General features: G+C 38.7%; 1 protein-coding gene across 1 annotated transcript; it reads right to left on the bottom strand.

The window, feature by feature from the left end:
* Positions 1-59,587: 59,587 nt before the first annotated feature.
* On the bottom strand, positions 59,588-60,118 carry LOC149210616 (uncharacterized). The gene has a single exon (XM_089399019.1). It carries the CDS (start codon positions 60,116-60,118, stop codon positions 59,588-59,590), a length of 531 nt encoding a protein of 176 aa, XP_089255145.1.
* Between the last annotated feature and the right edge of the window lie 11,971 nt (positions 60,119-72,089).

Genomic DNA, 72,089 nt, shown 5'->3' with positions numbered 1-72,089 from the left:
ACCTTGTACGGACCATAATACTTTGGTGATAATTTATTATCCTTCTTAGCTTGCTTTAGGGACATTTGCTTATATGGTTGTAGCCGTAGGAATACCCAATCACCTACATCAAAACTTCTTTCACTACGATGTTGATCTGCCTGTTGTTTCATTCTATTTTGTGCCAACACGAGGTTATCCTTTAAGAGTTGGAGGATTTGTTGTTGATGTTCGATGTGATGTTCCACTGCCTGAATCTTATAATTTTCTCTTAAATATGATGTGATGGATGGTGGTTGATACCCATAAAGTGCCATAAATGGGGTCATTTTTGTTGTTGTATGGAAGGAAGTGTTATACCACCATTCATCCAGAGGCAACCATTTGACCCATTATGTTTGTTTATCAGATACAAAGCAACGAAGATATCCTTCCAAACATTTGTTTACTATCTCAGTTTTCCCATCAGATTGAGGATGATAAGATGAGCTATGAGCTAACTGAGTACCAAGACAAGAAAATAATTCTGTCCAAAAATTTCCAGTGAAAATGGGATCTCTGTCACTTACAATAATCTTTGGGTTTCCATGTAGCTTTTGAACTGTTTCCATAAATGCAGTAGAAACTGTACTGGCTTTAAATGGATGTGATAATGCACAAAAGTGTGCATACTTGGTAAGTCTGTCAACTACCACCATGATGACACTCTTTCCCTCAGACTTGGGTAAACCTGTGATAAAATCCATTGAAACCTCCTCCCAACGTTGGCTTGGAATGGATAAAGGTTGTAATAGACCCGGTGTCTTAATTGTTTCAACTTTATTTTGCTGGCAAACCAAACATTCCGCCACAAACTTTTGAATATCTGATTTAAGGCCATCCCAAAAAAATTCCTTCTTAACCCTGTGGTAAGTTTTTAAAAATCCTGAGTGCCCTCCTAAGGGAGAAGTGTGCAATTCCATAAGAATCTTTTGTTTTAGCTGGGAATTCTTACAGAGGTATAAGCGATCTTTGTACCATAACGAATCATTTTGCCAGCTAAATGTATCAGAAGTACTGGAATCTTGTTGTAGCTTTCGAATAAGTGCCCACACTTCTTCGTCGTTCTTCCATTCCTCCCTTGCTTCGTTTATCCAATCTGGTTGGATAATAGAAATGGCACACAACAATGCTTCCACATCCTCATCCTTTCTTGAGAGTGCATCTGCCACCACATTTTGCTTCCCTTTTTTGTAGATGATTTCAAAGTCATAACCCAACATCTTTGTGACCCATTTTTGTTGCTCTTCAGAGGATAATCTTTGTTCTAAAAAGTATTTAAGGTTATCATGATCCGTTTTTACCTTGAAGTGTCTTCCCATTAGGTAGGGTCGCCATTTCTTAAGTGCATGGAGTATTGCCAACATTTCCTTCTCATAAATAGCTTTGCTTAAAAACTTTCCCTTGATTGGACGACTTTCAAAAGCAATGGGTCTTTCATCTTGCATTAGAACAACACCAATTCCATTTCCTGAAGCATCACATTCCACAATAAAGGTTTTTGTGAAGTCCGACGTAGCTAAGACCGGTGCTTGGCACATTGCCTCTTTAAGATGTTCAAAGGCCTTTGTTGCTTCCGGAGTCCATGAAAATGAATCTTTCTTCAATAATGTTGTTAGAGGTGCTGCTATTCTCCCATAATTCTTAACAAACTTGTGATAATACCCTGTCAACCCAAGAAATCCTCGCAGATGCTTTATGGATGTGGGGATTTTCCATTCCTTAATGGCTTTAATTTTGCTAGGGTCTACCTTAACTCCTTCATGAGATACAATATGACCCAAATATTCCACCTCCTGGACTCCAAAGAAACATTTGGATTTTTTGCATATAATTGTTTCTCCTCCAATAGTTGTAGCACCCTGTCAACATGTTCAACATGATCCTTCCAAGACTTGCTGTAGATTAGTATATCATCAAAAAATACTAACACAAATTTTCTAAGGAATGGTTTGAAAATTGAATTCATCAAACCTTGAAATGTTGAAGGTGCATTGGTAAAGCCAAAAGGCATGACCAAAAATTCATAATGACCCTCATGAGTTCTAAATGTCATTTTCGGAATGTCTTCAATCTTCATTCTGATTTGATGATATCCCGAACGAAGATCCAACTTGGTGAAGTAAATTGATCCATGCAATTCATCCAATAATTCATCAATAACAGGAATGGGGAACTTATCTTTAATAGTGAGCTTGTTGAGCTCCCTATAATCCGGACACATGCGCCATGATCCATCCTTCTTGTGCACCAATACTACTGGAGCTGAGAAAGAACTTTGACTTGGTTGAATTATACCAGCCTCTAGCATTTCTGCAACCATATGTTCAATTTCACTTTTTTGGGCATAAGGATATTTGTACGGCCTGATGTTTGGAGGAACACTTCCTGGAATCAGATGAATAGCATGATCATGATCACACATAGGTGGGAGACCTTTGGGAGTCTCAAATACCTTGGAATGATTGTCCAGGACATTTTGGAGATCTGGAGAAATAGATGATTCCAATGTGGAAACATCTAGCGAACATAATTGTGCAATTACACCTCTTTGCTCCTTTTTAAGAAGCTTTGTCATGCCATTAGAGCTGATTATCTTTCCTGGTTTCCCTGCAATACCCCTTAATTCAACTTCCTTTCCTTCCGTAGAAAATTTGATGAAAAGTTCTTGAAAATTAAAAGCTATTGTACCCAAGGATTGTAGCCATTGGACTCCTAGTACAACATCAGCACCTCCCATTGGAATGGAAAGCATTGGGCTAGTCAATACATATTCTCCCATGGATAGCTTGATATTATGGCACTTTCCAGAGCAATTTATTGTTCCTCCATTTGCAATCATCACTTGACACTCTGGTGCTGGATATAGGAAGAAATTCAATTCTTTTGCTACCCTACAATGAATAAAATTGTGGGTGCTTCCTGAATCAATCAACACTATTACCTTTTTCTTCTTGATTTGTCCCTCTATCTTGATGGTTTGAGGAGTGGTAATTCCCGCCAATGCATTACAAGATATGGTCAGATTTATTTGTTCTTCATCTAGGCTTTGTTCCTAGAGTATATCTTCTTCTTTTGACCTTTCTTGCTCCTTTTCTTCTTCCTCTTCACAATCTATGTAGAATAATTTCTTCTCAGCACACTTATGACCTTTAGTGTATTTGCTATCACAACTGTAACAAAGCCCTTTTGCTCTTTTTTCTTCCAATTTTTGTGGTGTCAACCTTATAGGTTGTGGAAGACTAGGGGCAACAACACTTCCGTCTTTATAGTTGTGAGTGGTATGCTTCCTGGTTGCCATAATTTTGCTTTCCATTTTTCTTGCTAACCTGAATGCCTTCTCTAATGAATCAGGTTCCCAAAGGCGAACATCATGTTGGATATTATCCTTTAAAGACCCTATGAACACATCAATCCTATGCTCCTCTGGAATATCTTTTACCCTTATGTTCAATTTTTGGAACTCCTCAATGTGCTCCATTACTGAACCCTTTTGTTTGAGACTTATCAATTGGCTAAAAAAAGTGTTGCTTTTTGTATCTTCATAATGTGCTATCAATTCTTCCGTAAAAATTGCCCAAGTGATAAATTGTTTACGAGAGCAAAGCCATTGATACCATACAAACTGATTTGGTTCCAAATATGCAGTTGCCATATGTACCTTTTGTGCGTTTTGCACATTATTGAGATCAAAGAATTGCTCCATCTGTAATATCCATGTGGCGGGATCCTTGCCATCAAACTTCCTCATATCGATTTTTGGAATATGTTGATTCTTCGATCCAACATTAGCATCTATGGAATCATGATTAACATTTCTTTTGTTCTCATCATGAGTTTCCTTTACTACCTTTTCACCATTAGTGACCCTTTCTTGTAGCAACTTCTTCAATTCTTCCATGTCTGTCTTCAAATCTATCTTCAAATCTGCCATCGAGTCCTCCATCTTATCTTCCATGCCCTTTATCTTAGATTCCACGCCATTTATCTTAGATTCCATGCCACTTATCTTAGCTTTTGTTAGCTTTTGTGAGCGTGACATTTGTTGCACTTGTTCTTGTAATTTTGATATATCATGTAGCATTTCTTCCTCTTCTTCATGAGTCATGCTAGAGCTTTCAGGTTCCTTACTAGGTGTTTGCATTTTCTTTCCTCGGGGCATCAGTTACCGATAATAATGCTTTACTATGCCCTTTGAATTCCGTTAAACCAAGCTTACACAAAAATTTAAAAAAAAAACTACACACCTTTTTTCACTTTATAGAAGCCTGATATTGAATCTGATGTATCTCTGTAATTTCGGATCATCCAGTTCTGAAATTGCTACCTGTAGTAGCCTTCTGTGTCCTCTTTCCAATGCCACAAGTCTGAGCCAAATTGGATTCTCCAAGGAAGAGTTATGTGAAATCTCCCACAATGACTTGCTTTTAGACTGATTTAGTAGATCGAACTTGTACGACGTGCCACGAGTCACTGTTTCAACCTTTGAATCTAAAACACACACACAAGAAACTAAAGTCCATCCTCTTTCTGTACCTTCTTATGAAATTTCAATCCGATCCCCAGAGAGAAAGTTATGACAATTTTCCTCAGGTCACCTGTTTTGAATGTAATTCAGGAGTCTGCAAAAAGACCAACTTCCTCAGATCATATCTCCGCAAATATTGCGCAAAAAGCTCTGAAATTCGTACCCAAGGTTCAGCGCGATTTCTTAGCAAATGGGTTTTTTTTGCTACTTCTGAAACGTCACAGAAAAAAAAGTTATAGCGAAAATGCCACGATGACCTGTTTGGAGCAGCGAAACCCTAGAATCCAAAGCTCTGATACCAAATGTTATGAAACCAGCTCACAAAAAGATAGAAAAGAGAGATCCACGCCTTAGAATTCAGCCTCTTCGAGGGGGAAAACTCCTTGAAATTACATAAATGAACAATTCTTGGATGATACAAATGACAAAACCTCCTTTCTATATATAGGAGTCTAAGGAGTCACAATATAATCCAGCCGACCTAACAATAATAATATAAAGCCAAAAAAATAACAATAGAGGGATTCTATGGGGCACATAAATAACAATATGGGGGTAATAGGGGCACAAAAATATAAATAAGGGGTATAACTACAATAGTAATGGGGTAATCACTAGTATTATAGGGACCCAACACAATGCAACCAGTCTACCCTGTGTCGAATATTCCCACTATACCTGCTACAGTGACTACGTCGCAAGTACAACCGCTACCTGTTGTATGTCAACCCTAATTTTTCTCAGGTTGCAATACAACAGCCTCTTGTCTCAACGACTCAATCACAACCTCAGGTTAGTGCCTCCTTATCTGGAGCGACTTAGGCTCAAACAAGTACTATGACTCCTCATCTTGGTCAATCATCCAGTATTGGGCAACAACAAATGGTCCAACAACCATGGATAATTCAATCTCAACAACCGCCATTCCAACAATCATATCAAGGACCTGAGCAACAAGTCTTTGTAAGTAATGGGCAACCGCATTTCCAAAGCGGTTATCAACAACCATATTATAATGGTTATGCCCATCAACCTTATCAAAGTTACCAGCATCAAATACATTATGCTGGTATGCAAAGACCCACTGCTCAGGCGATTCCATCTTATCCTGGGTATGCTTCGCCTAATCGGAATCAACAGTTGCCCTTTGTAGCAACTCTAGAATTACCATATCTAAATCGGCTGACGAATGATCCAATTGCTTACGCCTCTTGGTGGCCGGCGATTCCGCATAAACTTTAGTCAGATATTCCTAAATTTAATGGAAATCTGGGTGAAGACCTGTCGAATCATGTGATGACCTTTCATCTGTGGTGTTCATCTAATATTCTAAACGATGATTCGATTAGGCTTCACCTTTTTCAGCGAACGTTAACTGGTTCGGCAGGAAAATGGTATATCGAATTGCCTAGAGCTTCATTTGATAACTTTAGCACCCTAGCCACAACCTTTTAAACCCATTTTTAGTTACCAATAAGGTACGAAACAGGAACAAAGCTTCTTACCAATTTCAAACAGACAACGGCCACCCACATATCTGATCATATTCATGAGTGGCGACGTCATCGTAGAATGGTAAAAACGTACGTTCCTGATCAGCTTTTAGCTGAATGGTTTATTAAGTCATTATTACCTTCCATTACAGAAGATGTGGCAAAGGGAGGAGTCGTCATTGAAGAGCAAGTTATTGCTCGTGCGCAATATTTAGACTTGATTTATACTCAGTCTGGCACGCTCTACGATAAAATCCCTGACGCTCCCAGATCGGAATTTTTTGTTCCTCCTCCTCCTAAATCGAACAATGACTCTCATGCCGACGATGGCATGATTGGTACTACAAACACGAAATCAACAAAGGCTACATCTAAAAGACGTAAGATTTCTAGTCAAAATGCAAATGAGGAACTTCTCGCCTCGGAAGTAAATGCCGTGTCGACCGACAAGGGCAAACAACTGAAGCAACCAGGGGGCAAGAAGAAAAAGAAAGGGAGAAAAAAGAAGCAGGATGAGTCATCTCCTGAAAAACCTTTTGCAAACCCTTCTGGGCAAAGGAAACCCCCTGTGGGGTGTCAGATATGCGATGAGGATCATCGGACGAGAGATTGTCCACATAAAGCTGAAGTTAAGAAACTCTTTAAGAGTTCAAAAACCTCAACGGTATTGACTGATCCATTTCCAAACCTGGGAACCAAACTGGTTGCTAATCAAAATGCTTCCCGATCCCAAGTGCTTATGTTGTCGGTTTCGAAATAGAAAAATGATGCTTTGATAACAACAAGGAATAAAGATTACAAAATTCCACAGCTGTAGAACAACAAGGATAAAGATCAACCTAGTAGCTCGAGAACAACTTCAACCAAAGTTGTGCCACCCATCATTCCTAAGCTAACGATAAAGCTGCCAAAGGGATTAGTACACAAATCGACATTTAATCCTCGTGCCAAAGTAGCACAAAATTATAATATAGTAGAGGACTTGGCACAATCGCCATCCGCTATGTCGACACTTGAGGTACCGCAAAATTGCCCCTCCCAAAAGCAGACTCTATTATCAATAATAGGTGGGATTGAGCAAACGGATTCCAATCTTGTATCCTTTAATCACAAAGGATATGACCCTCAGTTACCAGCTCAACTAGCTTTCCTTATTCAAGTGAAAGCCCTCAACAAAACTGTTCATCAAACAATTATTGATGAGGGGGCATCTACATGTATTATGTCTATGAGTTGCTGGAAAAATTTGGGCTCACCACCCTTGTCGCGATCGTCAACGATGTTAAAAGCATTTGATGGACGGTCATACACTCCATACGGGATTTTAAGTAACTTGCAAGTTGAACTGGGGGGCAAAACAGTAGAAATTGATGTTGAAGTAATCGACGAAAACCTCGATTACAACATCCTACTGGGAAGGCCCTGGATATATGCCATGGCCACAGTTGTGTCGACCTACTTCAGGAAGATTGCATTTCCCTTCCAACGAGGAATTACAATCGTCGACCAACAAACATTTCTCCCCAACAGTTCACAAGTTACAGGAAGCATTCCAATGATCCATGGAAGCAATCAGTCCCTTCAAAATATTGGAGTAGGCCTCCTAAAAGACCCTGCCTTAATGGGTACTTTTGCCCTACTTCCTCCGAGTAATCTGGAGGAAGTGGCCACAGTGGAAACCTACAATATGAAATCTTCTATATCTAATGGATTCGGAAGATTCCTAAACATTTTGTCAGCATGGATCATCGCCATTTTAGAGATATTGTAGCAATCAATTTTCTTGGCCTGGGGGGCAGACCCAAATCAACGCTCAACAAGTGTTTGGATAGATAGGTCTAAGGAATATGGCACCTCTTCAGATCCTTGGTCGCATGTACATTCTACAGACGAAGGAATCATTCAATCAATGACGATAGGAGAGGAACCATGGGAAGATTACCACCATCGCTCCCATCTTCCAGATTACCACGAAGATTATTCCAGCAACCTTAATCATCCTTCAGTTTTTTATATTCTATCAAATACTGTAAATATGGTGGATTTCGAGGAAAATTCTTATCTCGTTTCGACCTTGTTAAAAAATGAAACAAGGAGTCATGAGGATAGTTCTTTTACTGTGTCAACCTCATTAAAAAATGAAACAACTCCCTTTCCAAATCGAGTCTTTGATTATGGTCTCGTAAAATCCAAGTCGAGATTTTCAAAGATCTCGGAGGTAAACCTTCATTCCAACCACCATGTTGAATGTAATGAAGCTTGGGGGGCATGCACCTCAATTTGCATTATTATGCTGGGGGCATGCAAACTTATCACGAGCAGTGTTACCGCAGGGTTCAATCTCGTTAAAAAAATAAAAAATAAACCTACCACGAGCAGTTTTTGGTGAAGTTCAAGCTTGTTAAAAATTAAACCTAAGAAATGAACAAATGTTTCCCCTAGAGTTTAAGCTCATTAAAAATTGAACCGATTTCCGGTAAATAACCATCGTGAATGCACTATTATCAGCTTTTGAGCCTTGGTCATGTTCTCATCATCACCTCCACTCTGTATTGGCCAATCATTCACCTCCACTTGATTGTTTACCCCTTTTGAGGAACAAATTTGAAGAGTGATCTTGTTAGCCATCCTTGTGACACTGCCGTGATTGGAAAATTCCAAACCTTACCTAGAATTAGCTGCTACCAGAATCTATCACTCGTTCCTCAAAAAACGAGTCTCCTTTAAGCTCTTTTCAACTGACTCGTAAAATATGAAAATATTGCAGAGCCATTGGCCTCTCCAGCTCGTTAAAGTGACCGGAAGTGCTATCCCTCTTTCAGATTTTAATCTTTTTGGACCTGAGGGATTATTACACAAAAAGATCTAGTGCTTGTTTTGTTCGGATCGTTAAAATTACCGAAAATTCATCCCTTTTGTATTATTTTATACTTTTTCGGACTTAAGGGATTAGATGACGAAAAAGGATTTTTGGAGTTTCCTTTACGTCCCTTTTCAGACTCTCTAAAATTGAAAAGGACCAAGTTATCTTTGTCGTTAAACTCGTTAAAACCTAATAGCGACAAACTTGTCCATAACAGACAAGAACGAGTTTCACTATCGCTAGGCTCGTTAAAACATAGCTATGGGTTTGCCGAAGGGAAAATTATAGAACAAGCATATGTTATCCTCCTCAAGCTTGACAAAAATAAAGAGGTACTGGTCAGCAATGACTGGGGAAAAATGGGGAAGAAAACTTGAAGAATTGGTAGCAAGTCGCTCTTGAACATGACACTTTCACTCCGCATCTGAGTCAGGTTGGGTTGTTCCATTCACTGGTCACATCACTATGGTTCCATCACACCATCCACATTTGGGGTTAATGCTACCAATCCATCATGTCCGTGTCGCCGATATGTTCAAGAGAAGTCGCTTAGAGAATTCACCTGTGTCTCACCCACTATAATACATTTTTGCTCCATTCTTTCATGACTGCCACCCTGAACCTTATATCACCAGATCGTTTTCACCTCCATTAAAATCATTTGCTCCGTTCTGTGTCATTGATGTGGGATTCACTAAGGCCCTCCTATGACGGATCGCTTCTTGTCGACATTAGCTCATTATCCAAGAAGTCGATCTAGGAACAACCCTTTCATTACTTTGAAGCTTGCATCCCTCAATGGCAAGTTTCTCACTTCCGGTGACAGGTTTACATCAATGGCCTTCGACCGAAAGATTTTGCGTGGTGTTTGACGCCAAGTCCCTTATTCACACCATGTAAATTGTACTGTAGTACCTTGAGGGTCATCATCATTATTAGTGATTCCTCTCGCACCTGTTAACAGCTTACATCATTGGCTGGTAATCAGGCGATGTCTTTCTATGTTCGACTCCAAAACATCTCTCACATGGATCGACTTGTACTTTGACTGAAGATCGAACGAGATTGAAGACCCCAGATCTAGTTTCATCCATCCGGGCTGTGATATATATTCAGGAAAATAAAGACATAAAATGTACATCATTGCAGCATAGATAATCATCCAATCTAATGGATGATGGCTCTACCAGAATCATCAGTCTACACTCAGACGATTGTCTGTCTCATGTACATGAAAATGAATTTATAAAGCTGAGCATGGGAATGCCCGCCTTGGCTAGATCATGAAAATATTATGAAGATAATGTATTGTATTGTATCTTATTACAGGTCGCCTTCCAGCTTGAAAAAACTTCGGATCCTCATGATAAACCATTTCACCCAACATCAAAAGATTAACGACCTCATGCTTTAGGGGGCAACTGTTGTAGACATTTTTGGGCACTGCAACCCCAATCATAAATGTCCATAAACCAAGGGCTCTTAAGTCCCTAAAAGTGTTGTTCCAACCCCTAAAAGAACAAGGTCAGCTGATTACATCATCTCCCAGAAGTTCTCCATGAAAAACTACTCAGAACTGGTCAAAACTGGACCATCTCACCTGCTCCATGGTCAAAGTGCGATGCATCCCACCTAATGCACACGGGAAGTGTGATGCATGTTGAAAATCCCTTCTATGGGGTGCGATGGACGAGAAAAGACAAGTGGCAGAGACAGTTTGCGAGGTGGATGATCATGGAATCTTCCAGAAACTTCTCCTGTGACACTTGCCTCTCAGAATCGCCCAAGGATGAGTAAGAGATCAATGAGATCTCCAAGTGGAATCAAGAACTATCAGAGAGAAGACACTAATCAAAAACCTAGAGCTGACTCACACCTCTGCAAATATCTATATATAGATCTCTCATCCCAGAGATCCGGAGGTTAGAGGCTGGAATTTTGTATCTTGTAAGGAAGTGTTGTTGGTTTCTTGGTGTAACATTATAGTGTTGGGTGATCTAAGCTTTTCATGAGGTGAAGAAGGGCTTACTTGCTGAGAGGATGATGCTGGGTCAGAACAATTGGTTGTAATCCTCTTCGCTCTTTCTTAATTATCAATAAAGCTATTCAAGTTTTCCTCCACATTCTTGTATGATTGATAATTTATGCATTTGTGTGGTCAATATACATCTGGTCCTATATTGTTTATGATAATAGATCTATGTTCTTGGATAGTGTTATGCTGCTTTGATTCTACAGGTACTCTTTGAAGTTGGGTAGACAAGGAAGCGAGTGGCAAAGACCTACCAGAAGAGAGAGGAATCGAGCAAGGAACCAAGTGCAAGACAGAGGTTGGTCTCCTTATTCTTCTCTTATCTATTTCTCATAAAGGAAAACGAAAGTAGTTTTTAGTTTGTTTGTTTCTAAGGTAGCTACCAGCCTTAGTGGGACTAGCAGCTCTGCATAGACATTAGTTTTCCCGATAACAGTCCACATACCTGCAACAATTACATTTGAACATTAAGTGAAAGAAGGAAAACACCAATAATGTTGTAGATTACCTCAGTCGACTCGCGGTCATTGTGCTGACCACCGTGCTCAAATCCTTTGGACATGAGACTTTGAGGTGGATGCATCTTTACAAGAGTGATACATAATTCGGAAACACATACCAAATGCTCCTGGAAGGAAAGAAAGTTCATGATTTTGACCTCCAGGGTGCACTATTATGCCACCTGGGACACCTATGTGTTCCTTCAAGTGAGCATGCCAAGATGATTTGGTAGACGCACTATAGTTGGGTCGCTAGAAATTTTGGAGTAGAGTAAACAATGGTAGTGTTGCAAAATTATTTTTATTGGCCGAAACTACCCCTCAACCCCAAATGTACTTGTAGGTCATGATTCTACGATGAAGGTATTAGTGAATATAAATCCATAAAATATGATGGGAAATCTCCAAGTCCGAATTTAGGGAGAAAGATTCTCGTATGGTTTAATGTCCAAAGGGATGGGATGGTGTGTTATGAACTCAATGCCAATTCCAATGCCATTGGATGTGATTTATTAATATCTATAAATCTCCCCACCCTTGTGTTGTCGTTGTGATAAACACCCTCCAAAAATTTTCATACTCTCAAATTTTGGAGCCTATTGTGGATCTTGTGATTGATCCTTCCATAATCACTTCTTGGTTAGATGATGCCTTTAATCTCCCTTCTTGGATGTGAAGTGTCGAAGTCACTTTCTCACACATGCTCAGTTTGCAACAAGTTCATGAGAGAATCCTTTTATGCAAGCTTGGACAATAATAACATGTTCCATAAAGATTGTGCCTATGCAATGTCCAGTCCATGTCCATTGTTGATAGTCAGTGTGCACTAACAATGACAGTTTCTCACATTCTAGTTGTGCTTGTTCTTCCATTTAGGTGAGTTTTGAAAATAGTTTCCTTCACGCACCTTTGTTTTCGCGTGTGCCATTTTCATGTTTTTGGATATTTATTTCACTTTAATTCACTCTAATTAGTGTCATTTTCACGTTATCTTTTCTATATAATGTGTTACTTTCATGGTCGTTCACATATCACAAGAATCATTCGCACTTTAGTAATTAGATTCTTTTCAGATTTTAGTTGTCGCGCAATTTATGCATGCATGTTCTCGTGGTTTCAAGGGGCTATATTTATTTGAATGAGTTGGTATAACCATGTAAACATAAGCCGCACTCATTCCCAATTTTTTAAACACTTTCATACAAGTGTTGTCATGGTCGTCGGAAAGTGTAACTTTCACGTCGCACTTGTTACAAAGTTGTTGCATTGAGGGAAATATGTTGTTAATGTGTTATGGATGATCTATGTTTTTTTTTTGTCAGTGTCTCTCAATTGTATGATCACAGTGAATTAATATCACTATTCACAATAGTCTCTTCGATCCCACACTCAGGAAAATTTCAGAAAAATTTCAGCAACCTAGTCTCATCCAACCTTCCAAAAATGTGCATTTTGAAACTTCAATGCTTAAGCCCAGAACTACGCATTTCACAATTTCAGTGCTCAAGCCTGACCTTGCCTCTCAGAATTGTGTAATTCATCCTCCCAACCTAGCCTCAATTGTGCACTTCGCAATCTCTAGCCTCAAGCTCATCCCTTGAGCTCCTAATCTATGCAATTGCCCAATTTCCCTTGTCTCTTGGAAATGCATAGTATGTTCACTCAGTGTCCATCCCCTCATCCTACCTCTATGGCTCTAGAACTATGTAGTTTTCCCCCTCAGTCCATCTTGAACTACGCACTACACAGTCTCAAGGCTTAAGCCTCATCCCTGAGCTCTTGAACTATGCAATTTTGTAGTCACTTGGGATCATCTATCCTCTATAACCGCGGAACAAGCTAATTCAGTGCATATCACCTTATCTTTTCATCTTGAGCTTGCAAATGGCATAGTTTTCTTCCTCATCCTGGCAAGAACTATGCATTACATAATCTCAAGGCTCAAGCTTGACCTTTGACTACCTGAGTTGTGCAATTGCAAAGTTACTGAGCCTCTTTCCTAGCCTGTTACCTGGTTCTAGCTTAGTGAGTAGATCAATATGCACCATCTTAGACTAGGGGTTTATCAGACTGATGTCATCTTGTCATGAATGAATTGTAGATACAAGAACTCTATCATGTTATGGCAAGATGATGAAGAAGGAGATGGAGAAATAGAACATGCTATAAGACACATGGAGTTGAAGAGATAAGATGATCAATAGGCAAGAAGAGGAAGGAACCTTGAACTCTAACATAATATGAATATCTATATCACATGAAAGACTCCTCATCTTCAAGTCACAAGGAGGAGGAAGAAGGAGAACATGTACCATCTGTTTAAGAAGACAAAGAAAAAAGAAACAAGAAGGACAACTTAGAACTGTCACATCATCATGCAGTCCATGTCATCAGTTTCATTCCATGTCCTATCAGAAGTCATCATATGCCACATCATTATTATGGATTATGTAAGTATCTATTCAAAATGTTTTGTAAAGTGGATGTCCAAAGGACACACATGGAATATGAAGAGTCATTTAAGTCAAAAATTCATAGAAAGTCAAATAGTCATGAGGGTAGTCAAAGAGTCACAAGGAGGGTGAAGCATCACCCCTTGGTTATATATACACCCTCATTGCATGAGAAAAGGGCTTTTCACCTTGCCTCCTCCCGCAAGGCATTAGAGAGATAAGCTAGTTCTTTTGAGGAGAAAGGAGTGGTTCCAACACTCCACTATTGGAGCTAGTGGAGTTCATTGTATACATGTATCCTAGAAATTTTACTTAATAAAATAAGCCTTCATAGTCGGCACATTCTTCATGCATGGATTACGGATAGTTGTAAGACTATTTTGTGAATGCTTGTAATTCATGTTTTCTTTCATTTGTACTAAAGTAGTTGAACTATTTCAGTTATTTTGGTACTTATCATATTGAGATTGTGCTATAGTTTCTCTTATCGTTGTCGCATCCTTGTGGACTATTCCACTGGATATTAGAAAAATATTCCTTGTTGTATTGTTTTCAATGGCCGTCACATCTCTGTGGACTATTCCGCTTGATGTTGTACGAACCCTTCTTGTTCATGTCTCTCTACTAGGGTGGTACTACTACCTCTCTCTTGGAGGCTCACTTTCCCTCCCCTCCACAATGCAATAACTTTAACACACATATGATCGAATACTAACCAGGCACACCCCCTTGCTTTTCAAAGGTACGTTTTCACTCCTCTCTCTTGTTGGCAGTTAGAGCCAAGGCATATCTTTACGATATATGAAAACCAGATCAATATTCTAGATGGGGCTCCTACTCCAAACGGTGTGAGGTCTAATTCAGACTTCACATTGGGGAGACCCATTGGTTGACAGATTTCCAACACCATCAAAAATGGTGCTAGAAGGAAGGACAAATGAAAAATTCATCCCATTGAGTCTAGTTTGAACCTCTTATCTAAAATGGCTCATCCTAAAATCTTATTCCCAGGGTGTTTCTATAATTTTTCGATCTATCAATTTTCAATCCAAAATGAGCCTCTCTATCACTTGTCCCAGTTAAAGTTTTATGGTGAGGATGGAACATCCATAACTAAACACATTTTTTATTTTCCTAAATTTTGTGAATCTTACGAAATTAATGATGAAGAGTTTGCTTGTGTGCTTTTCTTACTCACCCTTTAACGTCGTGTTAATCGATGGTTCCATACCTTGCCACCTACTTTCATCCATTCCCTTCATCATTTCCTTAGGGAGCTTCATCAAGCCTTTGACAGGTATAATTATCGATATGTTTGTAAAAGAATCAATCTCTTAAGCATGAAGCCTAATGAATCAATTGAGGAATTTCTGAACCCCCTAATTTTCCTACTTCCCCAACTCTTATGAATTATGAGACATCTCTAATTTCAAAGGAGTAATTAACTTCTCCTTTTGTTCTTTTTCCTCCTTGTTTTCTAATTTCGATGAAGGTGCCTCTATACAATGGTAATAAAGTTGAAAAGTACAAAAATCAAATTCCTAATCCATCTTCTCATTCTTCTTCCTTTTCTCATGACTCAGATTAAATGGAGGAAATCCCATAATGGCTCATGAAGCTCATGGGGAAGACTAACTTCCCCATACCGCAACATGATGTTATCATTCATAACTCTAGCCTCCAATATGATCTAGATTTCTATGATCCTCTATTATCTACATGCCATGACCCTTTGTACTGTGATCCGCCCAATCAATCTGCTCCACTAGCTCGTCTTTCACACTCTTTTTATTTTCGCTTTGTTGTTTCAAATTGCAATAAGGTACAAGGCATTCACTTTACACAGGCAGAGGAGCAGGAATGTGAATATTCTTTCAATCTTCCTTATTTTTTTCAAGATCCTCCATTTCAAGATTATGCATTTCTATTCTTGGATGATTTTCAATCTACTAATCTTGAGTGAATCAAATGTAACCAAATCTTTCGATCAATCTGTAGCCTTGGGCAACAACCATTCTTATGATGGTGACTTGAATCATGTATGCAATCATGAATTCCCATGTACATTATATGATTTTTCAGACCCTCTAGAACATGTTGAACTGACCATATTAGACCTGGAATCTTATCCATATAAATAAAATATTTGTATGAAAACTTCCTCTTCATCTCATAATCCCTTGCACTCTACCATTTGTGATACATCTACTTGCGACAGAGAGACTCCATGCTCTTCAAGTTCTTCATCTAGTGAGTTAACTTCTCAATTGACATAAGGTGGTGAGATTATACATGATGAAAATGAACACAATCAAATAATTGAGTACTCTTTCCATCCCTCGTCATCTCTTCTATTGCATGGAGACAACTCTCCAAACCAGATTTATCATGACATTTTCCTTTTTCATACATCTTCATATTTGCAAATAGATGAATCTTTTAGCTTGAGTAATCTAGTTGTTGAAGTTGAAAGATATGATCAAATCAATGACAGAGATGGTTGCCACCATATTAATAGTGGTATCATCAATATTAGTGAAAGTAATTTTCCTCACATCGTGCATGATCTGGTTCAATCTTTAGGATGTGATTTTAAATTTTTTGAAAGTTTCGGGACTTTCCAAGGAGTCGTGGCACTTCAAATTTCATTTATGGTTATGTCAAGATCTTGCAGCTATAGTAAGACCCCTGAACTAAGTCAAGTTTGATTTTCTTCAAAAAACTCTTCCTTCCGCATGGTTTCACTCTATGTAAATTATTTCTTGAAATATATTTGGCATTATGCATATGATCTCTCGATCTTTCAAGATCCAATTTCTGATCGGATTCAAGATGATTTATCTCCATGCAAGTCTCTTGTATCAAACTCAAGTTTGGAATGTTTATCTCTCATAGAATCATCGAATTGCGAAGTTGATTATTCTAAAGATTATCTTTGGCCAAAGGAGTCATACTTGCCCCACCCTTTTGAAAACAAACAGCTCTTGATCCTTCTTGAGAATATTCTAATGCTGATCCTTTTCTTCATCACACTTTAAATCCTCTTAAGTGTCAATGAATGCATGGATTATTTGATTAATAAAATTATTCTTCACTTATTTTACCCTTACTAATTTCATGTGTTTGTTATACTAGCATTCCTTTTTACTTATTTTGACGATTACGACACTAGTGAAGTGTGTAACCAGTCACAAGGAAATGGTTTGTTACATTCGTCATGTGAAGAAGACGATTTTACTATGCAAATCATTTCTGGAACTGTTCAAATTGATTTTTCTTTGTTAATTACAAACTGGGAATTTGATGCTTTAATTATCCCATCTAATCATTATTCTATCTCTGATGACTATCATTTAGCTTATTATTTTACCATCAATATATCCAATTAGAGTTGTTTTACATCCTTTGATATTCATTGTTCAACATCTCACTATTCGGATTTTTGCTGGGCAGTTGAGGAACTTCAGCCTTCACTGATGTTTATGTCAAGTCTTCACTATCTTGACATGATTGTTGAATATGATCAAATCTATTTTCCCTCGTAAGATTCTCATTATAATCTCGTGCCTCTAATTGAAAATCCATATTTTCAAATATTTCGGGGTTTTCAAGAGGATCATCGTGAATTTTATGATCCAATTGTTGAATGGTTGGAGCAATCTTACTCGACAAGATCCATTGCAATAAACATATTTTGGCCTTTTCTCGTGCTTGATAAGAAGGATGACATAGAAGAAGGTGCATTCGCAAGAAGTATTTGAGGTTTGTTTCATTATGATTTCCATCAGAGAGGTAAGAATGTGAATTGGATGAAAGTAGTGGTTGTGACACATCTTTCTGCCCACGGGAAAGACCTTCAATTTTTTGTGCAAGTTATTCAAGTTTTTATCTTTTCTGTTGCACATTACTTTATATCTGTTTTAATTGTTTGTATATTTGTGGATGTAGGTCGAGAACAATTACAGTGGCTTCACTGGAAATTTCATTATACATGACCCTGACCTTCTAACTGTTAGGTTAGGAGTATGACTAGTTGCATTCTAGTTTTCCCTCTCTTGCATTCATCCTGTGCTTATTCTCTTTAGTCTCTCTTGTCTTTTCTTACTTTTGTCATGCATTATGCTTTGTTTTAGCTTCTTTTGATTTTGCTTTGGTTTTTATTTCTTGTTGTGTTGTGTATTTTCCCTTTTGTTCCATTAATAATACCTTGCATGAAGATTCCGTGTTGGCTTAGAAGGGAATGTGGAAAAATAGAAAAGGACTTTGTAATACTGCAACATTTGGCTAACTCTTTGTCCTTCTTCCTTGTCTAGGTTACATCTTCTGGTCGAAGATGTTCCGATAGAAAATACAATCCTTGAATTAAGAAATCTTTGTGTCGAACCATGACCTCCATGTCTATTTTGGAAACCTCATCCTTGCACTCGGGTTTAATGTTTTGGTGTTTTCAAGATGATCCAATCAAGTAGAGAAGGACAAGGGGAAAATCTAAATGAGAAAACCAATATCAAAGGTCTTATATATGCTTATATGAAGGGACAACCTCTCCTTCTCTCAATAAGTCAGGATCCCTATTTTGCCCATAAATAAATATGTGTCGATGCACAACCCTCTTTAAATAAATAAATAAAGTTGAAAGAAAAGAAAGGCTTCCTACACAGAGAGGTGAAGCAAGCAGCTCCGCAAGGGTACTATCTAGGCTCGCTGGAAGTGGAGCAATGTTTGTGCTCCTGTAGTGACTCCATCGGGGTACTGTCCAGCCCTGTTGGTAGTGGAGGAACACTAGATATGGAAAACTATACTCTAAAAATATAAAGCTCATGAACTTCATTAGCTTATCCTGATTCGAAACATTGTGTGATCACTGATTTTTTGTTTGTATTTAACCGAGTAAATAAATGAAGGGGACTATGTTTATGCATGGGGTAAGTGGGAAGCCATGGTAACCTGAATGATGAATCAATACCTTCTAAAGAACTAGATCCTGCACAAAATAATTGACTAAGGAAAAGAATCTAGAGTTCTACTAGTTTGTTGCAAAGTGTTGTCCCTGCGATAAAATCCCTCCAAAATTTTTCATATGCTCAAATTTTGGAGCCTACTATGGATATTTCCATTGATCATTCCATAACCACTTCTTGGTCAGCTGATTCCTTTAAGATCCCTTCTTGGATCGGAAGTGTCCAAGTCACTTTCTCACACATGCGTAGTCCGCAACAAGTTCATGAGAACATCCTTTTACACAAGCTTGGAAAAACACAACACGTTCCATCAAGATTGTTCCTGTGTGATTTCCAATTCATGTAGACAGTCAGTGAGCACTGGTAACGACTGTTTCTCACATTCTAGTTGCGTTCATTCTTGCATTTCGATGAGTTTTGCAAAATGTTGCCTTCGCACACCTTTGTTTTTGTGAGTGCCATTTTTATGTTTTCATTTGTCTCTTTTTCTTTCCTTCACTCTAATTAGTGTCGTTTTCATTTTATCTTTCCTTTGGCATGTGTTACTTTCACTAACATTAACATATTGCAAGAGTCATTCGCACTTTAGCAATTGGCATATTTTCGCATGTTAGCTGTCGCACATTGTATGCATTCTCATTCTGGTGGTTTCAATGTGTTATATTTATGTGAATGACTTGGTCTAATCATGCAAACATCAATCACACTCATTCCCAAAGTTTTAATTATTGTTGCACAAGTGTTATCACAGTCATCGCAAAGTGTACCTTTAGTGTTGCACTTGTCGTAAAGTTGGCACATTGAAGGAAATATGTTGTTAACATGTTCTTATGATCTATGTTGGTGTGTTGTAAAAGTGTCTCAAATGTGTGGTCACAGTCAAGTCATATCACTATTCACAACAGTGTCTTCGGTCCCACACAACCAAATTTTGAAAAAAAACCCAGCAACCTAGTCTCATCGAGCCCTCCAGAACTGCGCATTTTAGAAATTTAGTGCTTAAGCCCAAAACTATGCATTTCACAACCTCAATGCTGAAACCCAGAACTTCACATTTCAAAACTTTAGTGCTCAAGCTTAGAATTGCACATTTTGTAACTTCAGTGCTTAAGCTTGACCATGCCTCCCAGAATTGCGCAATTCATCCTCCAAGCCTGGCCTCAAGTATGAACTTCACAATATATAGCCTCAAGCTCATCCCTTGAGCTCCTAATCTGCACAATTGCACAGTGGAACAACCTCCCTTATCTCCCAAAGCTATGCAGTATGTTTACTCAATTTCCATCCCCTTAGTATGCCTCTCTGGCTCCAGAACTATGGAGTTTTCTCCCTCAGTCAAGCTTAAGCTACGCACTATGCAGTGTCAAGGCTCAAGCCTCAGCCTTGAGCTCTTGAATTGCACAATTGCATAGTCACCTGGGATCATTTTCCTCTAGAACTGTGCAATAGGATGATCTAGTGCTTATCCCATCATCTTGTCATCCTGAGATCTCAGACTGCGAAATTTTCTTCCTCAGTCTAGCTTGAACTACGCATTGCACAGTCTCAAGGCTCAAGATTCACCACTGACTTCGTGAGCTATGCAATTGTGCAGTTATTAAGCCTCTTTCCCAGCCCGTCACTCGGTTCTCACGTAGATCAATGTGCACCATCTTAAACTAGGGTTTTATTAGACTGATGTCGTCTTGTCATGAGTGAATTGCAAATATGGGAACTCTATTATGCTATGGAAAGATGATGAACAAGGAGATGGAGAAGGATAACATGCTAGAAGACACATATGGAGTTGAAGAGATAATATTATCAGAAGGAGAGAAGATGAAGGAATATCGAACTCTAACAAAAGATGAAGATCAAGATCACATGGAAGACTCCTCATCTTTAAGTCGTAAGGAGGAATAAGGAGAACATGTACCATCTGTTCAAGAAGACACATAGAAAGAAGCAACAAGAAGGAAAACTTGGCACTGTCACATAATCATGTAGACCATGTCATCAGTTTCATGCCATGTCCTGTCACAAGTCATCATATTCCACATCATTATTATGGATTATGTAATTACCTATTAGAAATGTATTGTAAAATGGAAGTCCATAGGAGACACATGGAATATGAAGAGTCATGTAAGTTGAAAATTCATAGGAAGTCAAACAGTCATGAGGGTATTCAAAGAGTCACAAGGAGGGTGAATGTGAGGGTGAAGCATCACCCCTTGGTTATATATACACCTCATTGTATGAGAAAAGGACTTTTCACCTTGGCTCCTCCTGCAAGGCATTAGAGAGATAAGCTAGTTCTTTTGAGGAGCAAGGAGTGGCTCCAACACTCCACTATTGGATTTAGTGGTGTTCGTTGTATACATATGTCTTGGAACTTTTACTTAATAACAAAAGCCATCCTCACTGGAACGTTCTTCATGCATGGATTATGAATATTTGTAAGACTATTCTATGAATTTTTGTAATTCATGTTTGCTTTCATATGTGCTAAAGTAGTTGAACTATTTCGGTTATTTTAGTACTTATCATATTGATATTGTGTTGTATTTGCTATTATCATCGTTGCATCCTCATGGACTATTCCTCCAAATATTAGATAGATCTTCCTCGTTATATTGGTTTCAATGACCATCACATCTTTGTAGACTATTCCGCTTGATGTTGTATGGACCCTTCTTGTTCACGTGTGTCTCTAATAGGGTGGTACTACTACCTCCCTTTTAGAGGCTCGCTTTCCCTCCCCTCTACAGTGAAAGAAATTTGACACACATACGATCAAACACTGACCAGGCACACCCCCTCGCTTTTTGAAGGCGCATTTTCACTCCTCTCTCTTGCTTATAGTTAGAGCCAAGACATATCTTTAATATATATGGAAACCAGGCCGATATTCCAGATGGGGCTCCTACTCCAAACAATGTGAGGCCTAATTGAGACATCACATCAGGGAGACCCCTTGGTTGATGGATTTCCAACACTGTCAACACCTTGCTTTGAGAAGCAGGCCAGTGTGTGTATTATAATAAGAGGGAAATCTCCTTAATGACCCTGTATCTCTTGTAATTGGAAAATATCTTGAAGTGAGTGCTTAAGAATAAAAGTATTTTAGATTTCCCTTTACAAATAGGGTTCCAAAACTTGATGCCCATGTTTTGTGTTGAGCAACATGTATGATGTTTCATACACAATCCCAATGCCTTCCCCTTTCAATTGTACTTCAATATTAATTTCTTTATAATTAAATATATTGTGGTGCAGAATATAGAGTTAGGACATGCTTTTGGCAAGGAAGGAAAGTGCATGAGGAAGTCTCTTTTATGAGGATCTAATACGTGGGTTCACTTTGGTGTAAGTTTAGTTAAAAAAAAAAAAAATAGTTCATCACTATTTTCGTACTTGATATAAAAGTCAATTCAATTTGGTCTAGTTAAAGTAAAATAAAATATCATCACTATTTTCATGTTTTAATATAAAATTCACCTCATATGCATATATAAATAAAATTTTTAACTAAAATCACTTAATATTTTGCTTTAAAATTTTAGATTTTTGTTCATCTACTCTAACCATAACATCACAATTTATAATTAATAATATAATACATATTCATTTTCTTTTTTACGACTAAATAGTAAGAATACAAACCACTTATGCACATCTAATAATAGGATTACTTAGGTGAGGGGCACTAATACATCATGTGTTAGTTATGACAATGGGTTTCTTTCTCACGAATAATATAGCTAACTCTATCTCATGGTCCCTTGTGACTGTAAATAATAACTTAAATAGGTTTTAGAACTAGCACAACCACATTTAATTAATTAAATGTGGTTAATATATGCTATAGGTTTGATTTGTATCTACCACACAAACCATTGATAAATATATAATAATAAAAAAATTTGAATTTATGCTTTTTGATCCATATTATGAAAAGTAAGAAAACTTTTCTTGGCGAAGAACCACACTGGATGGTTTGAAACTCATCGACAAAACTCTAATAATGTGATTATTTACTAAAAATTTTCTTACTTTTAATTTAAAAATATTAAAAAGAAAATTACAATAAAAATATAATTGTTATTATAATTAATAAAAATTATTAATAATTAAACCCCACATACACACACACAAAGATATATATATGCGCATTATGTAAACAATATACCCCTATATACATGTGATTTTGTTTGTATGAAAGCCAAGGGCTCTCAACATAGGTTTATAAGCCAATTTGGCAGTATATGGCCATTTCAAATATGGTTTTTAACTCACTATCATAGTTATAACCACTTGATTGTGTATGAGTTTGTATCATAACATGATGGATATTAACCACACTATTTCAATTCTATCATCAACAACATTACACATGCAATTGATATGCATATTTTTTATGTTGTATATTATAGGTGTTCTCTTTTGCACTTCGATGTCTAAATTAAAATTTCCATGAATCATTATATTCATTTATGAGTTTGATACGCCTCAGAATTACTAGCATAATTGATAAATCTATTTAGTGTTGGTAGGTGGGTCATTGTACTTTAAATCATTGGTGCATCAACTCAATAGTTGAGCCCAACACTAATCAAGCTATCAAGAGTTATAGTTCATGCACACTGTGATTAATCACACAACAGCACAGAGGTATTAAATTGTACACACAACAACTATATATAAAAATTTTGCAAGAAGAAGGTTAATGCAGAGATACAACCATAAGAAACTAATCATTAAGTCTCATTCCTTTAATCACAAGAAAGCAAGCATTTTCATACAATGATACAAAATGAGTTTAATAGTATGGAAATGAATTTATGATGGATATTATACATAGAGGAACTTATCTTGGATTCAGGTTAAATATGGAAAACTGAGTTAGGAACAATAGCTCTCCACCTAGTTGTAGACGAGCTGCAGCTTGATCTCTCTTGCAGTTTTCACCCCCGAGACATATTCCAGAGACTGATATGGATTGCTCCATGGATAAATACCAACTTTCGATTGAAACAGGGACTCTGAAGGTCCTCCCACCTGCACCCAAAAACCAATTGATAGCCAACCAGATGCATGGGGAATCTATAGGCTTTCTGCCTCCGCCCTACAGTTGTTGAACAAACAATAACACCAAGGAATCTAGAGGCTTCACGTAAACGCTTGAGTAGTTATAGATGCTTTTGTATAAAATTCTCATCCTCCCATGTGGAATCTTCAACGGGTAAGTTCTTCCACTTGATGAGATACTCTGAAATTGATCGATTTCGTAGATGTCGAGTTCTTGTTTCTTTGACTGCTTCAGGTTCTAATATGATTTTTCATTCCTCATTAAGTTCTAGCAATATTGTTTGAACTGGAAGCTTGTCACCTATAACCTTCTTTAAGCATGAAACATGAAAAACTGGGTGCACTCGGGAAGCTGTAGGAAGCTCCAATTTGTATGCCATAGTACCTATCTTTTGCAACACCTTGTACGGACCATAATGCTTTGGTGATAATTTATTATCCTTCTTAGCTTGCTTGAGGGACATTTGTTTATATGGTTGTAGTTGTAGGAATACCCAATCACCTACATCAAAACTTATTTTGCTACGATATTGATATTCCTGTTGTTTCATTCTATTCTGCGCCAAGGTGAGGTTATCCTTTAAGAGTTGGAGAACTTGTCGTTGATGCTCAATGTGATCTTCCACTGCTTGAAACTTAGAATTTTCTCTTAAATATGATGTGATGGATGGTGGATGATATCCATAAAGTGCCATAAATGGGGTCATTTTTGTTGCAGTATGGAAGGAAGTGTTATACCACCATTAAGCCAGAGGCAACCATTTGACACATTGTGTCTGATTATCAGATACAAAGAAACGAAGATATCCTTCCAAACATTTGTTTACTATCTCAGTTTTCCCATCAGATTGAGGATGATAAGATGAGCTATGAGCTAACTGAGTACCAAGACAAGAAAATAATTCTGTCCAAAAATTTCCAGTGAAAATGGGATCTCTGATACTTACAATAACCTTTGGGTTTCCATGTAGCTTTTGAATTATTTCTATAAATGCAGTAGAAACTTTACTCACTTTAAATGGATGAGATAATGCACAAAAGTGTGCATACTTGGTAAGTCTATCAACTACCACCATGATAACACTCTTTCCTTCGGACTTGGGTAAACCTGTGATAAAATCCATTGAAACCTCCTCCCAATGTTGGCTTGGAATGGATAAAGGTTGTAATAGTCCTGGGGTCTTAATTGTTTCAACTTTATTTTGTTGGCAAACCAAACATTCCACCACAAACTTTTGAATATTTGATTTAAGGCCATTCCCAAAAAAATCCTTCTTAACCCTATCGTAGGTTTCTAGAAATCCTGAGTGCCCTCCTAAGGGAGAGGTGTGAAATTCCCTAAGAACCTTTTATTTGAGTTTGGAATTCTTACATAGGTATAACCAATCCTTGTACCATAATGAATCATTTTTCTAGATAAATGTATCAGATGTACTGGGATCTTGTTGTATCTTTTGAATGAGTGCCCACACTTTCTCATCATTCTTCCATTCATCCCTTGCTTCGTTTATCCAATCTGGTTGGATAATAGAAATGGCACAAAGAAATGCTTCTACATCCTCATCCTTTCTTGAGAGTGCATCTACCACAACATTTTGCTTCCCTTTTTTGTATATGATTTCAAATTCATAACCCAACATATTTGTCACTCAATTTTGCTGCTCTTCTGAAGATAATATTTGTTCTAAAAAGTATTTAAGACTATCATAATCTGTTTTTACCTTGAAGTGTCTTCCCATTAGGTAGGGTCGCCATTTCTTAAGTGCATGTAGTATTGCCAATATTTCCTTCTCATAAATAGCTTTGTGTAAATACTTTCCTTTGATTGGACAAAGTTCGAAAGTAATGGGTCTTTCTTCTTGCATTAAAACAACATCAATTCCATTTCCCGAGGCATCACATTCCACAATAAAGGTTTTTGTGAAGTCCGGTGTAGCTAAGACTGGTGCTTGTCACATTGCCTCTTTAAGATGTTCAAAAGCCTTTGTTTCTTCTGTAGTCCATGAAAATGAATCTTTCTTCAATAATGTTGTTAGAGGTGCTGTTATTCTCCCATAATTCTTAACAAACTTGCGATAATACCCTGTCAACTCGAGAAATCCTCGTAGATGCTTTATGGATGTGGGGATTTTCCATTCCTTAATGGTTTTATTTTTGCTAGGGTCTACCTTAACACCTTCATGAGATACAATATGACCCAGATATTCCACCTCTTGTACTCCAAAGAAACATTTGGAGATTTTTGCATATAATTGTTTCTCCTTCAATAGTTTGAGCATCATGTCAACATGTTGGACATGATCATTCCAAGACTTGTTGTATATTAGTATATCATCAAAAAATACTAACACAAATTTTCTAAGGAAGGGTTTGAAAATGGAATTCATCAAACCTTGAAATGTAGAAGGTGCATTAGTAAGGCCAAAATGCATGACAAAAAATTCATAATGACCCTCATGAGTTCTAAATGCTGTTTTTGGAATGTCTTCAATATTCATTCTAATTTGATGATATCCTGAATGAAGATCCAACTTGGTGAAGTAAATTGATCCATGCAATTCATCCAATAATTCATCAATGACAGGAATGGGAAATTTATCTTAATATTTAGCTTGTTGAGCTCCTTATAATCTGGACACATGCGCCATGATCCATCCTTCTTGTGAACCAATACTGTTGGAGCAGAGAAAGAACTTTGACTAGGTTGAATTATACCAGCCTCTAGCATTTCTGCAACCATACGTTCAATTTCACTCTTTTGGACATAGGGATATCTGTAATGCCTGATGTTTAGAGGAACACTTCTTGGAATCAAATTAATAGCATGATCATGATCACAAATAGGTGGGAGGCCTTCGGGAGTCTCAAATCCCTTGGAATGATTGTCCAAGACTTCTTGGAGATTTGGAGAAATGGATGATTTTGATGTGGGAACCTCTAATGAACATAATTGTGCAATTATGCCTCGTTGTTATTTCTTTAGAAGCTTTGTCATTTTGTTAGAGCTGATTATCTTTCCCAGTTTCCCTGCAATACCCCTTAGTTCAACTTCCTTTCCTTGTGAAGAGCATTTCATGAAAAGTTCTTGAAAATTAAAAGCTATTGTACCCAAGGATTGTAGCCATTGGACTCCTAGTACAACATCAGCACCACCCATTGGAATGGAAAGCATTAGGCTATTCAACACATATTCTCCCATGGATAGCTTGATATTATGGCATTTTCCTGAGCAATTTATGGTTCCTCCACTTGCAAGCATCACTTGACACTCTGGTGTTGGATATAGGAAGCAATTCAATTCCTTGGCTATCTTACAATGAATGAAACTATGGGTACTTCCCGAATCAACCAACACTATTACCTTTTTCTTCTTGATATTCCCTTATATCTTGATAGTTTGAGGAGTGGTAATTCCAGCCAATGCATTACAAGATATGGTGGGATTCATTTCTTCTTTTTTCTAGGGTTTGTTCCTGGTGTATATCCTCTTCTTTTGACGTTTCTTGTTCCTTTTCTTCCTCCTCTTCACAATCTATGTAAAATAATTTTTTCTCGGCACACTTATGACCTTTAGTGTATTTGCTATCACAACTGTAACAAAGCCCTTTTTCTATTTTTTCTTCCAATTGTTGTTGTGTCAACCTTGTAGGTTGTGGATGGCTAGGGGCAGGAACACTTCCATCTTTATGATTGTGAGTGGTAGGCTTCCTTGTTGCCATAATTTTTCTTTCCATTTTTCTTCCCAACTTGAATGCCTTCTCCAATGAATATGGTTCCCAAAGGCGAACCTCATGTTGGATGTTATCTTTTAAAGTCCCTATGAACACATCAATCCTATGCTCCTCTGGAATATCTTTTACCTTAATTCAATTTTTGGAAGTCCTCAATGTGCTCCATCATTGAACCCTTTTGTTTGAGATTTATCAATTGGTTAAAAAAAGTGTTTCTTTTTTTATCCTCATAATGTGCTATCATTTCATTCGTAAAAATAGCCCAAGTGACAATTTGTTTACGAGAGCAAAGCCATCGATACTATACAAACTGATTTGGTTCCAAATATAAAGTTGCAATGCGTACCTTTTGTGTATTTTGCACATTATGGAGATCGAAAAATTGCTCCATCTGTAGTATCCATGTTTCGTGATCCTTTCCATCAAACTTCCTCATATCGATCTTTGGAACATGGTGGTTCTTTGATCCAACGTTAGAGTCTATGAAATCATGATTAACATTTATTTTGTTCTCATCATGAGTTTCCTTTACTACCCTTTAGTAAGAATTTCTTGTAGAAACTTTGTCAAATATGTGTTCAAATCTTCCATGCCTTTCTTTAAATCATCCATCTTAGCTTCCACGCCATCCATCTTAGCTTCCACGCCGTCCATCTTAGCTTCCATGCCGTCCATCTTAGCTTCCACGTCGTCCATCTTAGCTTCCACGTCATTCATCTTAGCTTCTATGCCTTTCTTTAAACCATCCATCTTAGCTTCCATGCCTTTCTTTAAACCATCCATCTTAGCTTCTACATCTTTCTTTAAACCATCCATCTTATTTTCTGTTACTTTTTGTGTGAGTGAAATTTGTTGCACTTGGTCTCGTAATTTTGATATATCATGTTGCATTTCTTCCTCTTCTTCATGAGTCATGCTAGAGCTTTTAGGTTGCTTACTAGGCGTTTCCATTTTCTTTCTTCAGGGCATCAATTACCCATAATAAATCTCCACTATGCCCTTTAAACTCCTTCAAACTAATTTTTCAAACCAAGCTTATGCAAAAATTTAAAAAAACTACACACCTTTTTCACTTTGTAGGAGCTCGATATTGAATCTGATGTATCTCTGCAATTTTGATCTCCCAGGTCTGAAATTTCTTCCTGCGGTAACCCTATGAGTATTATTTATAACCCTGCAAGTCTGATCAAGATTGGATTCTCCAATGAAGAGTTATGCCAAATCTCCATGATGACCTGAGTATAGACTGGTTCAGTAGATCGAACCTATATGACGTGCCACGGGTCACTGTTTCAACCTTATGTTCTGAAAATGATACCCAAAAACACTACAGTCCATCCTCTTTCTGTAACTTCTTACGAAAATTCAATCTGATGCTTAGAGCGAAATTTATGACAATTTTCCTAAGGTGACCTGTTTGGAATGTAATTAAGGGGGGTCTGTAAAAACCCTAACTTCCTCAGATTATATCTCCAAAAATATATCGAGAAAGGATCTAAAATTCGGAACCGAGGTTCAGACCAATTGCTTCTCACATGGGTTTTTTGTTTAGCATCTGAAACTTTGTAGCGAAAATTCCACGATGAGCTATTTTAGATGAAATTATGGAGCTTGCAAAAACCCTAACTTCCTCAGATCATATCTCTGAAAATATAGCGAGACAAACTTGGAAATTCGGACCCGAGGTTCAGTGAGATTTAATATCAAATGGGTTTGTTTTTAGCTTCTGAAACGTCACAAAAAAAGGTTATAGCGAAAATTCCATGATGACCTGTTTGGAGCAGCGAAAACCTAAAATCCAAAGCTCTGATACCAAATGTTATGAAACCAGCTCACAAAAAAGATAGAAAATATAGATCAACTCCTTAGAATTTAGCCTCTTCATGGATGCAACCTCCTTTACATTACATAAATGAACAATTCTTGGATGATTCAAATGACAAAACCTCCTTTCTATATATAAGAGTGTAAGGGGTCACAATATAACCAAGCTGACCTAACAATAATAAAATAAAGGCACAAAATTAACAATAGAGGGATTCTATGGGGCACAATAATAACAATATGGGGACAATAGGGGCACAACAATAATAATAAGGGATACAACGACAATAGTAATGGGGGAATCACTAGTACTATAGGTACCTAACAAATATGTGACTTTCAAAGTGTTGTGCACGTGAGCTGGAGTAACCTGTGAAAGTAATCCATAAGCACGTGTGGATTCTAAGACTATGAATTTGAGTAGAAGTTAAGGGAAAAATCTTTATGATACATAGTAGACCATGTGGATTTGTGGACTACCTAATTGGTTAGGAATTTAGTGTTGAATACATCAATTTGAGCTAGAGTGTCAGATGGATTTTTTGAGGAAGATTATTGAACCTATGCACAAAAAGAATTAATAAAGGGAAATATTGAAGGAATATTGGCTTAGTGAAGGGCTCCCTTTGTGATGTGAAGGCCCACTATGGCCACAATTTGAAAACTAATAGGGTCTAGCTTAGTGGCTAAAAGGAAACATACTAAATCCTGTTGTATGAAGGAGAGTAGCCTTCATGTTCTCTACCTTGAATTGAACCTTATTGAACCCTGAGTGAGATTTCCTCTTAAGACATTGGATTTGGATTGGAGGTGGCCAACTATAAGAAAGACAATAGTGTAGTTGAAACTATGGTTGGGTGGCTATTCACTCTCCCTTATTCAATTTCCACTAAGCTTAACTAAATCAGTTAAGTGTATATATTTCTTTATTAATGAAATGAAATTATTTTTCCACATTTCATGATTATTGTCATGTTGGATCACTGGAAAATATTGTAATGATGAGTTGAAGTGTTTTGACTTCTAGTTGTAAATTCAATTTTTACATAATGTTGTATGCATAAATAATCATTACAATATGATACCTATGATGAATATGTGTTATTCATAGTGAATTCCTTGATTAGAAAGGGAGGACTCAGAGAAAATAGTCTTCACATAACATTAGATGGAAAGTGTTAAAGACTTCACTACATAAATTTTGAACTGTGGAAGTATGTTGAAGGTCTTGAAGTAGGATTGTGTAGAATTCTTAGAGATATGAATGGCCTTATTTAGGCTAGTTGTGGGATGTAAAAATTTTGGTTGTATCCCTGTTGGAAATTAGAAGACTTGAAAATTATTCAATGTTGGGGGAATCTTTTGCCTTTGGAGGTAAATCAAAGTACTAGCCCCTCCATTTAGAATAGTTTGTAGTTGATAATGCGGTGATGTAGTCCCAAATGAGTGAGAAAACCTCACTCATTTGGGAAAAGTTGTGGAGTTAGGCATGGGCCACCTCCTTGTCTTATGTCAAAGAAGCATTTGAGTTTGAGCAGTGTTTTAAGGTTCCTTCATAGGTTGCTAAAGTTCTCTAATCCTTCAAAAGTGTACATGAAAGTTTTATACATTGTTAGAGTTAGTTTTGTCCCTTTAAAATTGAAACAGAACTAATTTAGTGAAAGTTTCAGAATGTTGTTGATGACCATTTGAATTTTTGGTGTTACGTAGTGGAAGTTTTGGAATTTGGGTATTGGGGTTGCTTAGCCTCGATCCCTAGGCACATGGGCCCAACAAGAGTTGCGACTAAGAGATTATATGTGAAAGGGATTAAGTGAAGGGCCTGCTCACTGAAGTTAACCTCAATCATTTTAGGGGGCTCTCTGAGTTATCTCAATGGGCTAGTGTTTAGGAAGCTTAAGGACTAGATTTATCTGTAGCAAGTTAAGTGACTAGATTCCCAATATTTATATGTAATGAGAACTTGAAGGCGATGGAAAAATTGCAAGTAAATTTTTATGTATTTTGGGTAATGGATCACTTTAAAAAACACATAAAATAGTGATTTTTAAACTTAGTTAATAAGAATCACAGAGAGAATATACCATATCAGAAACACATAACAACAAAAATGATAAAGGAGTCCACCCCTCTCCTAGGCTACATCTTCTGGTCCAGCTTCCAATGTTGGGCCTCTTTCATTAAGTGTTAAAAATTACGTTTGTATGGATTTATAGTGCTCATAATGTAAATATTATGTCTCCAATGGCTTTAGAATGGTAAAAAAATACCTAGCTAGACTTTTGTTGGGGTAAATTTGGCCAAAAATAGAAGAAGTTATGCTATCTCAAAGTTTTCTCTACTAACTGATCTACAAACTGCATTGACCTTGCTAACCATTCTACGAATCTTCCATTTTCAGAACCACCAAGAGAAACATTTGCCTGGCGCTGGCGAGATTCACGCCAAATTGGGTGCAAAATGGTGCTTCTTTTTAAATGCCCAATGACCCCCCGTGAGTCGATAAGATTGGGCCATGTTCCCTTTTTTCCGCCATTGGATCTGGGTTGGGCCATAACCCTCGCCAAATGTTAACCACTGCTCCGACTGTGGTCGAGTTCCCATGGTTCCAAGGTTGGTTTCAAACTGCATGCCAAATAGTGACCACGCTCCGAATCAAGGTTGTGTTGGGTCCCTATAATACTAGTGATCACCCCATTACTATTGTAGTTGTATCCCTTATTAATATTATTGTGCCCCTATTGTCCACATATTGTTATTGTTGTGCCCCGTAGAATCCCTCTATTGTTATTTTTGTGGCTTTATATTATTATTGTTAGGTCGACTGGGTTATATTGTGACTCCTTAGACTCCTATATATAGAAAGGAGGTTTTGTCATTTGAATCATCGAAGAATTGTTCATTTATGTAATGTAAAGGAGGTTGCCCCCTCGAAGAGGCTGAATTCTAAGGCATTGATATATCTTTTCTATCTTTTTCTTAAGCTAGTTTCATAACATTTGGTATCAGAGCTTTGGATTCTAGGGTTTCACTGCTCCAAACAGGTCATCGTGGCATTTTCGCTATAACTTTTTTTCTGCGATGTTTCAGAAGCTAAAAAAAAAACCCATTTGAGAAGAAATCGCGCTGAATCTTGGGTCTGAATGTCAGAGCTTTTCGAGCTATATTTGCGGAGATATGATCTGAGGAAGTTGGTATTTTTGCAGACTCCTAAATTACATTCCAAACAGGTGACCTAGGGAAAATCATCATAAATTTCTCTCTGAGCATCGGATTGAGATTTCGTAAGAAGGTACAAAAAGAGGATGGACTAGAGTTTCTTGTGTATAGTTTTAGAGCTAGAGGTCGAAACAGTGACTCGTGGCACGTCGTACAATTTCGCTCTACTGAACTAGTCTATAATTAGGTCACTGTGGGAGATTTCGCATAAATCTACCTTGGAGAATCCAATTTGGATCACACTGGTGGCATTTGAAAGAGGACACAGAGGGATACTACAAGTTGCAATTTCAGAACTGGATGATCCGAAAGTACAGAGATACATCAGAGGCAATATCGAGCTCCTACAAAGTGAAAATGTGTGTATATTTTTTTAAATTTTTGCTTAAGCTTGGTTTGAAAATTTATTTTGAAGGAACTCAAAGGGCATAGTAGAGAATTATAATCGATAACTGATGCCTCGAGGAAAGAAAATGCAAACACCTAGTAAGAAACCTGAAAGCTCTAGCATGACTCATGAAGAAGAGGAAGAAATGCTACATGATATATCAAAATTACAAGACCAAGTTCAACAAATTTCACTCTCACAAAATCTAATAGAAGCTAAGATAAAGGGCCTGGAAGCTAAGATGGATGACTTGAAGATATATTTGAAGACAAATTTGAAGAAAAACATGGCAGATTTGAAGACAAATTTGAAGAAAAACATGGCAGATTTGAAGACAGATTTGACAAATTTTCTACAAGAAATACTTACTAATGGTGAAAAGGTAGTAAAGGAAACTCATGATGCGAACAAAAGAAATGTTAATCATGATTTCATAGACTCTGATGTGGGATCGAATACCCACCATATTCCAGAAATTTATATGAGGAAGTTTGATGGCAAGGATCCCGCAACATGGATATTACAGATGGAGCAATTTTTCAATCTCAATAATGTGCAAAACACACAAAAGGTACGTATTGCAACTTTATATTTGGAACCAAATCATTTTGCATGGTATCAATGGCTTTGCTCTCGTAAACAAATTATCACTTGGGCAATTTTTATGGAAGAATTGATAGCACATTATGAAGATACAAAAAGCAACACTTTTTTTAGCCAATTAATAAGTCTCAAACAAAAGGGTTCAATAATGGAGCACATTGAGGAGTTCCAAAAATTGAACATAAGGGTAAAAAATATTCTAGAGGAGCATAGGATTGATGTGTTCATAGGGACTTTAAAGGATAATATCCAACATGATGTTCGCCTTTGGGAACCTAATTCATTAGAGAAGGCATTCAAGTTAGCAAGAAAAATGGAAAGCAAAATTATGGCAACCAGGAAGCATACCACTCACAACTATAAAGATGGAAGTGTTGTTGCCCCTAGTCTTCCACAACCTATAAGGTTGACACCACAACAATTGGATGAAAAAAGAGCAAAAGGACTTTGTTCTAGTTGTGATAGCAAATACACTAAAGGTCATAAGTGTGCTGAGAAGAAATTATTCTACATAGATTGTGAAGAGGAAGAAGAAAAGGAGCAAGAAAGGTTAAAATAAGAGGATATACTCCAGGAACAAAGCCTAGATATAGAAGAAATGAATCCGACCATATCTTGTAATGCATTGGCGGGAATTACCACTCCTCAAACCAACAAGATAGAAGGACAAATCAAGAAGAAAAAGGTAATAATGTTGATTGATTTAGGAAGTACCCACAATTTTATTCATTGTAAGGTAGCAAAAGAATTGAATTGCTTCTTATATCCAGCACCAGAGTGTCAAGTGATGGTTGCAAATGGAGGAACAATAAATTGCTCTGGAAAGTGCCATAATATCAAGCTATCCATGGGAGAATATGTATTGACTAGCCCAATGCTTTCCATTCCAATGGGAGGTGTTGATGTTGTACTAGGAGTCCAATGGCTACAATCCTTGGGTACAATAGCTTTTAATTTTCAAGAACTTTTCATGAAATATTTTGTGGAAGGAAAGGAAGTTGAATTAAGGGGTATTGCAGGGAAGCCGGGAAAGATAATCAGCTCTAACGGTATGACAAAGCTTCTAAAAAAGGAACAAAGAGGTGTAATTGCACAATTATGTTCGCTAGATGTTTCCACATTGGAATCATCTATTTCTCCAAATCTCCAAAAAGTTTTGGAAAATCATTCCAAGGTATTTGAGATCCCAAAGGTCTCCCACCTATTCGTGATCATGATCATGTTATTCGTCTGATTCCAGGAAGTGCTCCTCCAAACATCAGGCCACACAGTTATCCCTATGCCCAAAAGAGTGAAATTGAACGTATGGTTGCAGAAATGCTAGAGGCTGGTATAATTCAACCGAGTCAAAGTTCTTTCTCTGCTCCAGTAGTGTTGGTGCACAAGAAGGATGGATCATGGCGCATGTGTCCAGATTATAGGGAGCTCAACAAGATCACTATTAAAGATAAGTTTCCCATTCCTGTCATTGATGAATTACTGGATGAATTGCATGGATCAATTTACTTCACGAAGTTGGATCTTCATTCAGGATATCATCAAATCAGAATGAAGATTGAAGACATTTCAAAAACAACGTTTAGAACTCATGAGGGTCATTATGAAATTTTGGTCATGCCTTTTGGCCTTACCAATGCACCTTCAACATTTCAAGGTTTGATGAATTCCATTTTCAAACCATTCCTTAGAAAATTTTTGTTAGTATTTTTTGATGATATACTAATCTACAGCAAGTCTTGGAAGGATCATGTTGAACATGTTGACAAGGTGCTACAACTATTGGAGGAGAAACAATTATATGCAAAAAGATCCAAATGTTTCTTTGGAGTACAAGAGGTGGAATATCTGGGTCATATTGTATCTCATGAAGGAGTTAAGGTAGACCCTAGCAAAATTAGAGCCATTAAGGAATGGAAAATCCCCACATCCATAAAGTATCTGCGAGGATTTCTCTGGTTGACAGGGTATTATCGCAAGATTTTTAAGAATTATGGGAGAATAGCAGCACCTCTAACAACATTATTGAAGAAAGATGCATTTTCATGGACTCCAGAAGCAACAAAGGCCTTTGAACATCTTAAAGAGGCAATGTGCCAAGCACCAGTCTTAGCTACACCGGACTTCACAAAAACCTTTATTGTGGAATGTGATGCTTCAGGAAATGGAATTGGTGTTGTTTTAATGTAAGATGAAAGACCCATTTCTTTTGAAAGTTGTCCAATAAAGGGAAAGTTTTTACACAAAGCTATTTATGAGAAGGAAATGTTGGCAATACTCCATGCACTTAAGAAATGGTGACCATACCTAATGGGAAGACACTTCAAGGTAAAAACGGATCATGATAGCCTTAAATACTTTTTAGAACAAAGATTATCCTCTCAAGAGAAACAAAAGTGGGTCACAAAGATGTTGGGTTATGACTTTGAAATCATCTACAAAAAAGGGAAGCAAAATGTGGTGGCAGATGCACTCTCAAGAATGGATGAGGATGTGGAAGCAATGTTGTCCGCCATTTCTATTATCCAACCAAATTGGATAAACGAAGCAAGGGAGGAATGGAAGAATGATGAAGAAGTGTGGGCACTTATTCGAAAGTTACACCAAGATTCTAGTATGTTTGATACATTTAGCTGGCAAAATGATTCATTATGGTACAAAGATCGCTTATACCTCTATAAGAATTCCCAGCGAAAACAAAAGATTCTTATGGAATTGCACAGTTCTCCCTTAGGAGGGCACTCAAGATTTTTAAAAACTTACCACAGGGTTAAGAAGGAATTTTTTTGGGATGGCCTTAAATCATATATTCAAAAGTTTGTGGCAGAATGTTTGGTTTTCCAAAAAAATAAAATTGAAACAATTAAGACACCAGGTCTATTACAACCTTTATCCATTCCAAGCCAACGTTGGGAGGAGGTTTCAATGGATTTTATCACAGGTTTACCCAAGTCTGAGGGAAAGAGTGTCATCATGGTGGTAGTTGACATACTTACCAAGTATGAACACTTTTGTGCATTATCACATCCAGTTAAAGCCAATACAATTTCTACTGTATTTATGGAAACAATTCAAAAGATACATGGAAACACAAAGATTATTGTAAGTGACAAAGATCCCATTTTCACTGGAAATTTTTGGACAAAATTATTTTCTTGTCTTGGTACACAGTTAGCTCATAGCGCATACTATCATCCTCAATCTGATGGGCAAACTGAGATAGTAAACAAATTTTTGGAATGATATCTTCGTTGCTTTGTATCTGATAAACAGACACAATGGGTCAAATGGTTGCCTCTAGCTGAATGGTGGTATAACACTTCCTTCCATACAGATACAAAAATGACCCCATTTATGGCACTTTATGGATATCAGCCACCATCCATCACATCATATTTAAGAGAAAATTCTAAGGTTCAAGCAGTGGAACATCACATTGAACATCAACAAGAAGTTCTCCAACTCTTAAAGGATAACCTTGTGTTGGCACAGAATAGAATGAAACAACAGGAAGATCAACATCGCAGCGAAAGAAGTTTTTATGTAGGTGATTGGTATTCCTACGGCTACAACCATATAAGAAAATGTCCCTCAAGCAAGCTAATAAGGATAATAAATTATCACCAAAGTATTATGGTCCATACAAGGTGTTGCAAAAGATTGGTACTATGGCATACAAATTTGAGCTTCCTGCAACGTCTCGATTGCACCCAGTTTTCCACGTTTCATGTTTAAAGAAGGTTATAGGCGACAAGCTCCCAGTTCAAACAATATTGCCAGAACTTGACGAGGAAGGAAAAATTATATTGGAACCAGAAGTAGTCATAGAAACAAGAACTCGAAAGCTATGAAATCGATCAATTTCGGAGTATCTCATCAAGTGGAAGAACTTATCCGCTGAAGATTCCACGTGGGAGGATGAGAATTTTATACAGAAGCATCTAGAACTACTCAAGCGTTGAGGACAACACTTTTTTGAAGGAGAGGGGCATGTTGGGTCCCTATAATACTAGTGATTACCCCATTACTATTGTAGTTGTATCCCTTATTAATATTGTTGTGCCCCTATTGTCCCCATATTGTTATTACTGTGCCCCATAGAATCCCTCTATTGTTATTTTTGTGGCTTTATATTATTATTGTTAGGTCGGCTGGGTTATATTGTGACTCCTTAGACTCTGATATATATAAAGGAGGTTTTGTCATTTGAATCATCCAAGAATTGTTCATTTATGTAACGTAAAGGAGGTTGCCCCCTCAAAGAGGCTGAATTCTAAGGCGTTGATCTATCTTTTCTATCTTTTTCTTATGCTAGTTTCATAACAGGTTGAGTTATGGTGTTACTGGGGTATCTAAACTCATGTTGTGACTGTGGTAAGGTTGCAGTTCCCGGGGCTTTAGGCTAGTGTTAAGTCCGAGCCCTCAACCCCCCTTCCTATAGTCTCATGGGCATGGGGAAATCGGGGACCAAGGCTTAACCTCGACCTTGTCCCCCAACAGCACATCAAATAAAACTAAAATAAATATTCGTGACTATAAGGGTTAAGATCCACTCGGTGGCATGGCTATAAGGCGCCTTGCTACTAGACTAGAGGTTTTCCGTTTTATTCTCTATGATGCTCGTTCGGCCATACAAAAATTTCAATCCACCATTGGGAGGCCACGTGGTTGCACTCCATTGGCCCACGTGGCCTCCATTAATTGGACCACATAATCACCACTTCGCCAATTCAGAATGCAGTAGCACCAAACAAATATGGAGTGGCCAATTGGCAGCTTGCCGTTGGCCCAATAAACACAGTCAACCTTCCTAATCTCCCTACTTAGTCAACGTATGTACTGCCCAGTCAGCAGTCCTGCATTCAACTTGCAAAGCCTTTTACCTGCTTGGGAAAAAAATCATAACGCGATATTAGGAGCATCCAATATCAGTTTTAAGCAATTCAAGTTGCGTTGGATTCGAGTCGTCAAGCTCTACGCTTTGGAACTAGTTTTGAGCTCTTTTGAACACTTTGAATTTTGATAAATTTACTGATTCCCTGGGTCAAATGGCCTAGTGACTTGGTTCATGTTATTTTTGTTGATAGAGATAACATGGAGGGTGTTATTTCAAGCTATTGGATGTCACTAGGTAACACATTAAACAACAACCACCAAAAACTCTTGATATTAATAGATCCCAATAATGTCTATTGACAAAGGGATAAATTCCATCAAATAACCATGGTTTTAGCTTTTGGGTGATCAAGTTATAGATGTTTATATATCAACTATCAGGACTTCACGCTATTGGGAGATTGATATATCGGACTACTGGATATTGGGTTATCATATGTCTGACTAATGGACAATTTGGTGGAGTCATATGGGAGTTGTGTCTTGTATCCCAGTCCCAGTGATTCGGTGGACAGAAATGTCAATTGATAGAAATATGGAGTTCTATTAATCGATGATACTTTAATTAGATCAAACTAGGATCAAACATGAAGGGAGGAAAAAAGTGAACCTACTGGAATTTTTGATAGATACAATAACCAACGGACTAGACAAACCGACAATTTTAGCTATGAACATGGTATTGTATGGTGGAGGCAGGTGGGAAAAAAGATGACCACATGGAAATGGTACAAAAATTGACATGGCACTTGGAGGGTATATTTTCAAATGGGTATAAATTTATTTCTAAAGCTTGGATTTGGATGAAATTCATATCATTAGAAAGCTCATGATGAGTATAATATGGTGATGGTCTCTTAAATGAGTTTTAAGGTGGTTGAAGGAAGAGGAATTTCGATAAACTCATCTCCATAAAGTAAACTTGGAGGTTAGGTTTGGATACATTACATAATTATTCAAGTGTTAAGGGACAAGGTATGTTACATCATAAAGGATCATTATATAATTTTCAACTTTCTTTGTAGTTTTTGGGTGGAAAATTTGGAGGAATTGACTTGCAAGGCACCTTTTAGTTGTAGGTCATAGTTTGTAAATTAGGGTTTTAAACCTTCACGAGTCACTTTGAGGCATCAAACAATATTTTTTGGGGTCAAAAGTTTGTGAGCATAGTTGCCAGCCCCTTTACATTGTTCTACACACTAAGAGCTCTCAAATGGTGTAAAAATAACCTCAATTGGAGGCAAACATTATGCATCCCACAAATTGACCTACCATGTTAGCCACCATGGTATAAGCACACATCATGTCAATCACCATTACTCACACATGAAGGCCTAACCATATATAAAATTTCAATAAAAATATAAAATGCTGACATGCTCACTTAATAATTATCCCTAATGATTAAATTAATAAATCCCATTTATTTTTATTCTTCAAATTATAAAATATAATTTTACATTTATAAAATTTATTTTATTTATTGTAACTAGATTTTTTTCAATAACATATAATGTTAATAGAGTTACATAACAATAAATATTATAAAAATACATTTATAAAATCATTCATAATTAAAAATTAAAAGATATATCTTTTTTTTGCATGACTAGAGTAATCAGTAACTAGGCGAGCTTTCTGGGGGTATTGTTGCCCCATCTTAGTTGGTCCTGCCCCCCTGCTACTAAGATCATCCTTTGGTCCAACATTCTCCTAAGTTCTTCTGCCTTAGTTTTCAAGGGCCTATCATCTCCGCAATTAATATTTTTCCAGATTCTCCACTTTTATATGCTCTAAGTATGATCCCAGAAATCCTTTACCTTGTTTAAGCCTTGGGTGTCTGTTTCATTCTTAAGGCTCAAAAAGTCCTCTTTTAGCAATGTTGGTTCTTGTTGCCATCTATCCTCCCAGAATAGTGCTAGATCTCCCTCTCTGATTTCCTAGAAGCTGTTTTTTTGTACTAGGCTCCTGTTCTCCCAGGCTTTATTCCAGATGTATGACCCCTTTATATTTCCAGACATTCTTATGAGGTCACTTGTTTGCCAGGAGTTGGCATATTTTTCTTTCCAAATACTTGCCCATTGAGCTTTTGGATCATGAACCCAATGCCACCATAGTTTGGCCCCTAAAACATTACTAAGAATCTCCTGGTCATCCAAGCCAAGGCCCCCATGGTGCTTGGGTCTACAGATTTTTTCCCAGGAAACTAAGGCCCATTTCTTCCTAGTCTCCTCTTTACCCCAGAGAAAGTCTCTTTGGATATTTCTGAATTGCTGCAGAACTCCTTTTGGAGCTGGGAGAGCTGATAACATAAAAACAGGGATAGCTTGTAGTACAGCCTTTGTAAGAACCAACCTACCTGCGAGATTTAAAGCTCTATTGGTCCATTTTCGATATTTGTCCTGCATCTTATTGATCAATGGTTCCCAAATGCTCTTGTGCATCGGTTTAGCAGTTAGAGGGACTCCCAAATATTTTGAGGGGAGGGAGTCCCATTGAAAACCTAGAATTCTGGAGATATTTCTCTGAATAGCAATATTGGTATTAAAAAAAAAGATTTTTGATTTGGAGAGATTGACTTCCATACCTGTAGCCCTGGCAAAGTCGTTCATGGTTTGTTTGTAGGATGTAGCTTCTTTAACTGTGGGGATTCCCTGTAATATTGTGTCATCTACAAATTGTTGATGAGTCAGAGCCTGACCATTCTCTATTAGTTGAAGGCCCTTGATCTTACCCGTTGCTTTAGCATGCTTGATAGACCGACCAAGTCCTTCCATCATGAGGATGAAAAGAAATGGAGAAAGCGGGTCTCCCTGCCTGAGGCCTCTAGAAGGAATGAAAATCTCAGAGGGAGAGCCATTCACCAATATTGAAAAGCTAGAGGAAGTCACAAGGGCCATAACCCATCTAACCCAATTATGATCAAAACCAAAGGCAATTAGAACTTTCTTGATGTAGGTCCAGTTCACCTTGTCATAAGCTTTGGCAATATCCAGTTGCATGATCATTCCCGCCTGCCTCTTGCTAGTTAACGAGTGAACCACCTCATGAGCTTGAATAATGTTATTTAGAATTTGTCTTCCTTCCACATAACCTGATTGCTCCCCTGAAACAAGTGAAGGAAGTAGAGGTTTGAGCCTATTGGCTACTACCTTGGATATGATCTTGTAAACCACATTGCATAAAGCTATGGGTCTATACTTGTCAGGAGTTTGAGCGATGTCCTGTTTAGGGATTAGGGAGATGAAGGAGGTATTGAGCACTTTCAGAATAGTTCTGTTCAACCTGGAATCCTCCACAACATTCAAAATATCCTGTTTAACTATATTCTAGCAAACTTTAAAGAAATCCACAATAAAACCATCCAGGTCAGGTGCTTTGCCATTCTGCATTTCTTTGAGGACCTCACTGACTTCCTCTTCCATTACTAGCCTGTTAAGGATGAAATTGTCCTCTTCAGACACCAGCTTAGGAATGTGATTAGTTACTTCCCTGATGAACTGCTCTCTGTCTGAATTTTTTTCCTGAGATATGCCACGGAAGTGCTGAACCAATACAGAATCTATATCCTCATGGGAGATATGAAACTTCCCATCCTTGTCCTTGATCAAAGAGATTTTGTTGTGAGCTCTATTAGCCATGGTAGTTCTATGAAAAAATCTATTATTATGCTCTCCTTCTTTCAGCCATTGAACTCTCGACTTTTGCCTCCAAAATATTTCCTCTTGTTTTCACAAATTCTCCCATTCTTGATGATGTCTATTGACTTGTTCACTTTTGACTTTATCAAAGCCTTCTGTAATTAGAGCTTGATTGAGTTCCTACATTTTAATTTCTACTGATTTTTTTCCCACAAAAATATTGCCAAAATCATTCTTGTTCCAATCCTTAAGCCTGTGTTTGATGTGCTTTAATCTTTTATGTAGAAGGAACATTCTTGTTCCATGAATCTGCAAATCTTTTGACCACCATTTTTCAATGTTGTTGATGAATTCTGGGTGAGAAAGCCATATGTTCTCAAATCGGAAAGGTTTGTTCCTGGGAGTACCTATGCCCTTGATTTCCATTTGAACTGGCCAATGATATGAGCCTCCAAAAGGAAGAACTCTCACTTTTATTTCCTTATCTGTAAGCATAATGTCTTCTGAGATAATGAATCTATCTAATTTGGAGGCTACATGAGCCTCTCCTCCTCTTTTATCATTCCAAGTAAAGAGGCCATTGTTCGTTTTAGTATCAACAAGATTCATATTATCTATAAAGGTTTGAAATGTGACAGAGTCTTTACTTAGAACTCTGGTTCCCCCTCTTTTTTCTGAAAGAGATTTAATCATGTTGAAATCCTCTCCCATGATCCAAGGAATTCCTGCATGTCTGTCCCTGAGATCCACAAGGGAATCTAGAAACTTGAGTTTATCCTCTGTTCTTTGGGGGCCATAAACATTCGTAACTAGATAGGTATCCCTATCTCCTACAGGCTGAATAACTACTGATAAATAATTCCTAGATGCCTCTGCATCTATTATGCCAATTTTTTGGGGGTTCCAAAGAGTGAGGATGCCCCCTACTGAATTCTCTGCTTTGACTTCTAGAAACTCAAATATATTGAGCCATTTGCTATGAATTTGTCTTAATTTTTGAATGGAACATTTTGTTTCCTGGATGAAGATTATGTCCGGCGCCTCTTGTTTCATTCTATTACTAAGCATTCTCTGTTTTCTTTTACTGCCTAAACCCCTAATATTCCAAGATGTGAACTTCATAATTAAAGATTTGTAAAGGAGTAGCTGGCTAAATATTTCATCTTACCTGAGTCTATCATTAGCTTTCCACACTCCATCAAGAGCTCATTCTGCTTTTTTTTTGGGGGGGGATTTCTGGTTGCTAACCCAGGGGTTGTTTTCATCATTTTCACACCTTTATTATCCTGCTTGTTACTGTTTTTTCCTTTCTCAAACCCCTTAGCCTGAGTTTTCCATAAAAACAATTGTTGTATTCTATTGAGCTCTTCTTGAGGTACCGAATCTACCCCTCCCGTGGTTCCCTGAATCAAGAACCCTTCAAGATCTAGGTGTTCCTTGTCAAGAATCTCTTGAAGCTCCTGGTCCTCCAGTTCCATTTCGCTTTGGGTCATTTCCTGATCCATCTCTAGTTCTGCATCACTTATCATAGTCTCTTTCTGATTATCAATATCCTGTATTTGTTTTTGATTATCTTCTTTCTCCTTTTCCTCAGGACTTCCTTCCATTGCTTGATCTTCTTTTATACTCACTTCATCCTCCTCAAGAACTTGGAACTTGTTCTGACTGACCTTTTGCCCTTCATTTAGATGTTTCTTTGGCCCTCTTTTGCCTCCTTTTCCTTTATTTACCACTTTGTGAAAACTATCATTGTCCTTCATTGTATTAGCTTTGGCCTTGTTTTCTGCTTTACTGAGGGGGCAGTCTCTGAAAAGGTGCCCATGTTCATGGCATCTACGACATCTGAATGGAATATGCTCATAATCTACTATTTGCACCCATTCTTCATCATAAACTTCCAAGATTACCTCATCCGGAAGGGCTCCAGATAGATCCATTTCCACACATATCCTTGCAAAGGAAGTGTATTTTCCTCTTCTTGTGGCTTCAGAGGCCTTGACAAAACGACCTAATTTATTGCCTATAGCTGCTAACGATTCTATTTTCCAGTAATCAAGAGGTAAAGAATAGAGCCTTACCCAGACTGGTACAAAAGTAAAAGTTTCGTGCTCCGGGATAAAATTCATCATCCATGGCTGCATATAAAGGCCAACTGCTGCATAGAAGTAGGGCCCTCCTTCAAACACTCTATCTTTGTCTTCAATATTTGTGAACACTACCATGAAGAATCCCTTTGACCCAAGATGTAGGTCAATGCTTCCTTTAGGTTTCCAGTGGTATTTAATCCAAGTTTGTAGAGCTTTTTCAGTGGGCCATAATCCCATGAATTTGCAGATAATAGCATAAGTCCTCATGTGATCCCTGTGCGCCTGCAGAGCAGGATCATTTAGGACTACCCTGGGTGTAATCTCAGCTTTGGGTTTACATGGTCCCTTTTGTTTTTTGTCTTTTGTTCCCTGCATTTTGTCTTCTTCCTCCTTGTCTTTTGTATCATTATTTTTCTTGGTTTTGGTTCCTCCTGTCTCCTCTTCTGGGTTCCTTCTCCTTTCCTCTGCAGTACCACTGTCATTTTCTAGAGGCTTCTTACCTCTACTGGCTACGGCATCCTTGTAGGAGGGAGTGGAGCTCCCTCCTCTGCGCCCCTCCATGAAGATCAACCTCTGTGACTATCTGAAACCCTCGTTGTTCTCCCGCTACGCCATCTCCAACCCAAATCCCCTTGCCCAAGATATGATCATCTGCCATAATATGTCTGAATATCAATTCTTATGGATAAAAAAACATATTCTAGTGAAAGAAATAAAATATATTCCTCAATTGCAGTAAAATAAAATTGTACATATGATAATTATTATTTTTAAAAGTTAAATGGATTAAGTTTGAATGTTTGTGAGGACATGTTGTTTGATCTCTCTTGGCGCTTGGTAGATATGGAGTTAAGATGGATTTAGGCTGGTCTTTTACCCTTTAAAGAGTCTTTCTAATGTTTTTTTCTTTTTTTCTTTACATAATATAACAAGACAATATAGGAAACTACAAAATCTCCTCCATACTAAGTTGGAAAACACCTCTTAGTGTAAATTAATAAAATATTAAAAATATTAGTTTCTTTAATTTGTTTAAGAATGTGATGAGATGTTTTCCAACCATTTGAATACTTTATTATAGGTAATATTTTGGCTTTTTGTTAATTGGGGTTATCTCGGGTGGTTGGGAGGAAGGAATGGAATCCTCGCCACCCAGGTTCAATTCCCTCAAGTGACATGTCGAATTTTGACAGCATTAACAACATATTTCTAAGCCTTGAAGGTTAGCTTAATCAGTCAAGTTGTCGTTGTTAAAGCACATTTGGTATTGAGAGGTTATGGGTCCAATTATTTTGACACTCTCGGTGTCAAGCTTCGTGGTTGAGCCGACAGGAAGTGATCCTTGTGGGTACATATTCTTGGTGCATATATTTCGTGGAAGTAGCAGTCACCGATCTCCTGGTTCATAAACCACAAAAAAAAATTGTTTGATTTTCATAATTTTTTATGAAACAAGTAAAATAAAATTATTATGTTGATTCTATTAAATATTTAATATGTTTATTTATTTAAATATTTATAACCAAATAAAATACATTTTTTGTTATTCTTATTAATGTATTAGGTTATGATTTTTTTTTAAATGTTAAATTGAGATGGTATTTTTTTTTAAATTTAAATATTGATATTTTTAAGGATGTAAATATTAAATTATGTTTTAAAAAATTATATATATATATTTTGGATATTCAATAAAAAACATACAATTTATTACTAAAAAGTATAACTTTATTTTTATAGATATCTTTAATTGAATTATATTTATGTAAAAAAAATGTGTTTTTTGCTATTTTGTTTTCAAAAAATGACTTGAAAATAGGTGATGAGTGAAATTTTGTCCTTAAAATAGGATGGAGAGTAAACCACACACAAAACTACAACTTATGGGCAATTTATAATTCTATTTATATACTTTAAATTTGGATTTCAAATCTTTAGTTATCTTTAATAACACAGTGACTAAAAATGTTGTTTCCTTAAACCAATTAGGATCTAAAGATTTATAATAATACAATATAGTCAATAATCATCAAATCACTTTTAAAATTATACGTCAATTAAATTAATTAGAATTTTATTTACTAACCACGTAGAGTGCATATTACTAAACATGAGGGCTAAAGAGTCAATGCGCAGGCCTTATTGGCACAATTAATGATTCAAAAAATTGCACCAATTGCAACAGAAATGTCACCGAACCCATGCCAATTTGTCACCTGATGGTTCTACCAAAGAGGGAATCCATTTCCAGTTTTTCCAGTTTGGTCATTTTGCAGGACAAATAGCAGAGAAAGGAACAAGGAGGCCTATCTTGACCATTTTTTAGCCATTTTGAGCCCAAGAAGAACCTACACAAGGGTTTTTGGGTGTTCTGGACACAATTGCATCATCATTTGTGTAATTTTAGCATTTTAGGTTGATGTAATTGACATTTTGAGCATATAATTTAAAGGGCCAACTTTGGAAGTTAGATATGCAGTGTGGCCTAGGAGGGGTGAACTCTGTCATCAAATTGTTGTTTTGTGATGCTACATGTTGCCAATTTTTCTCTGATTATATCTGTAAAATTTAACTAAAATTACTAAGTTTATGTTCTTTTGCAATTTCGATCCATTTCCCACATGACATAAATTAGCTTGCAAATGTTTTCAAGAAACCTTCAATTTTTAATTTCAGATCAATTTGGTATCAAAACATGGTTGCTTTGAAAGTTTAACAATTTTTGCAAGTATTTTTGTATAATTACAAGGTCTAAATTGAAGAGAGGAGAAGGAGTTCTTGAAGAACCAAACCCTCAAATCGGTTCAAGGGGATCACAAACTCCAGAAACTCCACCATTCTTGACATGTAAAGAATAACAAGAGTTGATGTCTAAGGATGGGAGAGCTTCAGAAAGGCTTTCTATGATATTTTTGAGATGGTGAAGGTTTTGTACATTGAAAGGAAAAGAAGGTTGCAAGGAGAGAGTTCAAATCAACAAAAAGGTAATGGTGGTGATGGGAGTAAGCCTTCACCTCCACAACCTCCTTCACCTTCATCTTCACCTCCATCCTCACCTCCTTGTTCACCTCCTTCAACACCTAGACATGCTCCTTCGAGATCTCCAAAAGGACATGCTAAGTATCCTTTGATTAAGCTTGATGTCAAGTTTGAATTGCCTATCTACAATGGGGAAGTGGATGTTGAAAAGATGGATAATTGGGTTCTTCAAATTGAAGTCTATTGCAAGATTCAAAATGTTGGGTAGCGGATCCCCCCATAGTGGGTTTTTGTGGCTTAAAGCCCGAGTTTTGGTCAATGTAATGTGAAGACCCCGCAAAATGTGGTCGTGGAGCGCGAGAATCTAGGGTTTTTCACCCTAAGATAATGAAATTTAATATAGAATGTGTCGGCCTACCCATGGTCCCGGACCATGGGATTGTATAAATAGAGTGAGGCTCTAAGGGTAGAAGACAGTTTTTTAGCTTTGAGAAGTAATATGGGTTTCGATTAAGGGATTAAGCTATGAGTCTGTAAGTCTGAGTCTTGGGTTGTAGTAGTAGGAAAAGGCTCTACAGTTGTGTGCGCAGAGGCCTGTTAGATTCTGCAGCTGTGTGCGCGGACCCCTGCAGCTGAGTGCACAGGGTGGAGTTGGGATTGTATCTAAACAAAGGATTAATAAAAGATAAGTTGATTATGGAATATTGTGCATTTGCTCATAGATCTGTGTGTTTATGCTTCTATTATGTTTAGTCATCGCTTTATGGTTTTATGATTGCACGGACATGGTATGAATGTTGAATGGTTAATAAGCATATTGGGTATACACAATTAAGTCCAAATCTATAAGAATAGCATAGTGAAGATCAAAGATCTAGATAGCACATCTTCGCGCTCTTTATAGAGCTGTGTGGAAGCAGTCGCACTAGTTGCAAAGGTTAGATGGCTGCGTGGAGTAGCACAAGCGCACAGGTTGGGCTCAAGAACTTCCTAAGACCTCATCAAGACATCCCTAGGGTGTAGAAACCTGGTTCCAGCACCCTCCCATACTACCTTGGGTGAGACCTCAGTCCGCGCACCGCGGACTGTTGCTGAAAGGGCTGGTAGTTTCGGGATTTGTTTGGCTAAATCACTTCTAAACCTGGGTCAGGCTCCAACAATCCAACAAATGGTTCTATTGCCAAGATCGAGATCTACCTAAGGGATGTCTGATGTCGTGCCATTGGAACCCTACGAAGGAAGAAATTGAAGAGTGGTTGGATAAAAAGCTTCACGAGTTCGTGACATAGAAGAGGTGGCTAGATCGCTACATATATATGGAAATCCACGAGATCTTTTTCGCGTCCTTCCCTTCGGAACTGTATGAGTTAATCGCGAGGTTAGGTGACAACCAAGGAAGGTACAAGCTTGATCAACCGATAGTGTGGACTTCGGAGTTAGTGCGCAGACTAGAGGCATCAGAAGATAAGATCGTGCGAGCTATGGACCATTGGCTTGACTGGGTAATAGGAGGGTTTATCACTAAATTTGTGATAGACACGACTATGAGCTACAGCGAGGCCGAAAGATGCTTTCTCAAGGGATTAAGATGTTGTTATGTGAAAAATGGGTGATGCGAATACATTAATGTTTGGAACGACACAAAGCGGAAAGGTCTATAGAGGTAGTGGGGAATTAGGAAACAATCCCTTAATTTCACCTTCGCGAGAGAGCGAGGAAGAGCTCGCTCGGGTCTCTCCGAGGAGTGCGGTCAGTTTGATAAGGCAACGCATTCCGCAGTTACCATCTCCACTTATGCCACCACTCGCTTCACCTCCTTCACCTCCATCTTCACCCACACCACCTCCACCAAACCCGCAGTCCGGTATGGCGAGCGCGATCAAGCTACCTGTATTCAGAGGAGTAGGGAATGAGGACCCAGATCAGTTCTGGTTCGTGGTAAGAGTAGTGTGGGAAGCACAAGGGGTTACATATGACAACATCAAGAAGGCTACATTGATGAGTGTGTTGCAGGATCACGCATTGACATGGTATATCAAGCACTCAAATGATCACCCAAATGCAAGACTAGCGGAGATCCAGAATGCGCTGAACAGAGAATTTAGCTGGCCGAAATTAGAGACGCAGTCAATCATCGGGTTTAAATAGATCGCGATGCTTCCAGGCGAGACCCCATGGGATCTTGATCAGCATCTAAAGAGTATGATTCATGGGGCTAATATGACCCTAACGGATGCATAGCATTGAGCGTGGTTTTTGGCGTCTTTGATGCCCCACTTGAGGACGACATTGTCACAACAAAAGCTTTCAACCCAAGCCGAAGCATTGGAAATGGCGATGAGGTTGCATGAAACACCGATACAGGATCCGGGGCTAGGAGTTCAATAGATCCACGCTTGGCTACAAAATCTTTGCTTGGAAATGCAGAGCTTGAAGCAGGATAGGGCACCTTGGCCGGAGGCGCACGAGGAAGTGTGGTGCATAAAGTGCAAAGGCCAGGGCCATGACAAGGATCATTGTCTAGTGTTCGCGAATTACTTGGCAGGAAGGGGGCCAATGCCGTTGAGACCAGAGGTGCAGGCAGGGCCGTGTGCGATACCCGCACTATGGTGCGCGATCTGTCAGATTGGAGGAAAACACACAATGGACAATTGTCATCTATTGCAGAAGTATACACAAATTTCGCAGTAGCTGTTTTGTAATTTTTGTAGGTTGGTGGGCCATGATGAGCGTACTTGTCGTAGCTGCAAGTTGATGATGGAGCGGACCCCAGCCTATAGAATGCAGACAGAAACACGAAGCCTCGACCCAGCCACAGGGATGGCGCGCACTAGATTTCAGGGGCGAGGTTGAGAACAAGGAGGGATGGACCTAGAAAGGGGCCGCGAACAATTAATTTGTTACAATTGCGGAGGACCAGGGCACTACGCTCACGATTGTACTAATCCAGCGAGAATGTCTTGTTCATTTGTGATCAGTTTGATCATGAAATGATAGATTGTCCTATGTTGATCGCACAGAGCACGAGAAAGGGGTACTCCAGCCTAATCTGACTCAAAATATCCAAATGATGAGATTTGAACCGCGTGAAGAAGACCCAAATGTGAATATGGTGCTGAGAAGCAGTGCGACTACATGGGAGGATAAGGGGAAGCAGCCCGAGGAAGATGCATGGGTTCGCAAGGCTCCTACAAAGGAACCTGAGTTTGACCTAGAACACGCAAAAGAGACGTTCATGGAAGCTAAGAAGAGCTTTTTGGAGGCCTCTACTTCAGGTAGTAAGGATCAACCAGAGCCAGGGATGGATCCTTCTATGCTTACTACCTTTTTAGAGACATGCATGAAACTGTTGCACGATAATAAGGCAGTTAAGGGACTACAAGAGTTGATCACCAGGTGCGTGGGATCAGGGGAACCATGTGTAGTCCAGAAATTGGGAAAGCATGCATTGCGCACCAGGAGGGAAATTAGATTGACGGCGCAGATTGGCGAATATGAAATGGACAAGGTAATCCTAGACCTCGGTTTAGACGCGAATGTATTACCAGAATAGACATGGGAACGTATGGGAAAACCCATGTTACAGTGGTTCCCTATTCAATTACGAATGGCGAACCAACAAAAGATTTTGCCCATGGGGAGGTTGCAAGGGGTAACAGTTGATATCAAAGGCGCGAGCACGCAGACGGAATTTGAAGTGATAGATATTGTTGATGACAACAATCCTTATCCCGCGCTGCTAGGAACAAACTGGGCCACTGATATGAATGGAGTCATTAACCTAAATAAGTGGAAGATGATATTCGAGAAAAAGTCCTTACGCGTAGTAGTTCAGCTAGATCCAGCCAAAGGAGCATGCTACACTGAACCTGTGCACGACGATGAGCTGGATTGCATTTACTAGATAATGGCGCAAGACCAGGATCAGGTGAACCCAACTGCTGATGGGAGAATCTCGTGGGAACGCGATAGTTCTTGTACTTTAGATTCAGATGAAGAAGTAGAATGTTGGCAGAACCAGTTGCACAAAGTGACCACGCAAAATTGCAACATGATGATTAGATCACTGTGATACGTAATGACAGAACCAAGGGAACTGCCAACATATGATGGGGTAAAAACGGTGGATGAATTCTTAGACAAATTTGAAAGTGCAGTACCGAAACAACAGTGGTACTGTGCGTTGGAATGGGTGTTGCGCGGGACGTCCCCAGCACCGAACGAGAACTGGGCAGCTAGAACGATGCAGTTTACGTGCCCTCCTGTGTCGATGGGTGCAGATGTGTGTTGTGCAAGCACATCCTAGACTAAGGATCGACACTCGAAACCAGCTACAGCAGCAGGAGAAGCGCTGCACACCGAAAACGTTCCACATAGAAGCATTCAAGAGGGTACGCAGGATCTTGAATAAGGTTTATTGGGCAGAATGAACTGACTGGGACCTACGCATACCTACCGTGTTATGAGCATACAAAACCACGTGCAAGAAATTGACGAGTCAGACACCTTTCAGGTTAGTCTACGACACGAAAGCAATCATGCCAATGGAATACATCATACCCAGTTTACGAATAGCAACACTTACAGGCATGTCGTACCGCGAAGCCTTGGAAGAGAGACTCACGCAATTAGAAGAGCTTGAGGAAGAACGATTTCTAGTGGGATTCCATCAGCAGGTACAGAAACAGCACGAGAAAACCTGGCACGATCTCCATATCAAGATGCACACATTCAAGGTAAACGATTTAGTGTTGTTGTATGAAAAATTTCTGGGGAAATTCAGAATGCATTGGTTAGGACCATATGTGGTCAAAGAAGTTACAGACAGCAACGCAGTCCAGCTAGTCAAACTTAATGGAGAACTCTTCCCAGGAAGAGTAAATGGCAGTCACCTGAAGCTCTACACGGGTGGGTCGGCTGCCTGAAAAACTGATCAATAGTTTTTACGACCCGACAAGCTGGACAGAGTTGCGGGACTATAAAAACAGGTACTAGAAGCTGGCATCAAAGTAGAGAATCAAGTCCGAAGCAGAGATGAAGCAGACCTAGATGACGGCAGCATGGTGCGTTGCGGACCTTCGCATAGCACAGGCATAGTTGGATGGACTTTGCGCCAAGCTCGCCACACCAACCGGGTGACTCAAGGACAAGTCACGATGATTGTGTTGGGGGACTGTTGGGAAACGAATACCCCCATAGCAGGTTTTTGGGGCTTAAAGCCTGAGTTTTTTCAATGTAATGTAAAGAACCCGCAAAATGCGGGTGCAGAGCGCGAGAGTCTAGGGTTGTCCACCCTAAAATAATGTAATTTAATATAGAATGTGTAGGCCTACCCATGGTTCATAGACCATGGGATTGTATAAATAGAGCGAGGCTCTAAGGGTAGAAGGCAGTTTTTTAGCTTTGAGAAGCAATATGAGTTTTGATTAAGGGATTAAGCTTTGAGTATATAATTCCGAATCTTGGGTTGTAGTAGTAGGAAGAGGCTTTGTAGATGTGTGCGCAGAGGCCTGGTAGAGTCCGCAGCTGTGTGCGTAGACCCCTGCAGCTGAGTGCGTAGGGCGAAGTTGGGATTGTATCTGAACAAAGGATTAATAAAAGATAAGTTGATTCTGGAATATTGTGCATTTGCTCATAGATCTGTGTGTTTATGCTTCTGTTATGTTTATTCATTGCTTTATGGTTTTATGATTGTGCGAACGTGGTATGAATGTTGAATGGTTAATAAGAATATTGGGTATACACAATTAAGTCCATATCTATATGAATAGCATAGTGAGGATCAAAGATCTAGATAGCACATCTTCGCACTCTTTAAAGAGTTGTGTGGAAGCAATCGCACTAGTCGTGAAGGTTAGACAGCTGTGCGGAGCAGCGCAAGCATGCAGGTTGGGCTCGTGAACTTCCTAAGACCTCATCAAGACATCCCTAGGGTGCGGAAACCTGGTTCCAGCACCCTCCCATACTACCTCGGGTGAGACCTCAGTCTGCGCACCGCGGACTATTGCCGAAAGGGCTGGTAGTTTCGAGATTTGTTTGGCTAAATCACTTCTGAACCTGGGTCAGGCCCCAACAAGCCAACACAAAATATTAAGGATGATGTTACAAATATCCATCTTGCTTCTCTTTATTTGAAAAGTGCAACCCTCATCTGGTAGGAGGCCATAGCTCAAGAAGATTTGAAGAAAAGTAGTAAAATTATATCTTCTTGGAATGATTTTGTAGCTGCATTAAGAAGGAAATTTTATCCATTAGCTTATATGAAAAAAGAAATTATGGATTGGCAAAATTCTAGACAAGCTAATTTCTAAAGGTCAGAGTGTTCAAAGTTACAATCAAGAATTTAGAAGAAGGGCTCTAATATTGGGTGTTGATTTGTCTTCACAAGACACTCTCCTTAAATAGATAGGTGGATTACATGGTTATTTGAGAGATAATATACTTATGTTTAATCCCACCAATCTAGATGAAGTATGTGTTCAGGAAACTCATTTAGAAACTAGAGGCAATAATGTTCCTCAAGAGGCTAACAAGGAACCATCCAAATCTGGAGACAAAGGAAAACAGAAGTTTAAAGGCAAAGGAAAAAATAATGCTACACTCAAGAAAGAGGGAGAGAAACTTACCTATAAAAATTGTTCAAAACAAGGCCATGATGAAGATCATTGTTGGAAATTATATCCAGAAATGAGATCAAAGAATTTCAATAACAAGAGGAAACAAAAGACTACCGCTACAACTCAACAAGATCTAGGATATGATTCAGGTGATGAAACCAAAATCACAACCATGGGAATGAAAGGTAAAGCTTCTAATTCAAGTACTAGTTCTTCTAGTAATCGTATTGAGTCTCAAGATGATAAAGAAAGAAGTGAGCTTTTTCATATCAGGGTCATTACAAAACATACAAAAGTTGATACATTATTTGATAGTGGATCCCAAGTCAATATTATTTCTGAAGCAAATGTCAAGAAACTAAATCTAGAAACTACATCACATACTAAAACTTACCCTTTGGGTTGGGTATGTGATGATGCCAAATTGAAAGTGACAAGAAAATGTAAACTCAAATTCTCCATCACTATAAACTTTATAGATGAGGTAGAGCTTGATGTTGTACCACTTGACATATGCAGAATTGTTTTAGGGAGTCCATGCTTGTATGACCGAAAAGCCATATTATATCGTCATGAGAATAAATATGACAGGGAGGCGGAACGGAATGGCGTCTGTAACAGCAGCGTTTGCCTCTGCTCGAACCTCGGCCTCGGGCTCCAGCATTGAGGACCGCAAATTAAAGACCTCCAAGATCGGTTCCTTGTCATCATCCATCTATGGCACCGCTCTCCCGGCCTTTGTACGACCCTCGATGGCGGCAAGGATGTGAACGACGCCTCCAATCGCTGCTCGGTACGCGGACCAGAAATATGACCAGCAGAGTTTTAATTTCGAGCCCAACAGGAAGCAACTGAGACGGCATGAGGCAAATCCACCCCCGAACACAAATGCATGGCCTCAACCCTGCAGATCCAGGTCGGAGCTATCTGTTATGAGCAAGTATAAAGATTCCCAAGTACCCAAGAGGCAGATCGGAGCATACACGCATCATTTCACTAGAGGGCCTACAGATTGTGATGTAAAAAGTGAAGATCGTTCTAACAGGAGCCCAGATTTGGAAGATTGCTTGCCAGATCGGGCCAAATCCTGCAGATCCGAGGTGGATCTGACTGATCTGCCCAGTTTTGGGCAGAAGACAGGCGGGAACCTGCCAGAACCAGAAATCTTGAACTCAGACAAGGTGGACTCAGCGGATCTGAGGCAAATTTTTATCAGAACAACGGAAGGCAGAAACGCCTGTGTGCAGATCTGGAAATGGACGAGGGTATTGGAGTTAAAAAAAGAGATCCAGGAAAAACTGGGAATCCCAGTTACTTTACAAAATCTATTATTTTCAGGGTTTTGTTTACAGGATCAACACACACTCCAGCACTACGGGGTTACAAAGGACTCAACCATCATTCTTAACCTGCGACTGAGAGGTGGATCCAAGGGGGCTTCCTCAAAATCTACAAGCTCTGGATCTGGCACAGCCTTTCGCGATGCAGTCAAGGGGAAAGAAAAAGCACAGAACAAACCTGAGTCAACAACAGAGCAACCAGGTCCACATATAGTAGAACAAGCACGGGTATACTCAGTGCTCAAAGTCACTATACCAGAGGTAAATGCACTGCACTCTGATCTCACAAAAAACGTTGTCATATGTAGATTTAATGGCTACTGGCCAAAATCCGATGCCTTACATCAATGGATTTATTCCCACTAGACACCAGAATGTAATGTATACCTATGTTCAAAAGGTTTTTTCATTGTAACCTTCCATACAGAGGAAGAAAGAAATAGTATCATCAACGCGGGACCTTGGTTTTGGGGAAATGCAGGCCTTTTTGTCACCCCTTGGTTCGCTGATTTTGAACCAAACACTATGAAAATCACAACAACGCCTGTATGGGTGAGGCTTCACAACCTCCCATTACACTTCTGGCACCATCTAGTATTAACTGCCATTGGGAACTCCTTGGGGAAATTCCTAAAAATTGACGAAGAAAGATTTAGCAGAGGAATTTTCACTTTTGCCAGAATGTGCGTTGAAGTGGACCTGAGTCAGGGGCTGCCTGATCGAATCATATTAAACTATAACAATACGGAGTGGGCTCAACCACTAGACTATGAAAATACGGCATTCAGATGCCGCAGCTGCAGGCAAACAGGACACCTCCAAAATACATGCCCACTGGCCAGAAAGAATCCAACAGGAAACAAGAAACAACAAAAAAAGCCAAATGGGTGGCAGTGTACAGAACCACTGGAAAAAGAGGACGCTCAGCCAGAAAAAATAGTGAGTCAAGAGGAACCTGATATAAATATGGAACAGAAGGGCACACACGAAGACAAAGTACCGGACCCACAAGCGGAGGACCATTTACAGCAGCAGCAAACTCCACAGCTGGAATTTAGCGGCAATAAAAGAACACATGGATCTGAAGGATCAGAATCCGACAAAGAACCTCCAGTGAACACACAAGAGAACCCGCAGGCCATCATTGTTCCCCCACCTGACTCAGGGGGTTGGCGAAGGGTGGAAAAGAAGAAGGGAAGAAAAGTATAGGCTTGATGTTATTTTTTGATTATTTCTTTTTTATCAGTGTACTTTGTCCTAATTCTTGGACAGCTATCTGCATATGCTCTAAGCATCTACAAAATGTAATTTATTTCACATATGAATATAAATTACGACTTTTTTCTACGTGAAAAAAAGAGAATAAATATCATCTTTTTGAATATGGAGTTGAGTATATTGTTAGAGAACATTGCAAGAATATGAACTTACCTCTTGTAAGTGTTGGTCAATTAAGAGGCTTGTAAATTCTAGTAAGAATTTTGTTTTGTTGATGATTAAAGATAAAGATATTGTTGAATCTGAAGCTTTCATAGGATGTGATTCTAAACTCTAGCATGAATTGATTGAAGTTGTTAACACTTATGACAATATTTTTTAGGAACCTGAAGGGTTTCCTCCTAAAATAGGAATCCAACATGAGATACACTTGCGGAAGGATGCACCACTTCCAAATATTGGAATGTATAGAATGTCAGTTTGGAGAATGCAGAAATCAAGAAGCAAATTCAAGAGCTTCTTAATAAGGGGATCATCATGACTAGCACATCTCCTTGTGGGTCTCCTATTGTCTTGGTTCCAAAGAAATATGGTACATGGCACATGTGTGTGTATTTTAGAGCTTTGAACAAAATCATGCTAAAGAATCATTGTCCTCTTCCTCACATTGATGATTTGCTATATCAATTAAATTGTGTTTTCTACTTCACTAAGTTAGATTTGAGAAGAGGTTGTTATCAGATAAGGATTGTTGAAGATGATACTTGGAAAACTACTTTCAAGACAAAACAATATTTGTTTGAATGGTTAGTTATGCCATTTGAGCTTTGTAATGCACCTACAACATTCATGAGAGTTATGAATGATGTGTTGAGACCATACCTTGATGATTTTGTCTTAGTCTACTTAGATGATATTATGATTTTTAGTAAGACTTGTGAAGAGTATGTCAAGCATGTGAAATAAGTTTTAGATGTCATGAAAGGAGAGAAATTGTATTTGAATATATCTAAGTGTGAATTTGGGAAAACCTTTTTGGTTTATTTGGGTCATATTGTAGGAGGGGGTGAATTGAATATTGATCCTTCAAAAGTTGAAGTGATTGTGAATTGGCCTAAACCCAACAATGTAGCACAAGGATATTTTTGGGAGCAATTCAATATTTGAGAAAATTTATGGCTGATTCATTGTAGCACCATTACATGCTTTAACAAGTGTGAAATAGGTCTTTTAGTCGGGAGGCAAGAAGCATAAATCCTTCTACACATTGAAAGAGAAAATAATTACAACACTAGTTCTTGCACTTCCATATCTTAAGAAACCATTTGATATTCAAACCAACGCAAGCGATTATGCTATGGGAGAAGTTTTGATGCAACATGGTAAGCCTATTCATTATCATTCTGAAGCCTTTACCAATGTAGTATTTAACTATCCAGCTTATGGTAAAGAGTTGTATGCTTTGATACAAAGCGTGAAGAAATGGAAGCATTATTTGATGGGTAAAGAAACGATTATTCATATTGAACATCAACCCTAGCAATATTTACAATTGCAAATGAAGCTACAACAAGGTAGACATTTTAGATGAATGGGATTCTTACAACAATTTTATTTGGTAATCAGATACAAGAAAGGTATACACAACAAAGTTGCAGATATGTTATCAAGTCTTATTGTTAATGCATCTATTGTTCTTAAGCATAACTCAATAATGCATGAACGTTATCTTGAACAATATGCTCAAGATGATGATTTTAAAGATGTTTATGCAACTTTGATTCAAGGAAATCATGTTGAAGAGTTGGATTATCATGTTCATAACAATTTTTTCTATCATCTTGGCAAATTATGTGTTCCACGGGGTGAAAGAGTCAATGTCATAATGGAAGCTCACACCTCTCTTATTGTTGGTCATTTTGGTGTAGGAAAAATAGTTGCACAAATTCATAGGTATTGTTATTGGCCTAGCATGAACAAAATTGTTTCGAGATATGTAAAGGGATGTTCCATGTGGGCTACTAGCAATCCTAACAATAAGAAATTGGGTTTGTACACTCCACTTCCTATTCCTTCTCGTCCTTGGGAAAGCATTTCTATGGATTTTGTAGGGGGACTACCAACGTATAGAAAGTGTCGTGATTATCTATATGTTGTTATGGATTGCTTCATCAAAATGTGTGTGTTGATGTTGTGTAAGAAACAGGTTACAACTGAACAAAATACAAAGACGTTCTTCCAAAATGTATGGGTTCACTTCATGTAGGTCCAGTTCACCTTGTCATAAGCTTTGGCAATATCCAGTTGCATGATCATTCCCGCCTGCCTCTTGCTAGTTAACGAGTGAACCACCTCACGAGCTTGAATAATATTATTTAGAATTTGTCTTCCTTCCACATAACCTAATTGCTCCCCTGAAACAAGTGAAGGAAGTAGAGGTTTGAGCCTATTAGCTACTACCTTGGATATGATCTCGTAAACCACATTGCATAAAGCTATGGGTCTATACTTGTCAAGAGTTTGAGTGATGTCCTGTTTAGGGATTAGGGAGATGAAGGAGGTATTGAGCACTTTCAGAATAGTTCTGTTCAACCTGGAATCCTCCACAACATTAAAAACATCCTGTTTAACTATATTCTAGCAAACTTTAAAGAAATCCACAATAAAACCATCCAGGTCAGGTGCTTTGCCATTCTGCATTTCTTTGAGGACCTCACTGACTTCCTCTTCCATTACTAGCCTGTTAAGGATGAAATTGTCCTCTTTAGACACCAGCTTAGGAATGTGATTAGTTACTTCCCTGATGAACTGCTCTCTGTCTGAATTGTTTTCCTGAGTTATGCCACGGAAGTGCTGAACCAATACAGAATCTATATCCTCATGGGAGATATGAATCTTCCCATCCTTGTCCTTGATCAAAGAGATTCTGTTGTGAGCTCTATTAGCCATGGTAGATCTATGAAAAAATCTATTATTATGCTCTCCTTCTTTCAGCCATTGAACTCTCGACTTTTGCCTCCAAAATATTTCCTCTTGTTTGCACAAATTCTCCCATTCTTGATGATGTCTATCAACTTGTTCACTTTTGACTTTATCAAAGCCTTCTGTAATTAGAGCTTGATTGAGTTCCTACATTTTAATTTCTACTGATTTTTTTCCCACAAAAATATTGCCAAAATCATTCTTGTTCCAATCCTTAAGCCTGTGTTTGATGTGCTTTAATCTTTTATGTAGAAGGAACATTCTTGTTCCGTGAATCTGCAAATCTTTTGACCACCATTTTTCAATGTTGTTGATGAATTCTGGGTGAGAAAGCCATATGTTCTCAAATCGGAAAGGTTTGTTCCTGGGAGTACCTATGCCCTTGATTTCCATTTGAACTGGCCAATGATATGAGCCTCCAAAAGGAAGAACTCTCACTTTTATTTCCTTATCTGTAAGCATAATGTCTTCTGAGATAATGAATCTATCTAATTTGGAGGCTACATGAGCCTCTCCTCCTCTTTTATCATTCCAAGTAAAGAGGCCATTGTTCGTTTTAGTATCAACAAGATTCATATTATCTATAAAGGTTTGAAATGTGACAGAGTCTTTACTTAGAACTCTGGTTCCCCCTCTTTTTTCTGAAAGAGATTTAATCATGTTGAAATCCTCTCCCATGATCCAATGAATTCCTGCATGTCTGTCCCTGAGATCCACAAGGGAATCTAGAAATTTGAGTTTATCCTCTGTTCTTTGAGGGCCATAAACATTCGTGACTAGATAGGTATCCCTATCTCCTACAGGCTGAATAACTACTGATAAATAATTCCTAGATGCCTCTGCATCTATTATGCTAATTTTTTGGGGGTTTCAGAATCCAAAGAGTGAGGATGCTCCCTACTGAATTCTCTGCCTTGACTTCTAGAGACTCAAATATATTGGGCCATTTGCTATGAATTTGTCTTAATTTTTGAATGGAACATTTTGTTTCCTGGATGAATATTATGTCCGGCGCCTCTTGTTTCATTCTGTTACTAAGCATTCTCTGTTTTCTTTTACTCCCTAAACCCCTAATATTCCAAGATGTGAACTTCATAATTAAAGATTTGTAAATGAGTAACTGGCTAAATATTTCATCTTACCCGAGTTTATCATTAGCTTTCCACACTCCATCAAGAGCTCATTCTGCTTTTTTTTTGGGGGGGGATTTCTGGTTGCTAACCCAGGGGTTGTTTTCATCTTTTTCACACCTTTATTATCCTGCTTGTTACTGTTTTTTACATTCTCAAACCCCTTAGCCTGAGTTTTCCATAAAAACAATTGTTGTATTCTATTGAGCCCTTCTTGAGGTACCGAATCTACCCCTCCCGTGGTTCCATGAATCAAGAACCCTTCAAGATCTAGGTGTTCCTTGTCAAGAATCTCTTGAAGCTCTTGGTCCTCCAGTTCCATTTCGTTTTGTGTCATTTCCTGATCCATATTTAGTTCTACATCACTTATCATAGTCTCTTTCTAATTATCAAAATCCTGTATTTGTTTTTGATTATCCTCTTTCCCCTTTTCCTCAGGACTTCCTTCAATTTCTTGATCTTCTTTTATACTCGCTTCGTCCTCCTCAAGAACTTGGAACATGTTCTGACTGACCTTTTGCCCTTCATTTAGATGTTTCTTTGGCCCTCTTTTGCCTCCTTTTCCTTTATTTACCACTTTGTGAAAACTATCATCATCCTTTATTGTATTAGCTTTGCCCTTGTTTTCTGCTTTGCTGAGGGGGCAATCTCTGAAAAGGTGCCCATGTTCATGGCATCTACGACATCTGAATGAAATATACTCATAATCTACTATTTGCACCCATTCTTCATCATAAACTTCCAATATTACCTCATCCGAAAGGGCTCCAGATAGATCCGTTTCCACACATATCCTTGTAAAGGAAGTGTATTTTCCTCTTCTTGTGGCTTTCGAGGCCTTGACAAAACGACCTAATTTATTGTCTATAGATGCTAACGATTCTATTTTCCAGTAATCAAGAGGTAAAGAATAGAGCCTTACCCAAACTAGTACACAAGTAAACGTTTCGTGCTCTCGGATAAAATTCATCATCCATGGCTGCATATAAAGGCCAACTGCTGCATAGAAGTAGGGCCCTCCTTCAAACCTCTATCTTTATCTTCAATATTTGTGAACACTACCATGAAAAATCCATTTGACCCAAGATGTAGGTCAATGCTTCCTTTAGGTTTCCAGTGGTATTTGATCCATGTTTGTAGAGCTTTTTCAGTGGGCCATAATCCCATGAATTTGCAGATGATAGCATAAGTCCTCATGTGATCCCTGTGCGCCTTCAGAGCAGGATGAGTTAGGACTACCCTGGGTGTAATCTCAACTTTAGGTTTACATGGTCCCTTTTGTTTTTTGTCTTTTGTTCCCTGCATTTTGTCTTCTTCTTCCTTGTCTTTTGTATCATTATTTTTCTTGGTTTTGGTTCCTCCTTTCTCCTCTTCTGGGTTCCTTCTCCTTTCCTCTGCAGTATCAATGTCATTTTCTAGAGGCTTCTTACCTCTACTGGCTACGGCTTCCTTGTAGGAGGGAGTGGAGCTCCCTCCTTTGCGCCCCTCCATGAATATCACCCTCTGTGACTATCTGAAACCCTCGTTGTTCTCCCGCTACGCCATCTCCAACCCAAATCCCCTTGCCCAAGATATGATCATCTGCCATAATATGTCTGAATATCAATTCTTATGGATAAAAAAACATATTCTAGTGAAAGAAATAAAATATATTCCTCAATTGCAGTAAAATAAAATTGTACATATGATAATTATTATTTTTAAAAGTTAAATGGATTAAGTTTGAATGTTTGTGAGGACATGTTGTTTGATCTCTCTTGGCGCTTGGTAGATATGGAGTTAAGATGGATTTAGGCTGGTCTTTTACCCTTTAAAGAGTCTTTCTAATGTTTTTTTCTTTTTTTTCTTTTTTTCTTTACATAATATAACAAGACAATATAGGAAACTACAAAATCTCCTCCATACTAAGTTGGAAAACACCTCTTAGTGTAAATTAATAAAATATTAAAAATATTAGTTTCTTTAATTTGTTTAAGAATGTGATGAGATGTTTTCCAACCATTTGAATACTTTATTATAGGTAATATTTTGGCTTTTTGTTAATTGGGGTTATCTCGGGTGGTTGGGAGGAAGGAATGGAATCCTCGCCACCCAGGTTCAATTCCCTCAAGTGACATGTCGAATTTTGACAGCATTAACAACATATTTCTAAGCCTTGAAGGTTAGCTTAATCAGTCAAGTTGTCGTTGTTAAAGCACATTTGGTATTGAGAGGTTATGGGTCCAATTATTTTGACACTCTCGGTGTCAAGCTTCGTGGTTGAGCCGACAGGAAGTGATCCTTGTGGGTACATATTCTTGATGCATATATTTCGTGGAAGTAGCAGTCACCGATCTCCTGGTTCATAAACCACAAAAAAAAATTGTTTGATTTTCATAATTTTTTATGAAACAAGTAAAATAAAATTATTATGTTGATTCTATTAAATATTTAATATGTTTATTTATTTAAATATTTATAACCAAATAAAATACATTTTTTGTTATTCTTATTAATGTATTAGGTTATGATTTTTTTTTAAATGTTAAATTGAGATGGTATTTTTTTTTAAATTTAAATATTGATATTTTTAAGGATGTAAATATTAAATTATGTTTTAAAAAATTATATATATATATTTTGGATATTCAATAAAAAACATACAATTTATTACTAAAAAGTATAACTTTATTTTTATAGATATCTTTAATTGAATTATATTTATGTAAAAAAAATGTGTTTTTTGCTATTTTGTTTTCAAAAAATGACTTGAAAATAGGTGATGAGTGAAATTTTGTCCTTAAAATAGGATGGAGAGTAAACCACACACAAAACTACAACTTATGGGCAATTTATAATTCTATTTATATACTTTAAATTTGGATTTCAAATCTTTAGTTATCTTTAATAACACAGTGACTAAAAATGTTGTTTCCTTAAACCAATTAGGATCTAAAGATTTATAATAATACAATATAGTCAATAATCATCAAATCACTTTTAAAATTATACGTCAATTAAATTAATTAGAATTTTATTTACTAACCACGTAGAGTGCATATTACTAAACATGAGGGCTAAAGAGTCAATGCGCAGGCCTTATTGGCACAATTAATGATTCAAAAAATTGCACCAATTGCAACAGAAATGTCACCGAACCCATGCCAATTTGTCACCTGATGGTTCTACCAAAGAGGGAATCCATTTCCAGTTTTTCCAGTTTGGTCATTTTGCAGGACAAATAGCAGAGAAAGGAACAAGGAGGCCTATCTTGACCATTTTTTAGCCATTTTGAGCCCAAGAAGAACCTACACAAGGGTTTTTGGGTGTTCTGGACACAATTGCATCATCATTTGTGTAATTTTAGCATTTTAGGTTGATGTAATTGACATTTTGAGCATATAATTTAAAGGGCCAACTTTGGAAGTTAGATATGCAGTGTGGCCTAGGAGGGGTGAACTCTGTCATCAAATTGTTGTTTTGTGATGCTACATGTTGCCAATTTTTCTCTGATTATATCTGTAAAATTTAACTAAAATTACTAAGTTTATGTTCTTTTGCAATTTCGATCCATTTCCCACATGACATAAATTAGCTTGCAAACGTTTTCAAGAAACCTTCAATTTTTAATTTCAGATCAATTTGGTATCAAAACATGGTTGCTTTGAAAGTTTAACAATTTTTGCAAGTATTTTTGTATAATTACAAGGTCTAAATTGAAGAGAGGAGAAGGAGTTCTTGAAGAACCAAACCCTCAAATCGGTTCAAGGGGATCACAAACTCCAGAAACTCCACCATTCTTGACATGTAAAGAATAACAGGAGTTGATGTCTAAGGATGGGAGAGCTTCAGAAAGGCTTTCTATGATATTTTTGAGATGGTGAAGGTTTTGTACATTGAAAGGAAAAGAAGGTTGCAAGGAGAGAGTTCAAATCAACAAAAAGGTAATGGTGGTGATGGGAGTAAGCCTTCACCTCCACAACCTCCTTCACCTTCATCTTCACCTCCATCCTCACCTCCTTGTTCACCTCCTTCAACACCTAGACATGCTCCTTCGAGATCTCCAAAAGGACATGCTAAGTATCCTTTGATTAAGCTTGATGTCAAGTTTGAATTGCCTATCTACAATGGGGAAGTGGATGTTGAAAAGATGGATAATTGGGTTCTTCAAATTGAAGTCTATTGCAAGATTCAAAATGTTGGGTAGCGGATCCCCCCATAGTGGGTTTTTGTGGCTTAAAGCCCGAGTTTTGGTCAATGTAATGTGAAGACCCCGCAAAATGTGGTCGTGGAGCGCGAGAATCTAGGGTTTTTCACCCTAAGATAATGAAATTTAATATAGAATGTGTCGGCCTACCCATGGTCCCGGACCATGGGATTGTATAAATAGAGTGAGGCTCTAAGGGTAGAAGACAGTTTTTTAGCTTTGAGAAGTAATATGGGTTTCGATTAAGGGATTAAGCTATGAGTCTGTAAGTCTGAGTCTTGGGTTGTAGTAGTAGGAAAAGGCTCTGCAGTTGTGTGCGCAGAGGCCTGGTAGAGTCTGCAGCTGTGTGCGCGGACCCCTGCAGCTGAGTGCACAGGGTGGAGTTGGGATTGTATCTAAACAAAGGATTAATAAAAGATAAGTTGATTATGGAATATTGTGCATTTGCTCATAGATCTGTGTGTTTATGCTTCTATTATGTTTATTCATCGCTTTATGGTTTTATGATTGCACGCACTTGGTATGAATGTTGAATGGTTAATAAGCATATTGGGTATACACAATTAAGTCCAAATCTATAAGAATAGCATAGTGAAGATCAAAGATCTAGATAGCACATCTTCGCGCTCTTTACAGAGCTGTGTGGAAGCAGTCGCACTAGTCGCGAAGGTTAGATGGCTGCGTGGAGTAGCACAAGCGCACAGGTTGGGCTCAAGAACTTCCTAAGACCTCATCAAGACATCCCTAGGGTGCAGAAACCTGGTTCCAGCACCCTCCCATACTACCTTGGGTGAGACCTCAGTCCGCGCACCGCGGACTGTTGCTGAAAGGGCTGGTAGTTTCGGGATTTGTTTGGCTAAATCACTTCTAAACCTGGGTCAGGCCCCAACAAGCCAACAAATGGTTCTATTGCCAAGACCGAGATCTACCTAAGGGATGTCTGATGTCGTGCCATTGGAACCCTACGAAGGAAGAAATTGAAGAGTGGTTGGATAAAAAGCTTCACGAGTTCGTGACATAGAAGAGGTGGCTAGATCGCTACATATATATGGAAATCCACGAGATCTTTTTCGCGTCCTTCCCTTCGGAACTGTATGAGTGGATCGCGAGGTTAGCTGATAGCCAAGGAAGGTACAAGCTTGATCAACCGATAGTGTGGACTCCGGAGTTAGTGCGCAGACTAGAGGCATCAGAAGATAAGATCGTGCGAGCTATGGACCATTGGCTTGACTGGGTAATAGGAGGGTTTATCACTAAATTTGTGATAGACACGACTATGAGCTACAGCGAGGCCGAAAGATGCTTTCTCAAGGGATTAAGATGTTGTTATGTGAAAAATGGGTGATGCGAATACATTAATGTTTGGAACGACACAAAGCGGAAAGGTCTATAGAGGTAGTGGGGAATTAGGAAACAATCCCTTAATTTCACCTTCGCGAGAGAGCGAGGAAGAGCTCGCTCGGGTCTCTCCGAGGAGTGCGGTCAGTTTGATAAGGCAACGCATTCCGCAGTTACCATCTCCACTTATGCCACCACTCGCTTCACCTCCTTCACCTCCATCTTCACCCACACCACCTCCACCAAACCCGCAGTCCGGTATGGCGAGCGCGATCAAGCTACCTGTATTCAGAGGAGTAGGGAATGAGGACCCAGATCAGTTCTGGTTCGTGGTAAGAGTAGTGTGGGAAGCACAAGGGGTTACATATGACAACATCAAGAAGGCTACATTGATGAGTGTGTTGCAGGATCACGCATTGACATGGTATATCAAGCACTCAAATGATCACCCAAATGCAAGACTAGCGGAGATCCAGAATGCGCTGAACAGAGAATTTAGCTGGCCGAAATTAGAGACGCAGTCAATCATCGGGTTTAAATAGATCGCGATGCTTCCAGGCGAGACCCCATGGGATCTTGATCAGCATCTAAAGAGTATGATTCATGGGGCTAATATGACCCTAACGGATGCATAGCATTGAGCGTGGTTTTTGGCGTCTTTGATGCCCCACTTGAGGACGACATTGTCACAACAAAAGCTTTCAACCCAAGCCGAAGCATTGGAAATGGCGATGAGGTTGCATGAAACACCGATACAGGATCCGGGGCTAGGAGTTCAATAGATCCACGCTTGGCTACAAAATCTTTGCTTGGAAATGCAGAGCTTGAAGCAGGATAGGGCACCTTGGCCGGAGGCGCACGAGGAAGTGTGGTGCATAAAGTGCAAAGGCCAGGGCCATGACAAGGATCATTGTCTAGTGTTCGCGAATTACTTGGCAGGAAGGGGGCCAATGCCGTTGAGACCAGAGGTGCAGGCAGGGCCGTGTGCGATACCCGCACTATGGTGCGCGATCTGTCAGATTGGAGGAAAACACACAATGGACAATTGTCATCTATTGCAGAAGTATACACAAATTTCGCAGTAGCTGTTTTGTAATTTTTGTAGGTTGGTGGGCCATGATGAGCGTACTTGTCGTAGCTGCAAGTTGATGATGGAGCGGACCCCAGCCTATAGAATGCAGACAGAAACACGAAGCCTCGACCCAGCCACAGGGATGGCGCGCACTAGATTTCAGGGGCGAGGTTGAGAACAAGGAGGGATGGACCTAGAAAGGGGCCGCGAACAATTAATTTGTTACAATTGCGGAGGACCAGGGCACTACGCTCACGATTGTACTAATCCAGCGAGAATGTCTTGTTCATTTGTGATCAGTTTGATCATGAAATGATAGATTGTCCTATGTTGATCGCACAGAGCACGAGAAAGGGGTACTCCAGCCTAATCTGACTCAAAATATCCAAATGATGAGATTTGAACCGCGTGAAGAAGACCCAAATGTGAATATGGTGCTGAGAAGCAGTGCGACTACATGGGAGGATAAGGGGAAGCAGCCCGAGGAAGATGCATGGGTTCGCAAGGCTCCTACAAAGGAACCTGAGTTTGACCTAGAACACGCAAAAGAGACGTTCATGGAAGCTAAGAAGAGCTTTTTGGAGGCCTCTACTTCAGGTAGTAAGGATCAACCAGAGCCAGGGATGGATCCTTCTATGCTTACTACCTTTTTAGAGACATGCATGAAACTGTTGCACGATAATAAGGCAGTTAAGGGACTACAAGAGTTGATCACCAGGTGCGTGGGATCAGGGGAACCATGTGTAGTCCAGAAATTGGGAAAGCATGCATTGCGCACCAGGAGGGAAATTAGATTGACGGCGCAGATTGGCGAATATGAAATGGACTAGGTAATCCTAGACCTCGGTTTAGACGCGAATGTATTACCAGAATAGACATGGGAACGTATGGGAAAACCCATGTTACAGTGGTTCCCTATTCAATTACGAATGGCGAACCAACAAAAGATTTTGCCCATGGGGAGGTTGCAAGGGGTAACAGTTGATATCAAAGGCGCGAGCACGCAGACGGAATTTGAAGTGATAGATATTGTTGATGACAACAATCCTTATCCCGCGCTGCTAGGAACAAACTGGGCCACTGATATGAATGGAGTCATTAACCTAAATAAGTGGAAGATGATATTCGAGAAAAAGTCCTTACGCGTAGTAGTTCAGCTAGATCCAGCCAAAGGAGCATGCTACACTGAACCTGTGCACGACGATGAGCTGGATTGCATTTACTAGATAATGGCGCAAGACCAGGATCAGGTGAACCCAACTGCTGATGGGAGAATCTCGTGGGAACGCGATAGTTCTTGTACTTTAGATTCAGATGAAGAAGTAGAATGTTGGCAGAACCAGTTGCACAAAGTGACCACGCAAAATTGCAACATGATGATTAGATCACTGTGATACGTAATGACAGAACCAAGGGAACTGCCAACATATGATGGGGTAAAAACGGTGGATGAATTCTTAGACAAATTTGAAAGTGCAGTACCGAAACAACAGTGGTACTGTGCGTTGGAATGGGTGTTGCGCGGGACGTCCCCAGCACCGAACGAGAACTGGGCAGCTAGAACGATGCAGTTTACGTGCCCTCCTGTGTCGATGGGTGCAGATGTGTGTTGTGCAAGCACATCCTAGACTAAGGATCGACACTCGAAACCAGCTACAGCAGCAGGAGAAGCGCTGCACACCGAAAACGTTCCACATAGAAGCATTCAAGAGGGTACGCATGATCTTGAATAAGGTTTATTGGGCAGAATGAACTGACTGGGACCTACGCATACCTACCGTGTTATGAGCATACAAAACCACGTGCAAGAAATTGACGAGTCAGACACCTTTCAGGTTAGTCTACGACACGAAAGCAATCATGCCAATGGAATACATCATACCCAGTTTACGAATAGCAACAATTACAGGCATGTCGTACCGCGAAGCCTTGGAAGAGAGACTCACGCAATTAGAAGAGCTTGAGGAAGAACGATTTCTAGTGGGATTCCATCAGCAGGTACAGAAACAGCACGAGAAAACCTGGCACGATCTCCATATCAAGATGCACACATTCAAGGTAAACGATTTAGTGTTGTTGTATGAAAAATTTCTGGGGAAATTCAGAATGCATTGGTTAGGACCATATGTGGTCAAAGAAGTTACAGACAGCAACGCAGTCCAGCTAGTCAAACTTAATGGAGAACTCTTCCCAGGAAGAGTAAATGGCAGTCACCTGAAGCTCTACACGGGTGGGTCGGCTGCCTAAAAAACTGATCAATAGTTTTTACGACCCGACAAGCTGGACAGAGTTGCGGGACTATAAAAACAGGTACTAGAAGCTGGCATCAAAGTAGAGAATCAAGTCCGAAGCAGAGATGAAGCAGACCTAGATGACGGCAGCATGGTGCGTTGCGGACCTTCGCATAGCACAGGCATAGTTGGATGGACTTTGCGCCAAGCTCGCCACACCAACCGGGTGACTCAAGGACAAGTCACGATGATTGTGTTGGGGGACTGTTGGGAAACGAATACCCCCATAGCAGGTTTTTGGGGCTTAAAGCCTGAGTTTTTTCAATGTAATGTAAAGAACCCGCAAAATGCGGGTGCAGAGCGCGAGAGTCTAGGGTTGTCCACCCTAAAATAATGTAATTTAATATAGAATGTGTAGGCCTACCCATGGTTCATAGACCACGGGATTGTATAAATAGAGCGAGGCTCTAAGGGTAGAAGGCAGTTTTTTAGCTTTGAGAAGCAATATGAGTTTTGATTAAGGGATTAAGCTTTGAGTATATAATTCCGAGTCTTGGGTTGTAGTAGTAGGAAGAGGCTTTGTAGATGTGTGCGCAGAGGCCTGGTAGAGTCCGCAGCTGTGTGCGTAGACCCCTGCAGCTGAGTGCGTAGGGCGAAGTTGGGATTGTATCTGAACAAAGGATTAATAAAAGATAAGTTGATTCTGGAATATTGTGCATTTGCTCATAGATCTGTGTGTTTATGCTTCTGTTATGTTTATTCATTGCTTTATGGTTTTATGATTGTGCGAACGTGGTATGAATGTTGAATGGTTAATAAGAATATTGGGTATACACAATTAAGTCCATATCTATATGAATAGCATAGTGAGGATCAAAGATCTAGATAGCACATCTTCGCACTCTTTAAAGAGTTGTGTGGAAGCAATCGCACTAGTCGTGAAGGTTAGACAGCTGTGCGGAGCAGCGCAAGCATGCAGGTTGGGCTCGTGAACTTCCTAAGACCTCATCAAGACATCCCTAGGGTGCGGAAACCTGGTTCCAGCACCCTCCCATACTACCTCGGGTGAGACCTCAGTCTGCGCACCGCGGACTATTGCCGAAAGGGCTGGTAGTTTCGAGATTTGTTTGGCTAAATCACTTCTGAACCTGGGTCAGGCCCCAACAAGCCAACACAAAATATTAAGGATGATGTTACAAATATCCATCTTGCTTCTCTTTATTTGAAAAGTGCAACCCTCATCTGGTAGGAGGCCATAGCTCAAGAAGATTTGAAGAAAAGTAGTAAAATTATATCTTCTTGGAATGATTTTGTAGCTGCATTAAGAAGGAAATTTTATCCATTAGCTTATATGAAAAAAGAAATTATGGATTGGCAAAATTCTAGACAAGCTAATTTCTAAAGGTCAGAGTGTTCAAAGTTACAATCAAGAATTTAGAAGAAGGGCTCTAATATTGGGTGTTGATTTGTCTTCACAAGACACTCTCCTTAAATAGATAGGTGGATTACATGGTTATTTGAGACATACTATACTTATGTTTAATCCCACCAATCTAGATGAAGTATGTGTTCAGGAAACTCATTTAGAAACTAGAGGCAAGAATGTTCCTCAAGAGGCTAACAAGAAACCATCCAAATCTGGAGACAAAGGAAAACAGAAGTTTAAAGGCAAAGGAAAAAATAATGCTACAATCAAGAAAGAGGGAGAGAAACTTACCTATAAAAATTGTTCAAAAGAAGGCCATGATGAAGATCATTGTTGGAAATTATATCCAGAAATGAGACCAAAGAATTTCAATAACAAGGGGAAACAAAAGACTACTGCTACAACTCAACAAGATCTAGGATTTGATTCAGGTGATGAAACCAAAATCACAACCATGGGAATGAAAGGTAAAGCTTCTAATGCAAGTACTAGTTCTTCTAGTAATCCTATTGAGTCTCAAGATGATAAAGAAAGAAGTGAGCTTTTTCATATCAGGGTCATTACAAAACATACAAAAGTTGATACATTATTTGATAGTGGATCCCAAGTCAATATTATTTCTGAAGCAATTGTCAAGAAACTAAATCTAGAAACTACACCTCATACTAAACCTTACCCTTTGGGTTGGGTATGTGATGATGCCAAATTGCAAGTGACAAGAAAATGTAAACTCAAATTCTCCATCACTATAAACTTTATAGATGAGGTAGAGCTTGATGTTGTACCACTTGACATATGCAGAATTGTTTTAGGGAGTCCATACTTGTATGACCGAAAAGCCATATTATATCGTCATGAGAATAAATATGACAGGGAGGCGGAACGGAATGGCGTCTGTAACAGCAGCGTTTGCCTCTGCTCGAACCTCGGCCTCGGGCTCCAGCATTGAGGACCGCAAATTAAAGACCTCCAAGATCGGTTCCTTGTCATCATCCATCTATGGCACCGCTCTCCCGGCCTTTGTACGACCCTCGATGGCGGCAAGGATGTGAACGACGCCTCCAATCACTGCTCGGTACGCGGACCAGAAATATGACCAGCAGAGTTTTAATTTCGAGCCCAACAGGAAGCAACTGAGACGGCATGAGGCAAATCCACCCCCGAACACAAATGCATGGCCTCAACCCTGCAGATCCAGGTCGGAGCTATCTGTTATGAGCAAGTATAAAGATTCCCAAGTACCCAGGAGGCAGATCGGAGGATACC

The sequence above is a fragment of the Pinus tabuliformis genome, chromosome 1_2 (assembly GCF_031772625.1).
Source record: "Pinus tabuliformis cultivar Carrire ecotype Pingquan chromosome 1_2, CPIR1, whole genome shotgun sequence".
Lineage (NCBI taxonomy): Eukaryota > Viridiplantae > Streptophyta > Pinopsida > Pinales > Pinaceae > Pinus > Pinus tabuliformis.
Note: the sequence above shows the minus strand (reverse complement) of the source record. Positions and strands in the feature narration are given on the sequence as shown.

Coding starts and splice junctions, on each gene's coding strand:
- LOC149210616 (XM_089399019.1), bottom strand. CDS start 60,118: ATGGGAGAGGATTTCAACATGATTAAATCTCTTTCAGAAAAAAGAGGG.